General features: G+C 42.4%; 1 protein-coding gene and 1 long non-coding RNA gene across 2 annotated transcripts; both read left to right on the forward strand.

Moving 5' to 3' along the window:
* The first annotated feature begins 15,383 nt into the window (after window positions 1-15,383).
* On the forward strand, window positions 15,384-47,118 carry klf7b (Kruppel-like factor 7b). Its single transcript, XM_046845606.1, has 4 exons — window positions 15,384-16,009; window positions 38,639-39,248; window positions 42,433-42,556; window positions 46,868-47,118. Exons 1-4 carry the CDS (start codon window positions 15,908-15,910, stop codon window positions 46,917-46,919), a joined length of 888 nt encoding a protein of 295 aa, XP_046701562.1. The 5' UTR covers window positions 15,384-15,907; the 3' UTR covers window positions 46,920-47,118.
* Window positions 17,441-24,022, forward strand: LOC124383177. The gene is made up of 2 exons (XR_006925231.1): window positions 17,441-17,529; window positions 23,701-24,022. It is a non-coding gene; the product is annotated as an uncharacterized LOC124383177 (long non-coding RNA).
* Window positions 47,119-72,089: the final 24,971 nt, after the last annotated feature.

Raw genomic sequence — 72,089 nt, forward strand, 5'->3', positions numbered from 1 at the left:
CCAATCATGTGAGATATTCCCTGATGCTCATTTGAATGGATTTCGAACAAATTAACTAACAAGAAAGCAGATCAGGAATCTTAATGGTATCCAAGGTGCCGAGCTTCCAAAACCAGACATGGTGTCAGGATGGGAGGTTGTGGAGGTTTGGGGGGGGTGAATAACTAAATGAACAAACGCTATGCTAAAGAGAAGCTGACTGCTGATCGACAAGGCATGTACCGAGTGATCAGTGCGCATGGCAGCCCTTCCCAGAGAGACAGTTGTGATTTTTCTATATCTTCTTTCTCACTCCTTTTTCCTGGGAATCTGTTTATCCAGACAGGATGGCTTTGAACCCTGGAGTCTTTGTAGTTCTGAGGCTTGCGGTGCACTGTGGCACCTGCTAATGTCAATGCTAATGACACAAACCCTGTTCCCCTCCCTGTTGACATACTTAAAAAAAAAAAAAAGCACAAGGTTTTTATTTTTCAGAGTAAGATTATTTATGAATGCATTCGGAGCATCGAGAGGGAAAACAAAGTGGAAAGGGTAAAGGGGGAGAAAAGTACCGGAAGAGCTGCAAAAATGTACGGCTGGTACGAGGAGTTATTTCTCATGGCACCAAAAAATTAGCATAGGCGCAGGGAGATGGTGGCACCCCAGGAGGCAAGCGGAACACCACCTTTTCCTGAACAGGGCTACAAGGAGAATAACAGTGAAATGAAGAAATAAGCCTGGATTTCGCTTCTTTCCTGGCTGCGGCTCAGGAAACCCGGTGCGATGTAGCCCTGCTGGGCCAATGGCTCAGTGGCCAACAGCGATGCTAAGCACTTTTGCATCACCGCAAGAAATGAAGGCATTCCGGCGTCAAGCGAAAAAAAAATGCCAAGCAGGTCAGGCAATATCTTGGTGTATAAAAAGAAAGGCTCCACGCCTTGACGTTTTCCATTTGAAGTTCTCCCTACCTAAAAAAAAGGTGACTGAGAGATTCATAAGCCTTGCAGCTTTTTCTTTCAAAAAACACCACAATCCCTGACGCTCTTTCGCGCTCGCCTGTTCGCATTTCCGCTGCTCCGATTTAGCAGCTGACGCTAACTGGCTCTTATTTAGCAATTAGTGCCGGCTTCCACAATGAGACTAACCGCAGGTCTCTCGCCCTAAAAATATAAACACATCAAAAGCGATTCAATTAACTTGCCCACAAAACACAAATGGGAGATCATCACATTACACAAATTAGAATGCTATGAAGGAGCATAACAACATGCTGGAACATGTTAATTAGAAACTTTCAGGCATTACAGATCTGCAGGGAGATGGGATTGACCCGAAATAAACAGTCGGCAGAGCATTACACACTGTGATTAGATAGCAGCTCTTATGTGAACAGCAATAACTCTGCTCTGAGATTACAACACATTTTCCCATTTATGAGCGAGAGGTAGATTATTAATGGCAGTTAGCAACGTGTAATGGCTTTTGGCTGAGATCTTCAAACAGGTTTGCCCAATACAAATGAGTGCTCTGTAAGCATGTCAAGCACTTCTAAAAAAGTTCTATGCTACTAATACAGCATAACAAAATCTAAAAAAAAGAGAGAGAACCTCTTACACTTGTTCATTTTCTTACTTTGACATGTCTGGTTGTAATAGAATCAAATGAGCTGCTCTGAAAAAAAAAATGGTTTCTATCAAGCAAGTAAATGAGTGCGTAGAAATATTCATTTTACATCCTTATGAATAATGCAGCAGCAATGTTCCTGAAAAATGGCACAAATGTGTAAGTGTCAAGGCAAATGAAATGAAAAGAAACTCTGATGAGCAAAGCCAGTGCTTTGTCTGCTTCATTTGTGCCAGTACGGATGAGCTGAACCGTGCCGAAGGGTCTTGGCTGGACGGTGCTGTTTATCGATGGGAACGATGTGTGGTCGATGCTGGGAGCAGTGATCCATCTGTGTTCAAAGTGCATCTTCACCGACTCGTATAACATGCAGATAGTAGGAGGCAGGTAAGGGGCAAGGAGGTGATTAAATTGTGTAACACAGCATCTCAGACGGACTGGTCATTTTTTCTTTACGGTGAATTCAACCGAAAGCTAGTGCTGCTATTACAGGAGCCATGCTACTGCTGAACTGATAGATAGACACGTGCTCAGAAGACAGACAGACAGATAGATAGATAGATAGATAGATAGATAGATAGATAGATAGATAGATAGATAGATAGATAGATAGATAGATAGATAGATAGATAGATAGATAGATAGATAGATAGATAGATAGACAGGCGGACGGACAATCGGACGGACAGACAGACAGACAGACAGACAGACAGACAGATAGATAGATAGATAGATAGATAGATAGATAGATAGATAGATAGATAGATAGATAGATAGATAGATAGATAGACAGGCGGACAGGCAGGCGGACGGACGGACGGACGGACGGACGGACAGACAGACAGACAGACAGATAGATAGAAAGTTTTTTTTACATTTCACTTATAGTCATACATAACTGCAATCAGTTTTCAACTCTCATTCTTTTGAGTCCTATCAAAACAATATCTGACATGAGACATCTCCCTTATGAGGTTTTCTATTACTGTATAAGTCGACACTCCAAAATATCTCCCAGCCCCACAGCGTGTTTGTGCATGGTGTATTCATATAGACGGGAACAGGATGCCCAAATTAGACTTGACTCGGCTGTGAGCTGACAGCGGTTTTGTCTGTGATCAGTGAGTGAGTTCAGATGCGCTAGAGAGAACTTACCTATGGGCTGACAGGGGGATGTTATTGAGGGACTGCTCCTTTGATCTGAGCTACTATCAAAAGCCTCTCCACCATTTCCTAGGGTCGATACCTGACAGCTCACAACACTACGTGCAGTTGCCATGGCTTCCCTGCTGACTGTCCACTGCCTGAGCTCCTGACCCCTGGTCCCTTCAGAGCAGGTCCCAATGGTGGACGCTGGAGTAGAGCTGCCTGTCAAACAGAGACAAGTGCTTGCATATCCACCAGAAAAAAACGAACTTCAGCACATATTCTGTAAAAGCTTTTTGTGCAGAAATGGTTAGGAAGTTAGTTAGGAAAGTGTGTACAACAGACATAAATTCTTTGATGAACCAAACCTTTGATGTACTTCTGATGTGCTTTTAATGCTTAATGAGACTTTGACTGGCTTAAAAGGGGGTTCAGTGCATGCACTTAAATAATAATCACCTCCACAATATAGGCCAGCTTAACATTTTAACCTTCATGTAAAAAGCTCAGGAGAAATAGTCAAATTCCAAAACCTACAATCTTGCATTCTCTTGTCTGCCATCTGTTTTTATTATCCTTTCTTCGCCATTCTTACTTAATTCGATTTAAATGGATACCTTCCTTGCCCCATGTGTGTACTTCTCTTTTTTCTTTGTTGTTTATTCTTTCGCTTGGCACAGAAAAGCACCAGCACAGCACTAACGCTGACCCCGCTGAGAATGCACTTTCAGGCCATCTCTCTCTCTTTCTCTCTCTTGCTCTCCTTCTCTTTCTTTTTCTCTCCAAAACCCTCTGTCTATCCTAAATCCACACTGTCTTTTGCTATCTGGGCAGAGGGCTGCAGGCTGTGACCTCTCTGATCAGCCCTGGGGGGAAAAAAAATGACTGGACCCCAAATCCCCCTGGCTGAGAATCAGTCAGTGTATCTGTAATGCTCAGATGAACTCCTTCTATGTATGATTTGTGGCCCTGTTTCCATCAGTAAATATAGGCCTTATCGACCCAAGCACAAACCAAGTGCCGGGCTATTTGCTCAAAGGCCAATCCTGCCCCCTGCCACCCACCCATGAACAGGTTTGTCTTTCCTGATAAAGGACGAGGGAGAGCTGAGCATATGGCATTATGTGACCAATCCCCCGTCCCTCCAACCCACCTTTGTTCCACTGCTGCTGGACTCTGTGAACAAAAATGAGCCAAAACACAGCTCCTAAAGGAAGAACAGGAATTAAGGAGTGGGCTGATTAGACATGGGGCTCTCAGGTTTGGAGGCTGAAGTAACAGGAATGATAAATAGAGTTGAAAAAGACGCTTAGCCTAGCAGTAGTGACTTGTTTCCTGCAGTGAGGCTTAAAATGAATCCATGATCATTTCTAAAACCTCTTGGAGGAATCCTTGCAGCAGCCCAAGACACACCAGATATGTTCGCACTGTTACATACATACATCAGCGCCAAGCAAACATTCTAGCTTCTGAATCAAATCACATGGCCTTTTCTAATGAAAGATAAGCCTGTTGGAGATACATGCCAAGCGCTCCCTGGGCACTGCGGACTTCCCAGTATTAAATAAATCTTTACAAGCCCCCCCCAACACACACACACACACACACACACACACACACACACACACACACACACACACACACACACATACATACACACACTTTTCACTGCCCAATTATTAATTGCCACCATAAATACATACTATGTATTGTTAATATATTTGTAATTCTGTATTTCTACATTTACTTAAAGTTATATATATATTTTTTAGGGTTTCTTTTTTTCTTCAGGTGAAACCTGGTCTTTAACAAAGTGTCCCCAAAGTGTCAGCATTTTTCACAATTTCCTGTCACTGAGGGAACATTTAACAGAAAAATACACACACGTACACACAAGGAGCAGCGCCAAACAACTCCTCAAAAAACGAATTTAATCACTGACGCAAAGCTCCTTTCCCAGCGTGGGCTCTGCGTCCAATTATGAATTCATTTATTTCCGATTTATTTTATGTCAAACATGCGCCACACCTAATGGTGTACATTTGTGTCTTGTGGCAAGGCTCGTGCTGGGTGATTGAGCGGAAGCAAGGTGTGCTGGGATAGTGCTAGTCTCTTATGGGAGTTTTGAGTAGAAGCGTGAACTAGCGCTGCGAGATCATTCTGAACAAATTGTTAAAAAAAGGCCTAAAACAGGGAGACAGTGAGAGAGACAGAGAGATCGAGAGAGAGAGAGAGAGAGAGAGAGAGAGAGAGAGAGAGAGAGTCAAGGAAAAACGGTTTTGCTGCAATGTGATTTCAAGGCTGAAAATGGGGCGTATAACCAAGTCTAATAAGCGCTTGGTTAATGTTTTGTATAATCTTCCCAAATTAATATGTTAGACACAATTGCCTCATAATTAATTCCTGTGAGTATACCCAATGAGGAGATTTATTCAGAACTGTCAATCACACCATAAAATCCATCCCACCAAAGGGATTACACACCAGACCGGCATAATTCCAATTATATGCTAATGTGGAATTACACGATTCTATTGACCATATATACTATGTATGTATAAACAGCCATTACCTGGGCAGTAAAAAAGCCCTGCTGACAAGGGCTGGTCATCAAAAGGAAGGTCATTCTAATGGATGAACAGTCTGGCCGTAGCCTTTTCTTTTTATGGCTTCATAAAGAATGGGTCTCGGTGGGGCTATCAGACCTGGGTCTGTCCCTCTCTATTGCATCCTGCTATCTCCTAGCCACCCTGCTCTTTGACAGCCTCTTCCTCTTCTTCTTCTTCATGCCTGATGTGTGGGAATATATGCATTTTTGCCCAGAAAATGCAGGATGGAGTTGTAGTCTTGTGTCCTGGGAGTCAGGAGTCAAGGTTAGCAGAGTGGAGAGGCAGCTGGCTCAGAGGGAGTCAGCTTTTGATCACAGGGGAGATTTAAGCTAAAGTGACAGTTCAGCTTTGCTCTGGACCTGATTCAAACCAGCATGCCACCTCCAGTATCCAACATTGGTCGTGTGTGTGTGTGTGTGTGTGTGTGTGTGTGTGTGTGTGTGTGTGTTTGTGTATGTGAATGAGTTTGCAAGAGGAAGCAGCTGATGCAGCTGACGTACAATTTATAATTGTGAGTTGGACGATTATTGCAGAACATTTTCAATTTACATTTTAGAACCTTATTTTACTTTATATAATATGTATGTATAAACATATTGTGATTTTTCTTAAAGATTTAAGTAACATCCAAATACACATTTTTATGCATTATACAAACACTGTCTGGTCTCTTTTTTCCTACAGTCTCTGCTAATTTCAGTGATTCCTGTTCTAGGGTAAAATGATTTGAACATGATTTACACTTTCTCTTTTCAAGTCAGTCTAGTCCATTCTCCTCTGACCTCATCATCGACGACTTTCCACCTGCAGAACTACAACATTTTCGTTTGGTTGTTTGTTTGCACCATTCTGTGTAAACTCTGCAGATATATGTGGAAGTCCCAAGAGATTGCACATTTCCAAGTCACTGAAATCCAATTTATTTTTTCCCCCTATCATGATGTTCGATGTGAACATCATCTGATGCGTTTGACCTGAATTTGTATTGTTTCATGCATTGTGATGCTTTTACATGATTGGCTGATGAGATCATTGAGTGAATGAGCTGGGATACAGGGAAAATATGTTCCTATTAATGTGGCTGGCGAATAAACATTTATTTATATGCATGTATAAATATACACACAGACCAGGCATAACTTTATGACCACCGGTGAGGTATAACATTATGGAAACCTGCCTAATATTGTGTTGCTATCAAAACAGTTCTGACCCGTTGAGCATTTACAGCATTAACTTCAGCAATTTGAGCTACAGGAGCTCGTCTGTTAGATCAGACCACACGGTCAGCCTTCACTCCCCAAGTGCATCAATGAGCCTCAGCCGCCCGTGACCCTGTCACGGGTTCACCACTGTTCCATCCTTGGACGACTTTTGATAGAAACTGACACTGCATACCAGGAACATCCCACAAGAGCTGCAGTTTTGGAGATGCTCTGACCCAGTCGTCTAGACATCACAATTTGGCGCTTTTCAAACTCACTCAAATCCTTACACTTGCCTATTTTTCCTGCTTCTAACATCAACTTTGAGGATAAAATTTTCATTTGCTGCCTAATAAATCCCACTCACTAACAGGTGCCATTATGAAGAGATAATCAGTGTTATTCACTTCACCAGTCATAATGTTATAATGTCATAATGTTATGCCAGTTTGGCGTGTACACACACACACACATATATATATATATATATATATATATATATATATATATATATATATATATATATATATATATATATATATATATATATATATAATATGAAATCCATCCCACTGTAACGCAAGCGGACACAAAGACTGGTGTGTGAGTCATCTAATAAAAACCCAAGTGATTTCACAAGCCTATTGCTGAGGTTTAAGATTCACACCAGGACTGAAGGAGAAACAATGCAGGATTAATTAATGACAAATTAATGTTCACTGCTTCCTGGGCCAGTAGCTATCCATTTTAATTCTATGTAAATATCAGCATTAACTGCTGTTATTATTACTCTACAGCTAAAGGGGATGTGCTTCTTGCTGTATATATAATAGTGCTACTTCGGGCTTTGTGTTCTTACCTTATATTAAAATCTGTACGCACAATTAGTAGGAGAATATCCTTAACCTCTTATACCTCATAGCGGGAGGATATATTGCCTCGCTTCCATTATTAATAATATCTCTAGTGGAAGGGGGCTGGGGTGTAATATCAGTGTTATGTGAGAAAGGCTGTAGGCTGTGGGGGGGATGTGCATTATGTTGCTGAAGTGTATGCGTATAGAAGACGGGTATCAAGCTTCATATCTGGAAGTGCAGAGCTAACCTCATTGGTAATGCCAGGCCTGCACGAAGGAGTAGTAAGAATGTTTTGAAATCCAATGCTGTCGCATCACTTTAAAGTGGCAGAAAAAAAAAATCCACACAAACACAAAATACACACACACGTATGCCAGATATTTTCCCCCACATTGCCCCAGTATGGTAGTGACACCAGTGAGATGTGGGTGAATTCTGGGAGGGGTTATGAGATGCCACCAGCACTGCCCTCAGCCCTCGTTTTTAAATATTAACTCGCCGCTCAGTCGTGTCGCAATAAAATGTGGAGAGCACTGCTGGGGCAATTTCAGCTACTCAGGGTAGAAGACCACATATGTAGTATTCATTTTGTACACATTTTTAAGATAGGAATAATATAACTGGCAGTGTTGACCTTGTGTGGACATTGGGCTCATCCCAAAGGAAAAATGATTTTGAAAAACCCCTGTAGCTTTGTTTTTGTTTTTTTAAAAACGAAACATACCAAAAGCTTTAGTTGCTGATGTTACGGTCTAAAGACTCTAGACAGAGAGACAACAGAGAACAATAGAAATGTCTAAACACTTCCACGTGCATAACTACAAATTCCACCGCAATGCAAATTCATTTAGATGGACATGCAGAGTGGAAAAAAACAATAATAATAACAACGAAAGCAATACACTGGTGCAGGATCTTAGATCGACGAAGGAACGGAGAGAGAAAGACAACAATAATAAAAAGATGCGAATAAGGAGCAAGCGTATGAATGTGGGACAGATTAAACAGAAAACAGAGGACTGCAATAACCAACACTGCGAGATCGGAGCGATAAAGAGCACATTTTGCAACGAGTTCTAGATGTGTCAAATGGATGGATGTGATGCTGCGGCTGTGCGGCCCACTCACCTCTTCCCATAATGCCTTGAGCACAGAGCGAACCGACAAAATGTTAGTTCCTGGTCTGTAGACCAGCCTCTGAGAATACTAATAAGATTACAGCCCTGCTGAAAAACCTGTTCCCCTTTCTGTACAGGCTTCCATCGCTTTCCTCACCCGCTCCCAACATGCTCCCATGACTCCAAGCAGGTACAGTTTGAATGGAAAACGTTCAGACAACTTGGGAACAGCAGTGTCATCCTGTTCACTCGTTCGCAAGATGTAGAGAGATGGCAAAATTCAAAAGTAATCGTTTTTGAATTACTCTGAAGAAACACACAGCTCACAAACTCTGTGACCCCGCAGACGACATGGAGAGTGTGATAAAGAATGAGGACCGGCCGCAATAAGTCTGCAACACGCCCCGAGCAGTTTCGCCATCTAGCTACGGTGTGGCCTTGGCATGCCACTTTTAATTGCCATCAAATTTTGTGCCACGCCACACTATCTCTGACTTTGTGGCTGCTCTATCTCACAGAGAGAGGCGCAGATGAAAGAGTAGAGAAATGTATTCTCTTTATCACACAGCGCATCAATCCTGGTGCTAAATTAATCATTCAGCTCTTTTATGAGCTGCAGATTCGAAAAAGCCTCTTCACACAGGAGCCTTTTCATGCTTCGGTGGTGGCCAAAGGAAACGAATGGTGATGATAAAGCTTTAAGATGCGACTGCGGGGCTTTTCTGTCTCTACTTCTCTTATGACACCCCTCCCCAATGCTCCCCCAGCCAACAAAGTCAAGGAGGAATAGAAAAAGTAAAAAAGTTGTTCTGCATGTCTGTGAGGGGAGCACTCTAATTCAAGTGGACGTTTTCATCTCCATAGTGGCACCACAGTCCAACCTAATTGGGACAATTCCCACTTGTGATATAATTTCATTCCTACCTCAGTGTGACTCCTATGATCTCATGCTCTGAACCCCCACCCCCCACCCCCTCCACTCTTCCTCTAAATCTTTCCCCCACCTCTTTACTCTGCCACATCGCTCAATCCAGTGCCAATGGTCTCTGGACCAAAATAAAAGTCCTAGTTCTGGCACTTTTAGTTGAAACATTTACAACAATCGTGATGCTTTTGTTTTTAAAAAATCATGTTCCAAACATATAGCCCCGAAAGAGCTGCATTTGTAAATCAAGAGAACGGAAACGTTCCTCATCACCTCTAAAAATAATTCCCATTCTATCACCCTTTTTGCACTCTCTCTCAACACTCAACACACGTGTGATAGATTTGCCTCGTGCGATTTCGCGCTCTTCGCTCGATGCTGTTCGAGAGCTCTTAAAATCGCATCGGATGTGCCGAGTGAGAGCTAAGGCCATGAAAAGGAGGGCGGGAGCAGGTCATGAATCAGACGTCTGAGAAGAATGTTGAATGGATGTTCGGGAAATCGAGACTTTGAGTGATCAGGGAATACAACACGAGAGAAGATGACTGGAAGAAGTGGTATTAGGCTTCTGAGTTTTCCCTGCGTGATACAGTCGGATGAGGAATCCGAATAAACCAGGAGCTGCCGGGGTCTGTGTTCGGTTCCCCCCCCACACGATCCATGATCCCACACGAGACAGGGGGAGGAGATGGAGAGCTGTGTGTTTACACAAACAGATCAGTTACCATGGCTAACCATGCAAGCCAGATTCACATGATGTCACCTGGGCCACATGAGGGGGAATAAACAATAAGAGCTCATGCAGCTAATTAAACAGTACAATGCAGGCTTATCTGCCACACACCCACTGAGCTGATACTTCAGTGATGCTTCACTTCCACCCTTTGTGTGACTTCTGTTCTTTATGTTTGAGCTAATCTTATTGACATATGTCACAAACTCATTAGGACAAGATAAGGTAATTTTATTTATTCCCCATAGGAAAATTTGATGCTTCCAGAGTAATAATGTCTATAGTGTGTAGTGACAGTATATATGTTATATATTAGGGCTTTAACAACACACGTATTCGTACTGAGATTTTTCGGTACAGGGCTTACAGTTATACCAAGTTAAAATCACTTCTCCCACTTTGAGCGCTTTTACAAATATATATTATGATTGAACTTAAAAACATACACAGCAATGCCAGGGTTATAAAAAAAAGTAACTGAAGCTAGGCTACTTTCACTCTGTACCAGAAATAAGATTTGTTTTGCACGCGCATTGTAACGCTAAGTAATCCATAGCACTAGGGTTAGCTGCTAACCAGGAAGTGGCTAAAAAAGGTACCGTAAATTCTGTGTACTGTTACACTCGTAATATATAGGTATATAAAAAAATAAATGGTAAGTATTTTATTGCACTTGCCATTAAGATGATGAATTTCATTCTAAGTATGGAATAATCTTATGTACTGACAGAATGCACAGATTTAAATAATTGCATTTTAAGCACTGCGTCATGCAGAGATGTGTATGCAGTTAAAGGAAGAATCTTATGTACTGACACCCCAAGGCATGCTATAACAGCGTTCTCTCTCTCTCTCTCTCTCTCTCTCTCTCTCTCTCTCTCTCTCTGACTCTGTATGTGTGTACTATGCACATGACCCAGTATGTGAGGTGTAGGGTCCTGTCAGGTCAGAGAGTGTACAGTGGACACCAGCTGTTTCAAACACAGTGAGACACAGGGTTAGCAGTGGGAGAGCAACTCAAAGGAAGGCATGAGGGCTTCTAGATTCCAGCTGTGACACACTTGCACCTGCCCTGCACACACTTACACACCTGCCCTGTTTTCGACCGCTCACTCATTTCCACCATTCCTCTCACACCTGACACCCCACTCCCCCGCTCCCCCCGGCACATAAATCTACCATGCTGGAAATCACCTGCCCATCGGCTAAAGGTGTCCATCTGCAGCTCGATCTTCTAATATAGAAAGAGGCTCATGCATGCTATAGGAACAATATACCCCCCTTCTCCTTTCTTCGCATTTTGTCCACCTCCAACCCCCTCTCTGGCTAATTCGCACTGGCAGGGAGACCTGTAAAAATCAATAGGGAAAATGTCCTGAAACAGCCAATCTAGCAACCATCTGCCCCCGGACTCAACTGAGACAAAGACCCATGTCCCCTGGGAAAATGCAAGGGAGAGAGAGGAAGCACAACACACGTACAAACTCAATTACTCTCCACTGCTAAAACACTCTATCCTGCTGCAAAGGCAGGCTGGATGTTTCCACCAGAAGCCACTTTGTCATAATGAGAACCTTATTAAAAGACAGTTAAGTTCACATATTGTCAAGTCTCTTTTTGTGAACTCTGATTAATATATAGTATCGCCTAAACAAAAAGGTAAATGCAAAAGTGAGGGGTAATTTATCATTCGAAGTACAGTGAGCAGCTATGTTTAATACAGTCATGGCAAGAGCTGAGTCGAAGCGAAAGCTAAAATTGTACTGCGTGCGAATCCCTGCGGTATGATTTAGCTATACGTTATTATGCTTGGGCAATTAGAAGCTGCAATTACAGTTATTGAACATAACATTCCCTTTGCTGATTGAAGCTGTAGGCTAATTAAAATGACTATGTTTTATTTCTTCTATCATTCATAGACAATATTAATAGCTTTGCCCTATACTGTTAATTGATACTACATAGAAGTGTTATGGGTACCAAGGTATTGATGAGAGACATCAAACGCAGCCAGGCACGGTTTAAGACAACAGATACACTCTGCATATTCAACTTTACACTTCTTTCTCATTGTAGTGGAATCATCTAGACTCATACCTGTAGTATTTATCTGAGGAGCACAATTGGACCTTAAGAACCACTAATGTACTTCACCTTTACTGCAGTGTATATGTAATTAGCTTTACTCATTATTATGTTAATGAGTAACATGTTAGTCTCAGATTTCTTGAGTAGATTGGAAATAGTACAATTTATGCCTCTTTCCAGGAAAGGAAGAAAAAAACACGGTTTATAAGGTATATAAGAAGGTACCACTACAGTAGCAAGGAATGGTACAGAGTGTGTTCTGTGTATTACTCTGATACATTAGCGTCCCCTAAGAAAACACACTGCAGAATATAGCTATACAGACTCACAGGCTTCAGAGTGGTCAGGTGAAAAACTGGGTGCTTGGCCTAGTTTTTCTTTGTTCATTTAAAGCAAGATATGTGACAAACCTTGCAACACTCTCCTGGCCTGTATAGCTATGCAGCCACATGCAAAAAAGATAACAGACAACACAAAATCTATTCACATTTAATTTGTAATAAACCTCAAACATTGAGTTTGAGAAGGGTGTGACAGATGTGCTGTCTAACAGCCATCTGGAGGGTTTTAGTTTAGAAAGTCACTTGGCTTATGCAAATAAAAAATATGTCAGGCAAAACAAAAATTGTAGAAAAGTCCAAATTCCTAAATGTGTTTTTCTAAGGTTTATACAAAATCAATAAACTTCAGTATCGATTGTCAGCTTTACTGCAGCCTACGGGTGTCGTCAGTTTTGGAATTGTCTATTACAAACCAACAACCAGATCAATTGTATAAATCAATATGACCGATGACGTAACATGAACTAATGACGCTGTAGATAACTGAGACTATTAGATGAAGAGTTGAAATAAAGTAGCCTTTATGTTTCTTTGTTTGTTTGTGCTGTTTTACAACCTGTAGCACATTTTTGTATTGTAGAATAGGAAGGCCGGGTTTCATTGAATTTTCAGGGGGTCGGGGTTGATGTACTGTACGTCTCCTTGTCACTGAAATTTATTACCATTAACATTACCAATATATACAAATGATTTACAATAACTATTGTATTTAAATATATGTCCAAATATAGTACACTATATTATCTAAGTATAGCATGCACGATATTATAAAAGGTGTGTAGATTATATACCATATAACAAAAGTGTGTGTAGTATATACCACATTATAAAAGTATGTACATATACTTAAAGTGTGGGTATAGAAGATGCCATATAAAAGTATGTATAGCGTATACAATATAATAAAAAGTCGGTATAGTATAAATCCATAAAATGAAAGTGTGTGTAGTACATATAGTATCATATAATTAAACTGAGTATTTTCCTTATATGATACAACTATGTTGGCCATCTGATTAAAAAAATGCGTGGTATGTACCATTTGATAAAAAAGGTATGTATGGTATGTACCGTATCATAAGAAACTATGTGTAGTATGCACCATATGATGCTGTAAAGTATATACCACATAATAAAAGTGTGTATACTATACATATAATAAAATGTGTATAGTAAATATCATATAATAAAAGTGTTTATAGTATATACGAGATAATAAGTGTGTACAGTATATACCACATAATAAGTGTCTATACTATACATATAATAGTGTGTATAGTATATACCACATAATAAAAGTATGTATACTATATACCATATAATAAAAGTGTGTATAGTATATACCACATAAAAAAGTATGCATAGTATATACCCTATTATAATAGTGTGTATAGTAAATACCCTATTATAAATGTGTATAGTATATACCATATAATAAAAGAATGTATACTATATACCATATAATAAAAGTATGTATACTAGATACCATATAATAAAAGTATGCATACTATATACCCTATTGTAAAAGTGTGTATAGTATATACCATATAATAAAATAATGTATACTATATACCATATAATAAAAGTATGTATACTATATACCCTATTGTAACAGTGTGTATAGTATATACCATATAATAAAAGTATGCATACTATATACCCTATTGTAAAAGTGTGTATAGTATATACCATATAATAAAAGTATGCATACTATATACCCTATTGTAAGTGTGTATAGTATATACCATATAATAAAAGTATGCATACTATATGCCCTATTGTAACAGTGTGTATAGTATATACCATATAATAAAAGTATGTATAGTATATACTATATAATAAAAGAATGTATACTATATACCATATAATAAAAGTGTGTATACTATATACCATATAATAAAAGTATGCATACTATATACCCTATTGTAACAGTGTGTATAGTATATACCATATAATAAAAGTGTGTATAGTATATACTATATACCCTATTGTAAAAGTGTGTATAGTATATACCATATAATAAAAGTATGTATAGTATATACTATATAATAAAAGAATGTATACTATATACCATATTATAAAAGTGTGTATAGTATATACTATATAATAAAAGTGTGTATAGTATATACTATATAATAAAAGTGTGTATAGTATATACCATATAATAAAAGTGTGTATAGTATATACTATATAATAAAAGTGTGTATAGTATATACTATATACAAAAAAGCATGTGTATTATGCCCCATCTGACTGTAGTATTCGTGTGTGAGGGTAGTGTGTGGTTTGGGATACAGCCTACGCAACTTTTCTTTTTTTATTATTTCCGGTTAGGAAGTCGTCCTACGCTTGTTTCGGCGGGTTCTCCGACGTTCAAATGTGTGATGTGTAACAATAAAAATTGAAAAGTGGATACGTAACATGGGCGAAATGTAACATTACCCACAGTTATCAGATGTTTTCAATTACTATGTCGGAAGGACGCGACTCTCCAGTCTCTCAGTGCCTGTTGTGTCCGAGGTAAGCGAGCCGAGGCGTTTATATACCCCTCTAAAAATAGCTCCCTTTTCCCTGCCATGTACGGCCTGATTGACAGCCGGATCTATCCAATCGTGCTCTGGTATTCAAATCTAGCCCCGCCCCAGCGGCCGTGCTATCGCCGCCCCCATTGGGTACCGACGAGATCGTCAGTCCCATTTACCTTATATGGTCACGCACGGAATTGATTGACAGAACACGCCACGCCCCTCTCGCGAGTCGCTCGGCTTCCTCTTACTCGCCAGAGACGGCTAAAGCCCGAACAACTTGGCTGCTGCTGCTGCTGAAGCTGCTCAGTGCACGGCCAAGTCACCGGAAAGGCTACCTGGATTTTTTTTTTTTTTACCGACCACAGGCGGCAGGGCGGCGATGCGGAATTAGGTGGCCGCTTGTTTTTTTTTCTCTTCCAGGCGGAGAACAGGGGGGGATTGCAATTCAAACTGACACGACATTTTTGTTTTTTTGTTTTTTTTTTTAATAAGAAAAAAAAATAACATTTTCCCCTTAAATATTGCATTAATATTATTATTGCATTATTTTTTCCCAAATCTCACCCGGAGCGCGTGCTCCGGTCCCGGATCTGAAGAGTTGTTATTGTTGATTTTTTTTTTTTTTTTCCACTGATTTTTTTTTAAGTGCGTGCTATTCCGGCGGGATCACGGGGATCACATTTATCCTCATTGAGAAAGAATTTGAAATATATATATATATATATATTTATATATATATAAATAAAAAAAAAAATATGGACGTGCTGGCGAATTACAGTATCTTTCAGGAACTTCAGCTTGTCCACGACACGGGCTACTTCTCTGCGATGCCGTCTCTGGAGGAAAACTGGCAGCAGGTGAGAGCGCGCGCGCCCGCGTGCGTGGGTTTTTTTTTGGGGTGGGTTGGGGGGGTATTTTTTTTTTTCCCTTTTGCTTGTACGTTTGCGCGCCCGCGCGTGTGTGCGTTTACGTGTTACCGTTGTGGCGACTGCGCCCGGGTCTCTCCTCCACCCCGCCCCCGAGCGCGCGCGCTCTCTGACCGGCGGCCGGTGCGGGCTATCGCGCGGCTTTTCACGTGAGCAAAAAATTGAAAAGAGAGAGAGAGAAAGACAGAAGCGGCTTCGCACGTGGAAACGCGAGCCGGCGCAACCAGGTGCAAGCACGCGCGTGTTTTTTTATTTATTTTTTATTTTTTCCAACACACAATCAGATCCAGCGCGCCGCTCGTGCGCTTCTAGTGACACTGGTTCGCGTATATTTATTTGGTTGGATCACTGTATCCTTGGCTGTGGTTGTTTTCCATATAAACCGACTCTGTGTGTGCGACGTGAGTTGGTATTTTCATTAGTCAGTGGCGACGCGCGCGACGCAAATGAACGTTCGCCCGAATAACGAGAGGCTCGTGCGTGATTAAAGCATGCATGCACATCTGCCGGGCTGCTGCGTGTCTTTCGTCATGGAATGCACCATCAGATGGCCAGGGATTAGAATGCACAAGGAGCATCCCCTGATGAAGTGGTCTCAGAAGTGGTTTTATAGATCATACGGTTCATCGGTGTATTGCGTTTTTTCCCTTTACCAGCGAGTCACTTCGTGCAGTCACACGCTCGAGCCGTGAGAGCGAAGTTCAGCTGTACCAGTACGGAGAAGCGCACATGGTGAAGCCTCTTCGGGATGTTATAAACACTAGGAGTGAGGTTTCATTTATCAATGCATGCCTCAATAGTCAATAGTGTGCAGGGGGGCATGTTCTTCCTTTTTTTCAGTGGAAAGACTGAATGGAAATCATATGGGAGCATAGTTTATGATTAAGCCAAGATTCTTGCTTTTTTCAGCATCAGATCCTTTATGGGTAGGATTCATAACCTGGAACCAGTCCATGTGCTTAGAAGGAAACATCTAGCATGTGAACTTGAAAGAACCTCTAGGATCTTCCCTTTAAACCTGCATGCGTGCACACACTCACAGACACCAGCTGTGCTCCAGGAGGGTTCAACTGAACCCTTACGACAGTGATTAGGATGCAGCCTGGTCTCCTTCATCTGTTCATCAAGGCCTGTATTGCCTCACATCTTTGATAAATCAAACAATAGGTGGAGTAATTAGCCTGTGATATCACTGTGCAGGTGTGTGTGTGTGTGTGTGTGTGTGTGTGTGTTTGAGTCCATTTGTGGCACATGAGGTCATAGTGTTTTCTTACTGTTTTACTTCAGGTGTGTGTGTGTGTGTGTGTGTGTGTGTGTGTGTGTGTGTGTGTGTGTGTGTGTGTTTGTTTCAAAAGGACCATAATGAACTCTAATACTCTCCTATAATGACATGTCCAGTCCAGCGTTACCCAAGTTCATGAAAAAGGAAGGAAGAGAACCAAAAAACACAGGTGTGTTTACACAGCAGTCACATATGAGAAATATATAATATGTATAACAGTCTAATGATGACTGGAAAGAAAACGTCCATCTGTAACCCCATCTCTTTTTGACGTTTTCTCTCATTCTTGGCACATGCTCTTGGGTGAACATGTGATACGGCATTGGGAAAAGAGAAGCGGTATTTTGGCAGTGGGACAATAAAATGTCATGTAATAGTGAGATAGTGAGGAGAAGAAAAGCCTTTGCTGGGTTGACAGGTGAATAAAAGAGGTGACTGAATGGCAGTGCTGTAAAAATCTGAGGCTTTTACTGGCAGTGATGGCTTGATAGTGCGACTTCAGATCTTCCAGGGAAGGGAAATGTCGTTTAGGCCGGGACCAAGATACATGGACACTCTTATTCCAGAGTGAGTGGCGCATGAATCAGATCCTAATGGGCAGGATATGGGTGAATTAAGTTTCAATGCAGTGGCTATGGACAGGCAGTGTGGGAGAGGGGGCAAGTGGGGACAAAAAGCCATGCACGAGAACGATAAAGTTCTCGCTGGGTCTGACTCGCTCCACATCCATTCCCCTAACGGGACCAGTGGCTGCTGGCACCGCCACCTCCTCACCCCCCCCTCCTTCTAGAACAAAGACGCCATCTCTCACTGTCAGGAGGAGACGGGAACTAAAAAACAGGAGACAGAAGAAGATCGAGCTGAGCTGCTCGGTGTAATTTCAGCACGGCAGAATCTGTTTTTTTTTTTTTTATTTGTAATGAAGGTTGCGATTATTTCAGCAGTGACCCACAAGGAAGGTTAATTCAAAGAGCTCTGTTTGCTTAACAAGACAGCCCCTGTTGTCTCTTGCTCTCCTCCCCTAGTAGCACCACATGGAGGGGTCCTCTGAGCTCCACACTAGAGGCAGTCAGAGCAGGTGGAGAAGTCTGGGGAATCACTCTGTGGAGGTAAACAACACCATTAGAGGCAAGCATGGCAGCCTGGCCAATTAGCAAGGATCACCTGAGAGACTGATTTTGTGTGTGTGTGTGTGTGTGTGTGTGTGTGTGTGTGTGTGTGTGTGTGTGTGTGTGTGTGTGTCAAGAGGAGGGGGTGTTTGTTAGTGTCCAGCCATCCATCTGTCTCAACCAAGCCAGGGAGTTACTTTCGGTTTGTCTTCTTTTGATGACCGTTTTTGTGTATTTGTTGTGTTTTTTTTTTTTTTTTATTTCCTCAGGCTGTCCTAAAAATAGGTCACTTCAAAGCCTGGCAGAGCCGTCTCTCAAATTATTTTTTTCTCCGTGGTTCAGTTTAGGTGGCGTCTTTTTTTTTTTTTTTTTTTTGGACGGTTAGAGAAATCTAAAGCCTTGTTTCTCAGAGCATTATTTAAAGCTTGTCTTTTTCAAAAGCGTGTTGCAGCAAGTGGCGCTTCAGTGACAGAACTTCTGTTCGTCCTGCAGAATCCCAGGAATAAGATGGCGACAGACTTGAAACCTGGTGATTCCTCTGGTTTGACCACCTGTTCCATTAACACCTTTCATAGGTGGTGCCACAAAGGGGCTCGATTTGGCTGCAGCGGCTACAGTGTGTTCAAATATACATTTTGACAGGAAGCACACTTTCTATTTACGTAGTTCTGCAGGGCAGGGAACCGCACTGCATTCGTTTGAACTGGAACATCTTGGAGCAGGATCAGGCAACCCCACGAACCAGGCCACAGACAGCCGTCACAGGGCAAAGACAGCACATGCCCTCATCCAGGGAGTTCTGTCTGTCCCAGAGAAGCCAAGTTTGACAGGATAATGAATCACCCCACATGCATATTCTGCTCTGCAGTTTTTCACATTTCACAGCCCAGTAACCCTCCAGAACGGTGGCAGTGGGGTGGGGGGAAAGCAAGTGCAAGAGCATCCAATACCATTAAAAATACATTCAAATGGAGTTTGGCTGCACTTTTGTGTCTCTGATGCCGTCATAAACCACTCTACCCACACTTGTTCTCTTCTGCCTACCTCCCTTTATCTTAACCCCTCTAGGCGTGTGTCCAGCCACAGGCCTGCTTTAAATTCCACAGTACACTCTATAGAATGCCTCCCTGGTCATGTTGAGATTGATCCAGCTGAAGATGATGCTCAGTTTTGTTTGTACAAGCAAAAAGCACAATGCCCAAGTCCAAACGTAGCAGCCCTCAGCTCCTTCTCACTTTGAAAAAGCTCTGGCCGAAAGAGCTGAAGGGCTGGTGAGAGAGAGTCCTGTCCACGATCCCACATTAGAAATGAGAACGTGCAAAGACTACAGACAACCGAGAGCTTCAGCACTCAAGATGATTTCGAATGGGTTTTGCAGGAATTCCAGTATCCACACGAACACTGGTGTATGTGCTTCTTGCTTTGTCCATGTTAGCATTCTTGCCAACCTTATATTCTGTGAGGCCTCCACACTCGTCAGACCTCAGACCAGTTTTACCAGTCCGGGCTTTGAAGTGATAACAGTACATGTGTTGACACTCAGGCATGCGGGGGGAAACGTGAGGCTAAGCTCATGTTTCGACTTACAGCCTGATAAATCAGCTGTCACAAAGCAATTTTATCCAGTTAGTGCAGGCAGACAGGCCCGACTGCCCTCTCACATCCACTCCAACAGCTCTGACCTCACTGTCTCAAAAACATACGGGTCACAAGATTTGGGTCATGGGTTGTGGACAGTGTTGGGTGGTGGTACGACTCGTCCTTCCATTTCATTTAGATTAGTTTTGCAATGGCCCAAAATAAAGAATGCAAATATCTCTGTGGTATCAGCCCTTTGCTGTGAATGGGTTGCCATGAATCAGCATGAGCCAGACTCCGTTGAGTCACCCACTGGGATTTAACTGCATGATGTCATACAGCCAAGCCATTGTACCAAGCATTTCCTGGATTTGCTCTAAACAAAAAGAACAAAAATCGCCACAGCTCTGGTTGGAGCTATGGTTCCAGTAGACATCCATGTACCTCCTATCATGCTCTCAGCTGCTCACCACAGTAGAATATACAGTGTGATCCTGCTGAAGCAAAGCTGGGACTGAAAGCTGGAACTCCAGACAGCTGACAGTAATTAGACACTTTCATGTACAAGGCTAAACAAGGTCTTCTTTGAAGCGGGACAACTTCTCTTGCACACTCTTGTTGGTTTCGAGCAAACACGTTGCTTGCACACACAACTTTTTGCATAAGCTTGCAATTTTGTGACAACATGAAAATGACTCCAGCTTGCAACAGAAGCTTGATAAACAACCAGCCTCACCAGAAGCGTGAACGTCTTCAGATTGAATTAGCCATGAAAATCCATTAAGTTAAAGAGAAGCGGTGTAGCTCGTACTTGATCATTCTGCAATTCCTGCAGCTTATTTCTGCAGTCATTTCTATAGTGTGAAATTACCTCCACAATCTGCTCTTGAAGGGACACAGAGGCCTCACCCACACAGGTTGATTGAAAGCTGTTTACCAAACATTAGTTGCCATGAAATTTGGCGATTGCTCTATAATTTATTCTCTCTGCTAGATGTAGATCAAAGTGGGTGTCAAATTGGCAGGCTATAGTTTGTCTTGCAATTGAGGCTTAAAAAAGTGAGAAACTGGAATGATAATTAGCATTTCCAATGCAGAATGGACACAAAAAAAACAACTTCTATTTAAAAGTTGATTGTGTTTTTCAATAGAACATAAAATGTGATCATTTTATGGATTCAGTAAACGTGTTGAATCTCCACCGCATTTCTTTTGACAGAAATTAATCCTTTATTGGTAGATCTGAATGTAAAATACTTCCATATAAAGTCATGAGAGCACTGTGGACTGACTCACAAGGCAGCTGAGCGACTGTTTGCAGTGTTGTATACTGTATAATATAGGGCTGTTGCTAAAGTGGCAAAGAAAAGATAAACAGTTTGCACGTTTGTTATCGGCTGCAAACCATACGTTAGGTGCGTATTTACGCATGTGAGTGACTGCTGTAATAATCCCTCGTTCGCAGAAGAATCTAGAGGTTTGACTCCATGTGTCCATAAGGGTTTAAAAGCAGCTTTTTTTTCTTCAAGGTTTGATTTCCTCTATGGCGAGAATTCACCCAGCTGCACGAGCTTTCGTTTGCGAGAGACACTTCTCTTTTGCCGTGTGATGAATGCAGAGAAAAGAGTCCTTCAGCAAGCTAATGACATCTACCTTTATCCTCCTGACTCCAACCTCCTTCTGCCATGTAGAAGTACTGACCACCTAATTATCCCCTTGTCTATCGGAGCACTGATGGATGCGGCCTTGTTGTCAAGAGATCAAGAGATTTTCAGGGTCTGCATCTAAAACAGGGGCGTTTGGTTGAGAGGGGTGGTGGGGGTTGGTGTTCTTCAACTGCTTTTCAAGTGTCTGTTAACCCACACAGCGAAGGAACAGCGGAGGGATTGAGTCAGAAAGGAGAAAAAGACAGAGTACTGTAGGCATCTTTATGCATGAGGCCTAGCGTCCCCTCAGCCTGATGGAGAGGCAGCTTAGCCACTCAAGTGTTTGATTAACAGCCAGTGAGGAACCAGCCATTGTTCTCTAAGTACACATACTGTTTAAGGTAGGTAGAAACAAATGCACTCGGACAGACTGACGGCTTGATCGCCTCAATTTATAAGAATTGAAGATCATTTGAACTTTTCCAGCAAGCACATGCATGTATTCGAGCATAGCATATTTTAGCATAGACTGGGAGTGAGTTGGTAATGAATAATAGATAATGGTATTTTTGGTATTCCTAACCAGCTATAAGTAGCACGGCAGAATGTCAGAACAGTTGAAGAAAGAGGGTGTGAAGAGAAAGGGAGAGAGGGAGAGGAGTCATGTGAAGAAGTGAAGGGCATCTCAGCATGGAGGAGAGAGCTTATGTTTATTCAACTGCTTCTATGCTTGGGAGGGGTAGAAGAGCCTCCCACACTGTTCTTCGTTTCACTCTCTGGTCGACCTGCCTGGAAATTCCCTCCTCACAATCCCGCTCCTATAAAGCCACCTCCTAGACACAAATGTGCCGAGAGAGACCTCGGGCTGCTTTCACATTCACTCCAGCTCGTTTTCCACAGATGGGTATGACTGAGAATAGGGGTGTGACTTATCAACAACACTTGAAAATGACACCATGAAAGGAAGAACTTCTGTTTTTGATATTCCTCCTTGGTTCCTGTGAACCTACTTGTTAAATCGAGATATTCCTCTGAGAGAGGAGAAACACAAAACTGAAAAATGACCTTGAAAAGAAGGCCCGGAGGCCATCGAGAATGTGCGTGTGCTCACCATGACAGGGCAGCTGATATGTTTGTTTTGGTAGCAGTGAGGTACAGTAAGGAGCCATTAGACACAACAGTGGTTGTATGTTCAAACACAAACACTCTGGGACAACAGGTACTTTCCATCAAGGAGAAAATTACCTACAGGATTCCTTCTGTGCCCTGGAATAGACTCTGAAAGTGAAAGGAAAACCAAATCAAAAAAAATTTTATATCGAATTTTAAAAGAACAGCAGTGTGATGATTTGCTTGTGCTGGTGAGCACAAGTGTGTGTGTGTGTGTGTGTGTGTGTGTGGAAAATATTTGCATATGTTCTCTGTCTCTATGTCCAGTGACTACATGACCTGGCTGCTGTCCAGAGTCCCATTGTGTTGCTCATGGCCTGCTCAATTCTACTGATTTCTCTCTCACTTACTCCAAGCTGCTGCTGCTGCAGGCAAGGTTGGCATACATTGCCCCATGCAGAGCTTCCTGCCTAACTATAACATGTCTGCCCACTAAAGAGATGGAGAGAAAATAAAAAGGACAGATGCCCCCTTGGCACCCAGTTACGACACTCTCCAGTGGAGCGGAGTGACGTACACGCAATACTCCTTGCTCTCCTGAGCAGAAAATGTCCTATAGTGATTACAACTGGAGATCACTTTTAGCTCACTTTTGGCAGGGACTTCCCCATTCTCGTACACTAAACAGACCATTCACAGCGAGTTTCAGATGTGGTTTCACTTTTGGGTTTGTGGTACAAAGAGTTCTCCTTATAATATGTTGCTTTCTAGTACTCTGAAAACCAAGCCTACATATATGTGGGCTCTTCTACACCAAACCTGTTACAACTCCACTTTTTTCACTATTGGTTCCGCTACGACTCTCGCCATTGACCACATATTTTTTTTTTTATACAGGCTCATGCCAGGTGGCATAATATATAGTCCTGGCTATGGATTCACCAGCACTGCTGCCATCCCCTTCGAGTGTCTGTGTGCTACTCTGCTGTGAGGCCCACCTGTTCCCGTCTGCTGGCATGATCCAGTTTTTTTTGTGTGAAAAAGATAAACGAGGGCCTCTGTACCCTCCACTGTGACCTTACATTCAAATTAAAGAGCAGCCACATGCTAGATTTGATCTTAACATCCACTAGACGGGCTATAAAAACATGCAATATGATGACACGTAAGCGGAACTATAAAAAAATATGAATAAAAGCCTGTTAGTTTCTTTCTTAAATAGCGAGTTGTAAGTTTTATTCATGCATCCCAAACCTTTCTAATTCTCCTATGATGTCAGCTCAGCAGCATTGATTCTCCTGGAGATTCTGAAGCAATAAGGGGTTTTTGAGTGAGGGGGGGCAGACACACTCAACTCAGCCATTAGGGCTTGTGTGTGGCACCGTTAAGTGGGTCACATGCAGAGTGTTGTCGACCTTGGGAATTCGTCCTTCTTGCGAAGACGTTCAGCCTCTCTTGTTTTGCGCAGCCTCACCAAGACCTATTTTTTGAGGGAGAGAAAAAAAAGGCACCCCATTCAAATTGTTGTCGCATTTACATGCAGGAGGGTTGATGGAATCTGATTTGGGATTCATTTGCAAGAGCGTTTGTGGCACGTTCGTGAGATTCTTTTAGCGCTCTCTACTTCGGTCACCTGGCTGGGAGATGTATGATGTTCACACCATCTGGTGGAATCGCTTTAGAAACAGGACGAAGAGGTAATTATGATCTGGAAGGTACAGCCGGCGCATTGGTGGCAGGGCATGGAGTGCAAAGTCTGTCTCCTCTAAAAGGGAGCCTGCACCAGCGTGTAGCTATGTGGGTCGCCAGCTATTTTAATCTGCAATGTTGCCGGGAATACCTGAGGGATTGGCCAGGCTCTGTCGGAATGGGGGCTGACTGTGTGTGTGTGTGTGTGTGTGTGTGTGTGTGTGTGTGTGTGTGTGTGTGTATAAATTGCTTGTGTAGTTGAGAAAGGCTTTGTGTGTGTGTTTAAAATAGCGAGACTGCTGCAAGTTGATGGACCAGTATCAAGCACTTTTCCCTCCATCAGATTCAAGTAGTGTGTACTTTTAAGCAGAGAGTGCTGTTCTGAGCGAGCCCTTAGTGTCCTACTGACTTTCCTTTCCTTTACAGAACACATTCTTATTCGACTGCTCTATCTTTATCTCTCTTTCTTTCTCCCGGTCTCTTTCTCTGCGGCTTTTCACAGACAGGTCAACAGCTTAATTCTTCATGAAGAGTGCGAGTGACTCATCTTCACTCTTATTCAGTATTCAGAATGAGATCACCCAATAACTTAAAGTGCTTAGTGTTCCCATGGTCCCATCCGAGCTGTAGATTTCAGAAGAAAGATGAAGTAACCCCTTTGACTAGTTACAGATTTGAACGGTCTTCCCGACAACTATGCCGTCATCACAGACTTTGTGACCTTGTGGCAGACCGATGAAGGCTTGCAGGAGAGAATAAGGAGTTTAATCAGGGAGTGCAGCACGTCCGCAACACGCCACCGCCCCCCCACCCCCCCCGCAGTGCAGACAGGTGTGATGGCAGCAGGGGCACCTGCCGAACCAGCCTGCTCTGACGTGGAGCACAGGGGCTTCAAAAAGCTCAGCTCCCAATCTGGTGTTATTTATACACTAAACAGGTTGGGGCACCTCGGGTAAGCGCGTTGACGCCAGAGGCGAAGAAAACTGGAGCTCCACATGGTCAACCACAGAGACACTGCTGAGTCCCCTGGCCTACCTTCACAGTTCACTCTTGGCAAAAGACTGCCTTTTTGTGGCTTCCATTGTAGTCAGGAATTAATGGACTGCAAAGGCATTCATCAAGTCCCAGTTAGGTTTCCTTTTTATGTCTCTGTAGCAGTCGTGTCAGACGCCGGTAATTGGGTTCAAAGTAGCATCACTGTAAAAGGCTACGTGGGAGTGAGTCAGAAAAGGGCGGGGCCCTTACAGTCTTGGGTGACCTCACTCTCAGCCTAACTACTGTGGAGTGTGCATGGGGAGGAGGGAGGTGGTGGACACGAGGGATGAGGTCATTCTTTGAGTCTGCAGAAGAAATTTGTATAGGCAGCTTTGTGTATGTGAGTGTTTGCATGAGTGATGGACACTCAGGAAGAAAGAAAAAAGAGATCTATCTATCTATCTATCTATCTATCTATCTATCTATCTATCTATCTATCTATCTATCTATCTATGCATGCTCAAAAATGTCTATAAATTTCAATAATGTGTTGTTGTTTTGGTTTGTGATTTTTTTATAGTGGAGATTTTGTGTCATCTCATGATAGCCACCCCCCTCGCACCCCTCCCACCAGACACACGCTCACCCTGTCTCAGTGCTGACCGGCTGAGTGGCAGGCATTTTGTCTGGTGTTTAAGAGATGAGATATCAGAAGAGGAAAGGACACTGTGCACAGATTGAGACATCACAACAAAGCTGTGGCTCGGAGTTTTGTATTGCAAGCACGTAACAGGAGTAGGATCAGATCAGAGGAGGTATTTTCTAAAGCAGCCATCTCCTTTGAGATGGCCTTGATACATGTGTTTTGTTTCTCCAAAATGGTTTAAAGACTTTGGGTTATAGCTGCTAGTTCGCATTTGCTTTCTGACATTTTGTCTCCCTTTAAAAACTCGATTCGATTTCTTTCTCCAACTTGAAGAACTCCAAAAATGGCAAAAACGTTCTGTGTAATGGCCCAAAGGATTCTATTTTATATACCAACATTTTTGTATTTATGATAAACAACAGGCTTGTTGCTCCTGATAACATTTCATTAAAACACCTTGATTGTTTTTCCCAGTGCCTTCAATTATCTCAAAGTGACCATGTTTACTCATTCTTTGACATTACCACTGGGGGAAAATAAGAGCAAGGGTAAGAGCAAAGGAGTTTGTTGTCCCATAAAATACAAGCTGAGCTCACTTGGTGTAATTACCATCCTGCAAGATAATTATAAAGAGGACAGAGCCAGGGATGAAAAAGCCATTTACGCGCTCCTTAGTGAGCGACGGCAATTAACTGGGTTGCTTAACCTGGTGCTGAAAAATTGAGTTGGGCCGTGATCTTGTGCAGTTATCACACAAAACAGAACCATGAAGGCCTCTCCTATCTCTCAGAGGTGAGCTCCTAAAAAGGGGTTCATGCAAGTTGTTTAATTTTTTAAGCGGCTTTGCCAAATCGACGTTGCTCATTTTGTTTTGGAGCCTTTCGTGCGTGAAAAATCCCTATGGCACAAAAGCTTCTCAGCCGTGCTGTTACTATAAGATGGTTTGAGCGCCTGAATAAGGAAACGTGGACAAGGGGGGAGTCACATTTTTGTTATCTTACCTGCCTTTGTCCATCATAGGGGGCTAATCTGGACTCCTTTTGGATTTGGATTGGTTGAAGCTAATCTATGCGCTGCTTCAAACCCTTTTCCCGCTGTAAGTAACATGCTTGCAGTGCTTCACATTGATGCTACTGCGGAATGTTCCCGGCAAGATCTATTGTGTGTTATCTGTAGGATAGTAATCTGGGAAAGAGGCGAGAAAGTATGCCATAACCTGCGTTCTTGAATGGAGTTAGTACAGGCCCCTGCGTCATACTCGTCCGCTGTCCAAAGTCCTCGGGGTAAACCGAGTTTTTTAGTTAGATAAAGCAGGAAACAAGCGCAGATGCATGGAATGTGTTTCCTCTCTGTTAGGGCCTCCTTGTCACTGCTGTCACACTCTTTCAATTGGTAACATCCTGTTCTTGTGTGCAAGGAACCATCCAGAGTTTATTTAACACAATGTGACTCAGATGGGCAGCAGGATACCATCAGCTGCTTAAAAAACACGAGAAATGTTCAGGAAAACGCATTGATATAATTGTTCTTAATTACCGTTAACTAAAAAATCATGTTTATTTGGCGCAATAGGCCTTCAGTGCGCCCCCTGCTGCTTCGTTGTCAGACACTCTTCCTCTTTTCCCTCAAGGTTGCATGACATACCGTCTATTGTTTTTTTGCCTTCAGCAAGGAAAGGGAAGTAGGAATTCCTGACTGACTGTCCCCACAGTGTGCCTGGAGTAACGAGCTCCTTCTAATAGCTTAATAGGGTGGGTAAAGGCAAGAAGATGAAAGGGGACAGGCTTGGTGAACTGACATCTCGAGTAACTACCCTTGCATTGCTGTGACATAACTCCTGAAAAAGGGAACGCTGCCCACCAGTTCTAATGCTTGGGTAATTTTAGCCTCTCTCCATGTGGCTTCCCGCTCGTAATTGCAGAAGGTTGAAAGTGCAGTGGTATCTGTTGGACAGAATCCCAGAAAAGGTAAAAAGAGAAAGAACTCAGCGCTTCTGTCTTTACTGTAAGTGTTAGTAAAATAGATGTAGTGGATTTCATTCAAGTATGCTTCCATTTCCCCTGAAAAAAATTAAAAGCGTACTGATTCAGGATGCTTTAATATACGCAGGGTGTCCCAGCGGTCTTCATACAAAAAAGGGAAAGTAATGCTAATTTGGTAAATTATCTTTTGCCATGTCCTCTTGGAGTGGTCTTTAAGATCCTGAGATCCAAGCCCACTCAGTGTTACCTGTGGAGGCATGCAAAGGCCGTGGCGTACCAGGAATAAATTCAGCACAAAGATCATTTATAGTGTTTTAAATGGAATAACGCATCAAAAAAATCTTTGCATGTTTTAGAAAAAAATTGGTAATCATGTTGAGGATGTTGTCTAAATAGTCAAATAAATTGCCCCAATATATAAAGACTTGAGAGGTTTTCTGTAGCAGAAACTGCCTCCTTCAAACAACTTAGGCTGCTAGTCAGATGACTTGCCTGTGCCCGAGTGGATGTAACTTGAGCTCTCCACACAATACCCAAAGGACTATGCATCTTATGAGACAAAAAAGCCCCAGAGTCAGCCCCCCGCCTCCAGCTCTCTCTTTGTTGCCCATCTCCTTTTGTCTCGCCACACTCTCTCTTCTTGTTCTCTTTTGTCTTCTGGTGTTGTATCCCCCCTCCAGCACTGATCTCTTTGCAGTGAGTAATGAAGATTAGCCTACACAATAGGACCCCCATGCTTGCACAATTACTCGTGCACACACAACACACAGACGCAAACACGCCAGTTTCCCAACACTCAGTCTCCAGAATCTTATAACAAGCTGTTAACCCCACTTAAAAGTGTCCCTTCTCAATCGGCTTGTGATGGGGAATAATCCCGCTTGAGCGATGTAATGTAAATCGCTGTATCCTGATTAGATTATCCCAGTGCCACCAGCCAGCGGCCATTAGCCGACCCATACACAGATAAACAGCGGCTCGTCCCCCAAATCCAGTTAAAGGAAGACAGGGACCCATTCTTTGGAGCTAAGTCTGTTGTGCCTTCTTCTGAATGCTGTCGTCTCGCTGGCTTTTGTTGGTACGATTAGCCTACATTTCGCGTTGTGGTTCAAATCTTCACACTTTAATAGCGTCTCACAGTGTCATCAGCTGGCATAATGGCTTTTTTTTTTGTTTGTTTAGGACTGGTATTTAAACCAGACATGGTATAAACATGAACGCAGAAATATTTGACTTTGCTCTTTTAAGTTGCACTGAATACAGCAGTGTCTTTCATGTGGTCGATTTCCATTCACAAGACTTTATCCCAATTCTTTTCTCTGGTCACAAGCAGTCGCTGGTTCATGTTTGAATGGTTTCTAAGTAATGTTTGACCTAGAATTATTTTTTGTCTGAATGGCATGTCTTTATCTGCTAAACCATCCCCTGTTGTACTACAACGGACAGAGGGTATTTGCTAAACAGTTTCCCAAAAAAAACAAGTCCCCGTCCCCCTCGACCTGATCAAGAGGACGCTGTTCCTTTCACACAAACAAACATTTGCTGGTGAAACAAATGAGAGCAGGATTTGGTGCCTTGCACTTCTTTCACAGCGTTCTTGTCCCCTGTTACAAAATTGCCATCGGTTTGGTTTTTTTTCGAGCAATGTTTTGTAGAATGCAGGGAAACAAGATTTGGTGGCCACACAAGCGCATTCATTAGCTGCAGCTGTGTAATGTCAAGCGTACAGTCTCCTTGTGTGTCTGGGTACAGATGGAGAAGTTGGCAGAAGCAGTTCTCCAGTGGCAGTGCCATTGCCTATTTATTCTTTAGAAACCCCATCACTCCTCACTTCAATTAAGAGGTAATAAGTTATAATAATAATTAGCAGTGCCAACTCTGTCTAGACAGGGATTATGCCAGTGGTCAATTAAAGGCTTGCAGTATATATTGTATAATGGAAATTGAATTTTCAAATCCAACTATTGACTTTTCTGTCCCGAACATTTGAACAGTGAATTAGCTCTTCTGACCACTCGAATACAGTCTCATATCAAAATCGGCTTATGAGTTGAGAAATATTTCACTCCGCACCGATCATGTATTGTACTATGTACGGAACAATATGGCGTCTTAATCTAATCAAGTGTTGTTCCTTTCAAGGTCGTCACTTGGTTCCTTTTATAGAGAGTTTTTAGCTTTGAAAAGATTTTCAATGGTTGGTGGTAAAGTGTACCACGAAGGGTGTTTAGTCTTCTAATTACTATGCATAGCCACAATAAACTCTATGGTTTGTGCCTCTTTACAAATGTAGAAAAATGAGTCATGTGTCTACAGAGAAATAGGATGTATAATGAAGTGTTTAGAGGCTTGTTTATGAAGAGGAGATGATTCCTCTGGCCAGTGCACCAGCGTTTTAGCGGTGAGATGAAAACAAGGTGTTTTCTTCTCCTTAGGTGGCAATCTTCAGAGCGCATCGGGAAAACGTATGTCATAACAAAACTGTCTCGCTTCTATGATGAACCTGAACGGGAGACCTAATGCACCGCCGAGGGCTGTCAGCATGCATTAGCTCATGTACACCTTTGTCTAATGAATGTTGTCCCGTCTCTTAAACCTGATTTCAGGCCAGAATCCTCTGACAAAAGCACATTTGTTTTATAGCATTAGGAATTTAGAAAAAAGGGATTACAATTCGAGAACTTATTACAATCAAACGTCTGAGGTATTTTAGTCTTAAAATGAAATCTGTTTACTCCTAATGAATGAAATACTCCCACTCTGATCGTTGGATGATTTGGGGAAATAGGAAGGCTGAAAAAGCCTGAATCCGGAGATGCAACAAAGCAAGATGTGATTGAATTTTATGTAAAAAGTGATGGTGAAAATAAATAAACCAGTAGACTTTAAAGAAATTCAAACCATTTCTAACAAATCATTAAATTTATAAAAAAATATAAATATATATAATAAACCCCAACAATGTGGCTACTATGGAAACAGCTTCAGGTCATGTTACATTCGTCTGAGTAAAGGCTGAGTGTCTGGATTTCCGCTTGTCTCCCAGAGGAGCTTCCCGGTGCTCACCAGCCACAGATGCGGAAAAGGAAGAGGAAGTTGAGAGTTGGAGTTCAGCCACAACAGTTCCTCAGAAAGCCAGTCTCTCAGCACAGCTTTAGGCACAGGAAGGAGAATGGAGGGTACACAAAGGATGAGGGTGCGATTAAACAATGAATTTGCCATGAACCGGCGAATTCGGATTGCACAATGAGCATGCAATTAGCTTTTCGTGAGAGGGTAAATATTGATACAAAGTAATGAGTGTGTTGAATTTTGCATAATCTCGCACCCAAAGCCAGTCTTAGCCTTTCACCGAGGGTGTTTAGGAAGATTGCGTTTGCTCTTTGCTACTAGGCTACTTTTCTTCCTCAGTAACTTTTGTTTTATTCTCACTGCCACCTCGAGGATGTGCTGCTCTATTTAACATCTGGCACCAGCAAAAACTCTAGTGGGTTATGCAAAGAAACATCAGCAAAAAAAACCCAACACTAATCGCTATCCTAATTGGCATTACATTATTAAAGGTAATGTAAAACACACATGGCATTCTTTATACACTTAATTCATTCCTTATCTATTTTTGAAGCAAATGTATATAAATTCCACACCTGAATACCATTTCCTTTTCTTTGTTTTGTGTATGTGGATATTTTTTATTTAATATACGTGGTGATGTATTTTAAGTGCATGTTGACTGAGGCTACATATGTATTAATCCAGATCAATTTGAAAACTTAGTTTTCAATCGATTAGCAAAAGTTGCTCATTCACACTGAAATGTTTAAAATAAAACGTACTGCACATGAGCAAAACGTAACGCGCTTCCACCTGCGCCATTTCCGTCTGGGGTTTATTTACTTTTTGAAGTACTTTTTTCCCGAAAGACAGTCCGAATTTATCCATTCATACATTTTTGTTGACCAAAACGCAGAGAAATACATGTGAATGCTTTCATGTTTAACATCAAAATAATCGTATTTTTCGTAGATAGAGCATTTCATTGTGTTTTACACATTTCACTACCATTAGATCTACAAAATCGTATTCAAAAACAGTGATCCAGTTCCTTCCAGACATCATCTTCATATTAAGTGTGCTAAAACTCCTTGGTTTTGGCAGCCAGACCGCATCCAATATGGGGGAGAAAAAGGTAAAAAAAAAAAACCCTCAAACTGTGTCAAGAACGTGAGACCTGCCACATATAAGCTGCTTGGGTGCGGAGACTAATGGCCAGCATGTATTGATTTTCTGTTTTCTACTAAGCCTACACATAGAAGGTCAGGGTTACTCTGTCTCCGGGCTCAGTGATGTGGAACAAAAACCAAACCAGGTTTATGACAACAAGAGAGCCGGTAGTTAAATCCGCAAGATATACAGTATTTATATGCAGGTTTGTGTGTAAATTTAGCGCCATAACACATTTCTACAATGTCAAGGTCATATTGTTTGGCATTGTAAGCTGTTGGATTTTCGGGGGTTTTCCTTCGGTTCTTGTCGGCTGTCTGGTTCATAAGCTGTAGGAGTTGCAGATAGACACAAGGGATTTAACTATCGCCTGGTATCCAGGCAACCACAACAATAATGATACGCATATGTAAATGGAGGACTTGTGTGGCGCACAGTTGGCCTTTTTTTATTTATTTTTTTCCTCCCTGAAATGAAGTGCACAGTTTCCAACAGCAGACTCGAAAAAAAAAACGCATCAACGGGGCAACGAGAGCCTGCGGACTGTCTGCAGCCGGGGATCGTTCCCTCTGTGTCTGGCTTGCTAAGTGAAATCCATCCTGTCTTTTATTTTCTCTTATTCTACACTATAACAAAACCTCGCCCAGCCAGGCAAGGTCAGCTCTAACCCTCTATCATATATATATATATATATATATATATATATGGGTAAATGGGTGATTCTTCATGGTTAGTGATGTGGGATAGTGCTAATCCTTTCACAATAGATCCCTTTCTAGTTGCTCTTAATAAAAAGAAAGATCGATTCGTTATATATCTGACAAGAAATGCGTCTAATTGCAGACGGCTTGCTCTTTTTAAAGTGTGCAGTAGAAAAACAAGGCTTTTTTTTTTTCCTTCACGTCATTCAGGAAAAGTGCAGCAGAACGAGATACGGTTCTTATCAATAGATTTCAACAGGATTTTACAAATTCGTCGAAGCGTGTCGTTAAATACTATCACCATCTTTCTTTTTGCATTTAATTGGCTTTGCAGCGAAATACATTCTCAACCATGTTGTTCTTATTGTGGACAAATGTCAGAGGGCACAACCCAAGATTAAAAGAGCCAGCAACACACAATGTGTGTGTGTGTGTGTGTGTGTGTGTGCAGCCTCTGCATCGGTGGCCACAGGCCAAATGAAACTGGATTAAATTATCCGTCCAAATTAAAAGAGCATATCTGGGCTGTCCCAACTAACAGCTGTTAGCATTTTTCTTCCACATGGATCGTCTACATTCATTTATTTTATGGTCTATGTTTATTAGGCCGGGCGTGATGAGGATGGAGTAGTGTAGAAGAGGGAGTATGGGTAGTGCCCAGGTGCTAATTGACTTGCTGTTCTATTGTGTTTTTGTGTGTGTGTGTGTGTGTGTGTGTGTGTGTGTGTGTGTGTGGAGGTGGCGGATGACTGTAAGGCTACTGTACTGAGCGAGAAGGGGGTGATGTGGGGGGTGACACAGGTGCAGAACCGGGCACAAAGTAGGGGCCATTACACAGCAGGAGAGTCTGAGTGGACTCACTCCATCATACATTGCTCATTAAAATTTCATAGGAGGCGAGAATTGAAGTCCAAAGAGAAAAAAGTTACCTCAGAAATAAGTTGTAAAGACGTCAGCCACGTGCGTTTGTCCTTCTGTGTGAACTGCGCACGTCCTGTTTCGGAGTTTGTTTCTGTCGGATGTCCCTGAGCCGTCCGCTGTTAGTGAAGGCTTGTGGAACGATTCGGTCGATTGTTCTCGGATGTAAGCGCGTCTCTCCTTACAAAAAAACTAAAATAAAAAGGCGACGCCGAAATCCCCTTTGTGAGATGGTCGTTTGCGATAGAGCGAGTCTTTCATTTCGAACGCTTTCTTTGATGGTGGGAATTGAAAGATCAAAAGGAATCGCCCGGGCCACTCTGTGCTGTACCGAGCTGACGTATGTTGACTTTTCACATAAGTGCCTTTCAATTTATTTGTCCATTAACCATTTTATTGGGACACTTTTTCATGCTTTTGTTGGGGCTTTTGTTAGGAAACCGGCTGTTAGCTACGCCAGTTCATTGGTTTTATGGCCCACTTTTCAATAGGGCAACCAAAAGCACACACCCTTTACCAAAATAAATAGGCGCACACAGTTAGTCAAACACACACGCAGTAAATCACAACGTCCTCGCCGCCTCATGTGTAACTGTATCCTCTAAATGTCAGGATTCCTGGGGTTTGGAACTAGGGGGATGGGCGGATGACAGTGAATGGAGTGGGGAAGCTCAGGTGCCGGGCTGTGTGTGTGTTGCCTTGGATTCAAACCACCACAGCACTACTCATCACTACTGCCTGAATAACAGGCCAAATGTGGCAGCCCTGGCCTCTGGGTCCTACCACCCAGCCAAAAAGGCGCACAAATCCATGAAATCCTATCCACAACAGCGTGGGGCTCCGATTACTGTGATGTTCATCCTGTGGTGATGATAGTTTAAATGTCACTGGGAAAGATAGGATCTTCCTCAGACACAATATGTGTGGCTGACGAGCTTCCTCCTCTTGCTTTCTCTCTCTTTCTTTCTCTGCGACCCAAGGGGTGGTCCGTCACGGACATGCAACAGAGATTCAAAATGCTTCGTGCAGCTGATGATAAGCGTCTCTCTCTTGGCACAATGGCTTTCCCGGGGTTCCTCAGTAATTGTCAGGTCGTTTCAGAGCTAATGGTGCAGCAGCCGCCACAGGCTCCTTAGCCCAAAAAAATTATATATATAATATATATTCCAAATCAGATAAATGGAAGGTGCAAGCAGAGCAAAAGCATTCCTTAAACGAATCAAGGACACAGTCGTAATTTTACAGACGAGTGGTTGTGATCATCGGAATGTGCGGATGATGATAGCTGTAGTGGATAGACAGAAGCCGTAGGTTATTGTTCCAGGCCCTGCAGGGGGACAGCAAAGATGCCATATCATAGACAGATTTCATCAAACCGGCTCATTGAAAATGACACCATTTCGGCGCAGAATCCCAGTGTGAACCGGATCGCGAACTCTCCTCTCCCTCCCACGTTTGAGCCTCCATGTAGTGGCCCAATATATTAATTAATTTTTGTTGTTGTTTTTATTCTAATGCCAATAAAAATCAAGGGGTAGGTTTTTAGTTACAGCACCATTTTACTCGCACAAACACGTCCGTGATGCAAGAGTACACACACTTGGGCTTCCCATCAGCAAATTAGCTGAATAAAGAGCCTCTCTTCACCGGGTCGTTTGAGTGGCTAATTAGTCATCAACGCATGCTGTGGAGGGAGAGAGAGAGGGAGAGAGAGAGAAGGGAGATCAGCGTTTCATCACGAGGTAGCGCTTCAAACAGCATCTGATGAAAGCCAAATCGCTTAATTAAAACCTATTTGTATTTAGGGAAAAAATATAGTTTCAATCCAAGGATACAGGGAGCAGGGGAGGGGGAGAACAGTTTTTTGTAGATGCAGGCGGAGATGTGAAAGCATTAGTTTTTATATAATCTGCTGACTTTATTAAGCACACAGGGAGCTGAGACGGGGAGAAGAATGCCTTAGATTGGCCTTAATTTTTTTTCTTTGTGTCTAGTTTGGACCCGAGCCTTGTTAGCTAATAGCAGTTGGCAGTGCCCTCTTCCCTCCCTCTCGCTCTTTCCAGCCATTTCTCTCTATCTTCCCCTCTCTAGCTGTCTCTTTGTGTGATAACGCCTCTTAGACCCACATCTATTATTGATGGAGCCCAGTGTTACAGGTGCAGCAAATAAAAGTCCGACGTTCTTATATTCACTTCAACAAATATCAGCCTCGATTACAACTAAACCCACGAATGCATCTTTTGCCAGGAACGCTAGCGAGCGCGTTCTGAGCAGAGATAGGATTTGTCGCTTTATTTACGCAGGATTCCCCAGTAGTGCTTGATGTGAACGATTAAACTCACCTGTTTTAATCGTCCAATCCGTGAAATAAACCATTTTCACCTTCCAGTTATTCGTAATCATAAAGCCGCTTTCTTCACGCACATGCTCCATTCGATTCTGTAAGCCACGGCCGTGTCGCACACGTGAAAACAAAAACTTTGCCTACAAATCAGCTCTGTAAAAACACCGGCAAGTAAAATCATCCAAGATGCAAAAACTTCCGCCGCTGAATTTCCCGCTTTCTAAAACCGGGATAAAAGGCCGTTCACACGGACGATTTACACACCTGACGCGTATTCTAGGGCTTATTACAACAAGTGCACAAGCGTCACCTCATCGTTAAAATAGAACCCGCATTTAAAACATATAATTGATCAGAACAGCAAAAAAAAAAAAAAAAGTATAAAATATGTATAATATATTCCAGTTTATTAATAGTATAGAGATTTCTTATAAGAGATCTGATGCATGTGCACGTTTTTCTTTTTGTGGATATGGATAATGCTGCCGTGGAGCGAGCGGTGCATATTATAGTCACGGTGTTGTGATGAAATTTGAATAAACCCAGTGTGTCAGTATTAAGCGGTAACAACAGCTGCTTTTCTGCTATGCTACAAATTGGTTTGGAGTTGAGCTGAAACAGAGTCAAAGCCTTTTAACTGGGTTTGACGTTCCATTACGAGCCGGAGTGTAAAATCCGAAGGGAAACACACTGCTGAATAGAAAGAGCTATAGTGTATATAGACCACGGCTCTGGCATGGAGAAGCTGGTGTTGGATCTGTGATGATCGCAAATGTTGAGCTATTTTATGAGTTGCTCAAGAGCTCCTGGTTCCATAATCTTAAATGACTGTATAAGACTGTAGAAAGAACATTACTCAGAATCTTACATTCCAGTGCTCATGTTCTCACTCTCCAGTGTTCTGTATTGTTTAAAGATTATAATCACACTCTTGATGTCACCCAAATGAGGATAGGTTCCCCTTTTGAGTCTGGTTCCTCTCAAGGTTTCTTCCTCATAACATCTAAGGGAGTTTTTCCTTGCCACAGTCACCATGGCTGCTCATCAGGGATAAATACACACCATTCACCTTAACTGTTCAATTCTGTAAAGCTGCTTTGAGACAATGTCTGTTGTGTAAAGCACTATATAAACATTGACTTGACTTGACTATATATTGAGAATTTGAAACCATATCTTCAGTGAAAAAAAAACACTTAATATAATTGTTATAATAATTATTACTATTAATTATGTGTATCTATTTAGTAGTTTGGATCTTAATTGTACGATACATCTACATATAGTGTGGTGTGGTTAAAAAGGGAGTTGTGCCAATGCTCCTCTGACCTCACTGCCAAAATGCTTCTGCTGCGACATTCGGTACGGGACAGTCTAATATCCAAACCGGAGAATAATATTGTTTGACCATTAGAAATGAAACTGCTGAATAGGCAGTCAGTGAGCCATAGTCTCGCTGTCTTTCTCTCTCTGTGCCTCTCGCTTATTCACTCTTGCCTCAGCTGAAGTATTTCTCACTTTAATGAACCCACCTTCACAAAAGGAAGGCTAAAGGTTTATTATCTTAAGCAAGGTGCTCGTTTCTGCTTAAAATACCACAAAGAGAGCGGACGCAGAGGAAAACCATAACATGCATGGGTAAATAACTTTCCTTTAAGTAATAAAAAAATTCTTGGAATGTTTTATTTCTCTCCCGGAGAGACGTAAGCTCTCCTGAAAGTGTGCTCAACCATCTGAGGGATGTGGTAGCTTAAGTGGTTAAGGCTTAGAAAGGTTTCCTTTCCATGGTATCACCAAGCTGCCATTCTTGGGCCCTTGAGCAAGGCCCCTAACACCATGTGCTCTGGGGGTGTTGTATCATGACTGACTCTGCACTCTGCCCCCAGCTTCCTAAAAAATCGCTGGGATATACAGAGAAAATAATTTCAATGCGCTGTATCGTAAATGTGACAAAGCTCTTCTCGTTGTCATTCTTGCAGTGAAACAGAAACCACCATCAGGAACTGGTGTTGACAATTTGTTGATGTTCCAGTAGGATATTTGGTGCTGGTTTTCCTTAAAACTATTATAGTTTGAACCTATGGCGTGACCTTTTGTGTTCAAATGAATCAATTGCTGAAGCAGGTATTAGTCAAGTGCTTGTATGTAATTGGTATTTTATTGACTTTTTTTTTAATTGAACTGTCTTTTCTGTGTTTCATGTTCTAGTGCTCTACTTTGTGCCGCATCAGGATCCTCCCCGTAAAGAGTTGATTAAACGTGATTTATCAAGTAGTACATGGCGATTAGTGTCATGCTGAAAAGTAACTAGAGTTATCTGTGCTTCACTTTACATCCATCTCTTTTTTCAACACAGACATGTCTGGAGCTGGAGCGGTACTTACAGACAGAGCCCAAGCGACTCTCTGACCTCTTCGACGAGGATCTGGACTGCCTCTTGACGCCAGGTTTTATGAAGGGGGACAGCGACGAGGACCTGATGGATCCACTGCTTCCGAGTCTATCGGACCAACCCAGTCCGCCTCCGCTGCTCGTTTCTCTGCCCAAAAACCTTCACACTCCAGCCAGTGCTAAGACCAGTGAAGCAGGGGTGAAAGAGGGTAACGGGGGTGTCCACCCAGCACAACTGAGTGCCGTCACCTCACTAACGCCACCTTCGTCACCAGAACTGGGCCGGCATCTGGTCAAGCCAACGCAGACCCTCACCGCAACGGCCGACGGCACACTCACGCTCAAGTTGGTGGCAAAAAAAGTGGGCCTGGCCACCGCCAAATTGGTGGCAACACAGTCATTGCCTTCACCACCGGCCCGGGGAGCGCAGAGCGACGGAGAAGGAGGTTTGGGGTCGGCAGGAATCGGCGACATCCCAGAGAACAAGAAGAGGGTCCATCGCTGCCAGTTCAATGGCTGCAGGAAGGTTTACACAAAGAGTTCCCACTTGAAGGCACACCAGAGGACACACACAGGTGAGATTCCATCAGACCCTCAAGGCACATGATGCTAATGAAGCAGTTGTTTGGACATATTTGAGGGCCTCTTCTTTTTTTTTTTTCTTCTTTTTTTTAAACAAAAGTTCCATTCTACTCTTCAAAAGCAAGTGGATTGATGAAAGCTATCAAAATCCCGCATTCCTGTACTGCATAGTTCGGAGTAAGGTCTGTCTACACAAGACACGCTCAGAATAAGGTATTCGTCCCCCAGCTCACTTTCAGGATAAAATACGTTCCGCTACACTATTCAGAACCTGTCAGCACAGTCCAAAATTGCAGGATGATTGATAGAGTGGCTCGGCTAAAATTCGTATCTTGGCTAATTCAGCCACATCCACCTCTGCTTTGCTGCTGTTGCCCTCTTGCTGAACCCTGAGAGGGAGTTGTGCTCCAGCGTGCCCTCAAGTCCCGCTGTGTTGATAGCCTCACTGTGGCTAATCTTGCTCGCGAGGCCGGCTGTTGACTCAGCGGGTTTCAGCAAGCAGTAGCAATGCTAATCATTATACTAGCTCACCGGCGGTGTTGCTGAAAGGGAAAAAAAATAAGTAACAATGGGAGAAAATGAAAAAACAAACAAACAAAAAAAAGCCAGAATGCATCCCACTGTATGCCAGCATCCCAGTTATGTTCATTGCATGCTGGATTCAATTTTGAAATGAGTTTAGTCCTCTTTTTTTTTCTTTTTTGTGTTATTATTTCAGTAGATTACTGGCACAGGAAAATCACGGGAACACTAACAGAACGGTTGGTTTTGGAACAGTGTTTGCGAGGTTAACAGTGTAGTCTGCTATGCAATATGGAGGGGTTGTGTGTTACCTCCTGGTTCTAAAATACAACCTAAGAAGGATGAAAGTGGTATGATTTATAACTTCTGCTGCAGGTGACAGAAGTAAAAATGCACACCCTGAAATCGCCAAAGTTTGATCCTCCAGGATCAGTGTGTAGCTGTTGACTGAAGAAATGTAATTAACTGTGGCATTAGTACCCAGGCCACCGACGGGGGGGCAGCAGGGGGTGGTTGATGAGAAGACAGCAAGTTGCTAGGAAACCCTATCGCATGAAGAAAGACTAGTAGCAAGCTGGCTGTTTGTAGGTCTGGATATCAAGGTTACAGTATGCCAGTCCAGCCAGAGCTTCACCAGCCTAGGGTCCAGCTTGACCCCGCTGCCTACCCCACTCGGCTCCGTACATTTGGGTTGCCAAGCAACTACATTGCACTCAACGAAAGCAAACAGTAATTGGCTGGTGCCGCAGAGTGTCCCTCCATTGCATTCTGCAACTGCACGGCGCTCCCTCACTCTAACTTTACACCCTCACTCTTTCTCTCTCTTTCTCTCTCTCTCTCTCTCTCTCTCTGACCGGTTGCTAAGCGACTCCATCATGCATCTGTGCCTTCCCAAGTTATAATTGGCTGGTGTTGCGGTTGCCGTGGTTGCAGGTCCAAGCCTGCCTTGCTGCTGTCTAACAGAGAGAAGAAGAAGAGGGGGAGAAGAGTGTGTGGGGGGGAGGCCGTGACAGAAGGAGGGGAGATGGTGCATGTTTGCGAGTGCATGTGTGCATGCGGATGGATGGGGGGTAGGGGTCTCTGGCCAATTACCCAGAGTGCAGTGTGAAATGTTTGGTGTCTCGCACCTGCGGCCCCACCACTTTGCAAAATCTCGGCGTAAGGGAGGGCTCCTCTCTGGTTCCGTCCATCTGTGAAGACACGAGTACACGTCGGGGATATTATTCACCACTGATTTTATAAACCAGGAGAACTCAAGGACAAGCAAATCCAATAAAAAGAAAAATGGTATTTGGACCGCTCTGTGTCTCAGTCAAACTGACCTGAGAGAGACACCGCAGTCTGCTCTGCATCGTGCAAGGCGCCAAGGAAGTTTAGTGGAAATAATTTCAAATATGGTCTCCTCCATTTGTTGTCTGTAATCCTCAAAGAGAACTAAGGATGGGGGGAGGGGGGGAAGGAAAGAGGAAGCAGTTGCAAGAGTTACATCACACAGTTGGAATTTGTCCTCCGTGCTGTGTCATCCTTTACGTAGTGTTGCCTCATCGCCGGCTTTAATATATACCGAGCAAATTCAGGATATTCCCAGGTTTTACGAGCATTCCCCGATTTTCCTTTTGGCTCGCAACCAGATTTATGGGCCTCGACATCCTGTGCATGTTGTGATGCGATTAAGTGAATGTTGAGCAAGAATATGTTTAATTTCAATGCCGTTTTTAGGTGTCGAAAACGAGGCAAAATAAGTCGTCTAATTAGCAATTCCTTCCTGACAGATCCTTGGTCATTCTCCATCTGTATTAAATGGCATTAGCCAATGTCCTTAGGCATGAGTGTTCGAAGGAGAGAGAGAGAGAGAGAGAGAGAGACCAGCTTTTACTGTACTGTCATTTGCAATCTGGTACGCTGCACTCTGTAATCGAGCGAACCCAAATTTCACTTCGAACGTCTCTTCCGTCTAGTTAGGAAGATTGGCGGACACGAAGGAAGAGCAGTAACGCTGGCAGCTGGCTGACTGCGAGTACGATATTACTCCCCATTAAGCGTCATTAAGACCCCAATTATCCTTACCACCCCTGGATCTGAATCAGCACCGCTGACAACCCTCCATTTCCTACTCCGAGCTAGGCGGCCTAAGGCCAGAGCCGCGTCTGCTCGCCCCGAACGCTAGCTCCAGGCTGGGGCAGAACCGTGACCACAACAGACACCCACCCATCACTCTTTAAGCCTGATGGATAAAAAAAAAAAAAAAACAGTACAGCATGTTGAACAATGGGGATTGCCTCCCCCATCTGCTTAACTTCATCTGAAATTCAGATCTCTCATCAGGGGGTGGAGAACAGTTAATGGAAGTGGTTTCATGTTTTGGAAACGTGACTCTGGATTATAAATTAATGTTGTCACAGTGAATGAGTTAATTTGCACAGCTCTATTTTTTTTTTTTTTTTTGTGAGAGAAAAACATAATAATGGGGGAAAATTGTTTGATTTGGCTCATTGAGTGTTCCAGATGTTTGGGCCGCAGTAAGAGATCGTTCTCACGCAGAGAGAGAGAGAGAGAGAGAGAGAGAGATCACTGTTTAATAGAAGAAAACATTTTTATCTCCTGTTTAATGCCATGGATCTGTGTGTGTGTGTGTGTGTGTGTGTGTGTGCGCAGGTGAGAAGCCGTACAAATGCTCCTGGGAAGGCTGTGAGTGGCGCTTTGCCCGCAGCGATGAGCTGACTAGGCACTACCGCAAGCACACCGGCGCCAAGCCCTTCAAGTGTAACCACTGCGACAGGTAAGACGCACGCTATCACACGCGCACTCGGCTTCCTTCTTAGAGACTGTGTGATTATAAGGCTCTCTTCCAGACTTTTTTCCCTCCACGTGCGAGCAGCAGGCACAGCACCTGTCTCTCTCCGTCTATCAGACTCGCTTCCTCGCAATCCCCTCGTGCGCACAAATAAAATTCCTTTCAGCTGGGAATCGGCAGCATTAAACTGTCTCGCTCAGAAGTGTTGCCCTCCTTCCCTCCACATATCCCCCCCCAACCCCCCCGCCTCTCTCTCTCTCTCTCTCTCTCTCTCTCTCTCTCTCTCTCTCTCTCTCTCTCTCTCTCTCTCTCTCTAGCTCTCTCTCTCTCTCTTTTCCTTTCTCTCTCTCTGAAATTCTCTCTGAAGCCCAGCAGCATTTGCTGTGTGCTGGGATAGATCGTTTGGCAGTTAGTTTAAGACTCCCGTTTCCCTCATGAGGAGTTCATTCACAGTCCGGTCCTGCGATACTCGTTACCAAATTACTGCTCCTCTCTCCCTCGCTTTTCCCATCTGCCCCCTTTCTTTCTCTCCTCTAGTGCAGCGCGTATCGACTCGACAGATTCGAGGGGGAAATGAAGGGGGTGCGTTTTAAACACACAGGTTATATAACAGCAGTAAAAAGGAACTTGGGGCCTGTCCCGCGTTTGTTCGGACATTCTCATGGCTTAAGGAAGATGGACCGGGACATGTTCGATATACCTCTTAAGAAGGAACCGTGTGGTTTTTTTTGTTTTTGTTTTTTTCCCCCTCCTCGAGCTTTTCAGAGCATAATCGCACGAGACGAGCACCTACACACAAACGGTTCGTTCAGACGCACACAAGCCAGCGCAGTACATCAAACATTGTCATTACATCCCACAGTACTGTCAGAAATGAAAGCTCTCTTTGTCTCGATGTGATGTGACAGTGATGAGTTCGGGGAGGACTGATTGAGCGTGTGTGAGAGTGAGAGAGTGACAAAGGGAGTGTGTGTTTCCAAAAGGAAAGAGGGGAGAGCAAGCGAGATTTCCACGCGCACTGGGCTAGCTTTGAGTGATAGCCTGTCAGTTGACAATGGTAGGACGCTGTCATCCGGGCCGGCCGCTCGGCGCAAATTACACGCCGCGGCTGCGCGTGCACACCGAGCCTGCTCCAGGTGGAAGCACAATTATATACGGCTCCCCAGGCTGCTGCCGGCATGCCAACAGGGCCTCGGCTAACGCTCTCAGGAGCCGTCCATACATACATCCAGACCCGCTCACCTGCTCCGTCGACAAAAACCTTCCAGCTTCTGCAAGAAACCGTGGCTATAGAGTCCTCTTCCAAACACTGTCTCAGCACTGTCCTAATTACGCTTTACGTCTCGGGTTTTGGAGGCGATCTAGCAAGGTCTTTGACACCGAACTCACTGATAGCAGCATAGACTATGGGAAAAAAATGAAAAACATGACAGGGCCGCTGGCACATGGATGTAGAATGCAGCACTGTAATTGACTCTGTCTGATGCCAAGATTTTGACAACAGCTGCTTCGGCGCTGGGAATGGAAGTTATGACCATGTCCACCTCTTTCGCCTCTGTCAACCTCAGGGGAGCTTTTTAAATTGGGCCCTCTGGTTCGTGTTTCTTTGAATTGGACTTTGCATTAACCCATGTAGAAACTTGCTGCCGAATCCAGAGGGTGTTCCAGTTGAAGTGGATACCATTTTGCTAGTAAGAACATCCAAACCATATTATCAGGAAGTACAGGACTTTGTTCATTTTGCCCTGACGTACACTTTGAGAACCGGGATCTATCGAATATAATATCGATAATCCTGATATGGAGGCTCATAAGTGAGATTAATGATGGCAATCTATGCAAAGCAGACTTCTAACTGCTGTCTGAGAACTTCTACGTTGTCTGAGCGTCTATGTTCTGCGCTTGCGTGAGAGAACATTACTCTCCCCTACCAGCAGGTGGCAGTAGTCTGTATTCGCCGTTCAAATAGTTGAAACCAGAAACGCTAGAACCGTGAATATCTAAAGCGAGCAGCGTTTACACGTGTCGCGATCTCACTGGCATCATCAGCCCTAGGTCGTCGTCGTCGTCTTCTGGATGAACAAAGAGAGAAATGGATAAGAAGAAAGTGCACTAAACGGGCAAAATCGTGTCTGTGCATTCCCTTTTTACTCCGTCGACGTTTGCTTTTGTCAATTCCGTTTTTTTCCCCGTCTTGCTCTCAAAAAATTAAGCCGACCGGTGCGGAAAAACCACTTGACATTACCCCGACATCCGGCCGCCAGCTCGGTGTTGGCACGAGGGCGTAATTTCTAGGAGCACACAGTAGCAACCAACACTGGTGAAAATAAACGTCTGAAGGCTACCTTCGAAGATATAAAATAACCGTTCTGGATTGATCAGGCACTGTATGGATCCTGATTCAATGGAAAACTGCAATCCTGGCTAGTTAATGTACTAGTGTAGTGTAACATATGTCCTTTTCATGGCATGTGTTATATAAGATAAAAGTAATGGAGACAGCCCTGATTGATTAGCCCTAAGTAGGTTAGTCATTTTGGTATCACTATTGATGTGAAAAAAAAACATGCACTGGTCCTAGAAAGAAAGAAAAAAAAGAATATCGGTGCTCCTGTACCCCAGCGAGTTAAGTCAGAAGTTAATTTATCCAAAATAGAATAGGCTCTCGTGTGCTTCAATGTGTGAAAAGCGATGTGTAGGCAAACAGCTGCTTCTCTCTGTCCTCTCCGTTGCGAGCCATTCTGTTCAGCCTCCTTGAGGGACTTCATGCACGCGTGTGTCAAGATGATCCCACATTACCATCACAATGGACAGTGGAGAGCAGCCGTGGAAAGTTTAACTGCTAATACAGTCAGCTAGCGCACACACACACACACACACACACACACACACACACACACACACACACACATACTGTTACTGTGTCTCACACACACCCACACACCCATACACACAGAGACGCACACACATGGCTCATCATTAATCCTGCCTAATCAAGTCCAGCCCTCCTGTTGGGTGTGGAGTGGGACTGAGTGAGGGTGAGGGTGAGGAGAGGGGGGTTATGGGTGTGCCAGCTGGTGTGGCGGCCAGTGTCACAGGGCCATCTGTCCAGCAGCTCTTAACACACACACACAACACACACACACACACACACACACACACCTCTGCTCAGTCAACCTTTGATTTCTCATAGCAGAGGTATTAACACACAAGATGGAAAGAAAGCATTGTTGTTATTCAGAAGTGTAGATACAGGGCTGATATGCATATTCTAGACACCTGGATCTCGCTAACTACACAAAAAAAAGCTCATGGGGACCGGCGTGTCTCATTTGCATAATGCCGACTCCACTACTACTACTACCACTGCGAGATTGTTTTATGAACTTTTTGTTCTTCTTCCCCTTTCAAACATGTCTCCGAACCCATCACAACTGTCGACCTGTAGGTCACACACACACACACACACACACACACACACACACACTTCCTTTCCTGTGCCTGTTCTAGAGACACACACTGTAGCTGGCTACTAATTAATAATGCATACAGCCGACGGCAAATTAAAATTTTAATTCCTCATTTCGATCCCACCCACATCTCTTGCTGCTTCTTGTATTTTTTAACTACATTTATCATCATTTACCATCAGATGGTAATCCTAGTCTTTCAATGTGTGTGAAATATCTCAGGCATCCCGGCTGCGTGTTTTTCTTCTCTCCTCCGTAATAGGTCTTATCGGAGTTTAATCAAGGGTGTCGATTTTTACAAATAAATAAATAAATATACGTCCGAAACACGACCGTCTTGATTCGAGTGCTTTAGAAGTAACGCGACAATGCGATTTATAGAGTAGTTTCACCACCGGAGTTGAAATAAATCCCTTCCTCTTCCCTGTAAAATAAATAAAAAAAAGAACTCCAGCTAGTCTCAGTTATCTTCTCCATTCCAAAAATATATGTTATTCCATTTCTTTAGCAAAGAACAGCCGAGTCGCAGCATGTATCAGTTCGCTGGCAAGCTCACGACTTGAGACGATCTGTCATTAACTTAGGGAGAAGAAGAGATCTAGCGCTTAAATATTCTTTCATTTTTTTTTTTTTTTCTGAAAACCAAATGTTGTTTTCTTTCTGCTCCGAACGACTCCATCTGCAGAGCTTGGGCTGACTGTCATATGGTCCCCCATCACTGTTAGACCCCAGCCCGATTCATCAAATGCTGTTATTGCTGGGCGAGGAGCTCGCGATTAGCTAACATTGTCTCTCTCTCTCTCTCTTTCTCTTTCTCTCTCTGTAGGTGTTTCTCCAGGTCTGACCATTTGGCTCTGCACATGAAGAGGCACATCTGAGGACCAGAAGGGAAATGATAGTAAAGGAGCAGGAGAAAGAGAGAGAAGGGAGGGGAGAGTAAAAGAAGGTCTAAGGAGAAGTGGTGTTGTGCCCCGTCCAGAGATGAAGACTCCTGTGGAGACCTAAAAAAAAAAAAAAAAAACGAGCCTAAAGGAAATGGAGGCTATGACTAAGAATACATGAGGCAACGAGAGCAAAGCTTGCTGGATTCTTCACTTCTTGACAGTTAAAAAAAAATACACACACACACACACACACACACATGCATACATAAATACATACATACACACACACACATACATATATATACATATATATATATATATATATATATATATATATATATATATATATATATATATATATATACGTATACACACACATGTATATATGTGTGTATATATCAATACACACACACACAAAACCATGCCTTTGTTTTTTTTACAAGCTACTTAGCTCAAGCTCCTCGCTTGGGAATCAGACACTGCCAAAACGATCGCCGTTTTTTTTTTTCTTTTCTTCTCCCATGCACTATTGCTCTTCTCTGTACAGTACATCACAAGTATGGGACAGAAGATCTGTTAACATTGCATTGCTCACAAACACATCACATTTAATCCAACACTTTATCAATAGAAACGTTCCTGTGCTATCAGTTGCGCAGGAAAAAAAAAAATTTACTCATAATAATAATAATAATAATAATCATCAAATAAACAAACTCCGGTTCACGCCATTGTACAGCAAGCTGCCGCTTTTTTTGGAGGACGATGTTGCCAAACATTCTGGACAGTGACCAATGGAGGCTAGTGGCCAAAAGCAAGTCCCTGGAAGGAGCCCGTGCGCTGACCTCCTCTGCTCTTCGCTTCAGAGCGTGCTCCTCTCTTGACGCCTGTCACCTCGCAGGCATCCGAAACAATGCGCAGCGACACTTTCTTGCCTTTTTTGTTTGTTTGTTTGTTTGTTTGTTTGTTTGTTTTTAAGACAGTGTTACAAAACAGAAGATTGTTTCTGAACTGAGATGTCTTAAAACTCGAGATAAAAAAAAGAACTTTTGCGTACATGAGCGTGAATGTGCACATACGGGCACAGGGCTTTTTTTTGGGGGGGGGGGGGGTATGGGGAGTGACGTTGAATATAGCAAGTATGCTTGAAGGTTCAGTTCAGTGGTGCCTATCTTAGCACTGACAGCAAGGTGTTTGAAGGATGCACAGGAGGATCTACAAACCCCCCCACAGAAAGGATTTGGGCCGCTGACTCACCAAGCGGTTTTCATTTCACTCCGTTCTGATTTGATGCATACTGTTGTGCAAACCTGGCGTCAGCACGGACCCTCGTTGATGCTTTTTAACACTGGAAATGTTCTCCAGCTGCATACCGAGACCGGATCCTACGTTAAGAGCTCAAACCCCCGCATAGATGAAAAGGGGGCGGGGGGGAGACTCGTAAGGAAGCCTGTCTTCAGCTGCAGCTCCGGGAGAGGACGGAGGAAAGCAGGCAGGTCACGTGACTCTCGGACATGAGACGCCTGCTGGCATCAGGATCTGGAAAGGAGGGAAAAAATACATGAAAAGGAACCCAGTGGCATCGCGCCAGACGAACTTTGCCTGCCTGTTTCGTATCCATTGTCTGCACTGACTTTTTTCAACGTTCTCTGTGCTTTATTTCATACAGACAAAAAAAAAAAACACGAAAAAAAGCAACAAAAAAAGCAACAAAACTATTACGCGAAAAAAAGAAATAAAAATCTCTCTCACATAGACACGCGCACGCAACAAAAACACACAATGGTTTTATTAGCTCATGGCTCTTTTTTTCAGAGATAAAGCAGAAAATATTCAAGGGGGATAAAAAACGATCATGTTAATGAATGAATTAGAAACAAAACACTGCATGGCAGCCTCTCTCAAACATACACACTTACGCACACAGATTGCTTCCCAGATATTGTTTTTCTTTCTCTCTTTTTTTTTATTTTTGTGTTTTATTTATTTTTCTCCCTCCCATTCTATTCCAATATCTTCAAAGTAGGGATTCCATCCATTGTTGTTTTGGAGTAGGATTTCTTTTCTGCCTGAAGTCAAGCTTTGAAGTCGGATGATGAGAGCTCATTCACATGTTCGTGCTTTTATGCTGAACCAGGCCTAGGATGAGCTCTAGAATAACAATCAGCTTTCTAAATAATTGTGGATGAGGTTAGAAGGTTAGAAACGTTCCCAAGGTTGCAAAAGTCGAGCGGGATGTTGACCCGCTCGTTGCTTTAGTCGATGAGGGCGGAGGGGGGGGGCAGAATCAAAGCCATCATTGTGACGTTGAGCTGTAACGTTAAGGTCATCAGCCTTCAGGGGAACTTTGTGACCGGACTGATACCAAAAAAAATGCAGCACAACCTGCAAAACGAGGCCTGTTCCTTTTTTTTTTTTTTTCTCTGATACACACGAAAGCAAACACACTCGCTACTATTCGAAGACAAGGACATAACAGTCTGTTCAGTCCTGTATTCCGCTTCAGTGTTTTTCTTTTGGGTTGTTTTTGTTTGTTTTTTTTTTCTTTATGCTCAAGGTTTTACTTTACGGTTTGGGGATGCAAAGGATGCCAAAATCAGTGGAGAATCAAGACTACTTGGCTTCTCCGACACTTTGTATACAATCACTTTTGGGGGTTCTTGAGTCCCTTTTTTTCCCTTCCCCCTCTGCAAGCGAAGCAGGACACATTCCAACACTAACGTTGATACGGAGCCGTATTAGCATTGCAACTAACACTATTTGCAAAAGGTTTCAGGCGTTCGTGGCACCAGCCAGAAAACAATGGGATCAAATTCCGATCATTCTGATACACGTGTATTAAAAAAAAAATGAAATATGACCAACCATCGTTTAAATGTAGTCATAGAAACCAGCATGATGTCATCCAGCTGACGCTCAGACACTCAAAATGACTGCGGTTTCATACGATTTATACAATGTCAGAATCGAAGAAAAAAAAACGTCACACGTTTCCAGTTCGTTCCGCGCCAGGAAATTGCGAAGGAGCCTGAAAAGGAAAAAAGAATCAACGAATAAAACCACATTTAAATCACTTCCATACTTCAACCTGTAAATTGCCATTGTAAATGCAAAACTACAACTGAAGAACTTATTTTTTTGCCTAGAAATATTATAACGTTCCAGAACCTACCAAATGATTACGGAAAAAAAAATAAAAGAAAGGCCCACCCCTTTTTTTTTTTCTTTTTTTAAGATAGCAATCAGCATGCTCTAGACATCGCCTGCACTCATCGAGTTTTGATCCCGCATTTTTTTTTTTTTTTTTTTTTTTTTTTTTTTTTACTCTCACCCCACTTTCCCGTCTCCACACTCCGAACGACAGCAGTGATCAATGCACAATCAACTATCAACAGCGGGAACATCAAATGCACACTTTGCCCAAAGATTTATGCGTCTTCAAGCAAACTGCTGAGTGTTTAAAAAAAGAAGAAGGAAAAGAACGAGTATTTTTTGTTACATTTTTTTTTTTTATTGTTTTTACTTTCATTATTACCACTTATCAAACACTGTCCCCTAATCTTCACCCTGAATCAGCTAATCCGCATTAAATTTTTATTTCTGCCCCTGAGCATCAGTGTGTGGCCATTGTCATGGTCTTTGGGTATGTGTGCTTTGTAATATAGTCATTAAGTGATTTTTTTTTTTTCCTGTTTCTCTCTCTCTCTCTCTCTCTCTCTCTCTCTCTCTCTCTCTCTCTCTCTCTCTCTCTCCAAGTAGCCGTGCAGTAACAGCGAGATAGTCGCATCGGTTTTAGTACAGATACATATTATACAGTGTTTACTGTTTCTTAAGGATGTTTAAGGTCAAAGGAGTCTCCGGGAACATGAGAAACGCCTGTCGCAATATAATCCCAAAGCAGATAATATAAAGAAAAGGAAAAAAAAAAAGAAACAAGCTGGAAGGGTGGCTTGGATTGCTTCATTTTATTGAATTTTTTCATTGGCTGCATTTTTAAGCTTTAGCTTCCAATTATCAGCTTAATTATTTGGAGTAAAAAAAGATTTTGGTGAAATTTTTCCTTTATTTTAAAGGCAGGAGTTCTTTTTGCAGCCAGGGGAAGGAAGAACTCTTAAGGTTTGACTTGGTAGTACAGAATACTCGTTATTCCAGTGCAAACTGTAGAAATAAAACTAAAAAAAACACCCCCACCCCCCTGGCTGTTCTTCTCAGATGCCACTTTGAGAATCCCTGATCTCAGGTACCTTCCAGCAGAAAAACCAACAACGCCCTTTTCGTTCAATTTTGGCTGAGTAACAAGGAAGCAGAGGGATTTTATGAGCAGGCAAAATGGTTCCGCTTGACTCCAGCACCTCTTACAGATTGTAGGTGTTGCAGTTCTTAGTTGCAAACATTTTTAAAGCATTTCAATAACGGGAAAAACTAAATAAATATGCGCACTTCACGTGTACTCCTAGCGTAGCCTGTTATTTCGCACCACTGTCGATTGTCCACATATCCACGTTGTGAGATTTCGAGATGCACCTCCATCGCGGGCGCGAGCGAAAACCCGCGAGCCGAACGCGACGTTGCTTTACGTTTGCATCACCCCGAAGATCAGCTCTGTACGTGTGAGCAAACCAGTTTGATACTTCGCTCGTTCCGCTCATGTCTCGTGACGTCCGGTGCATCTCGGATTCAGTCTCTGTTCGCTGTGCTTGTCAAAACTCTTGTGTCAGTATATACCGGATTCACCAGTACGTTCCTTTCCTCTTGCTAGATCACACGTTTCTGTCCCCTCTCGTTTTTTCGACCCACCTCTGCATCAGCAGGACAGGCGCTAGCTGCTCCCGGATCACGTCCCCGGTCCTTTTCACCGGCTGTATGCAGACACTATAGTTGGACCCTCGCTCGTGTTTCCAGCAGCAAAATCTGAACGTCGCAGGCAGTCAATAACCAGGGAGCGAGCCACCTCAACGACAGACCTCAGCTGAAACGCAGTTCCTTTCGAACAGGTGCTTTTCTTTTTTTGGCCGCTTCCTCTGCCATGGCCGGCCACGACAGCTTAGCGCAGGCTGTGTCAGAACAAAAGGGAGAATAGTATACACACACACCATCGCTCATCCGCGTCCACAGTGAAAAACACGCCACTTGTACAGCACGTTTCTCGCTAGAGCAGGGCCACCTTCACCTCATCACCCCACAGCATCGTAACCGTTATCCTCACCCGTCCACACCGTAACTCAACTCAACCCCTTCATTTCCTGCTACCTTTGTGTTCACTTCCTTCTTTTTTTTTTTTTTTTTTTTTTTTTAAATCGGTTCCTTCTGGGTTTTTCTTTCATTTTTTTGTGATGTTCTTTTTTTTTCCTCCTTTTTATTTGCTGTACAAAGTGTTTAAAATATTATTTGTATGATATAATGTTAGTATGGTAATGTTCTTTATTAAGGAAGAAGATGAAATTTATTTTTGTTACTGGTCTGTTTCATAATTCTTTTTTAAATTGGTATTGTAAGATATCTATGCAAGAACTGTTCAGTGGAGCGTTTTTATTTAAGAATGTAATATGTGTAATAAATGGTAGAATCTGACTTGTTTTGGTGTGATGTTTTCTTTTTCCTTTTTTTTCTTTCTTCTGTCAGAAATAAAGCGAATCCCTGGGACGGAGGGAGATGAAACGGGGGGGGGAATTAACATGGGAAGTCTTTTCATGTAACTAGCAAAACTTTGGCAGGGCTTTTTCAAAGAGCTAAGACTCATTACAAAATTATCTTGCCTTCTCTCTCTCTCTCTCTCTCTCTCTCTCTCTCTCTCTCTCTCTCTCTCTTGCATGACAACAATGGCTCCCTTTACAGCTTCTATTAATGACTTCTTTTGTCCCCAGCAGTGCACGAAGGGAAAGGCTGCACGCTACTGTTCACAATAGGAGCACGCTAGTACTAGTGCTCCTTCATGACGCATCGCTAGTGAGGTTTACACCTTATTACAAATGAGATGCCTTTGTGAACATCTCCGACCCCCACCTTTCCGTCCACCACTCCCTCCCAAAGTTGTCTCTCAGGGACACTTATGTGTCTTGTCCTTTAATTAGAGCCGTTACCAATGCACCAGTGTCTAAGCCGCCATTTGTAAAAACCCATGGCCATGACTTACAGATTAAAAGAGGGTAATCGAATAACTGATGGCTAATTAGAGAGTAATTATGAGGAAGAAAAAGGTGATTTTACAGCACTCTAGTCATGTTAATGTCTTCCAGGGAGGTTTTTTCCTCCCTTAGTCGCACTTGGTCGTAATTGAAATTTGCACCGTCATTGTCAAGCTCAGACACGACTCCAAGGCCCAGATCAATTGAAAATATTAAATCCCTCCCTCACTAATGTCCCTTGTAAAGCGCATAGGCTATTTGTCATTCTGCGTAATTCAATATCGACAATTAATGTTCAGCCACGATCCTGCTCTGGTGGGGGAGGGGAACAATGAGCAGAATTAAACCTGAAGTTTGTCTTACGTTATGGGGAAATAAACTAAAGCTAATGGGACAGGAAGCAGTCTCTTAGGTCTCCTGTGTCCTTTTTTTTCTGTGCAGTCAGTTTACCAAACCACAACATGCACTTTGTGCGCCTTGATTAAAATCAAGAACCGTGAGCAATGCATTAATCTTGAGTATGATTCTGTAATTGAGGGGGTAGCATGTGGCAGTGACTGGATAATGAACTGACACATCAACTCTTATACACATGCAAACGAAAAGGACGCCAAATTCTGCCTGTTGTCATTTTTCCGACGGTCTCTAGAGAACCGTGTCAGCTACTTAATGTGCGTATCGTGGCCCACCCATTCAACAGAGCAGTCGCTCTGCTTTCCCCTTTGGCACAGGGATGAATAGATACGTCCAAAACCACACACGCCTATTACTGTAATAAATAGTGCCACTGCTGGCAGAGCGTAATGGCGCACATTATCAACCTCTCTTCCTTTGTTTTCTGAGAGGCCACTAGCCTATGCAGTTAATGTAATTAAAACCGTTTGAGGCTGCGACGACAATGAAGAGTCAGCTTTCTCAAAGCGAAAATATAGTTTTAGTTTTTTTCAGGATATATATTCAATTCAGTTCAGTTTTATTCTCTATAGCACTTTGAACAATGGACATTGTCCCAGCTTTATAGAGATAAAGATGTTGGAATGTACAAGTTTAGTTCCTATAAGTTTGTCCCTAATGAGCGTTTCAGCGGCGACTGTGGCTTAAAAAATCTCCCTGAAATGGAATTAGGAAGAAACGTTGAGAGACTCAAAAGGGAACCCATCCTCATCTGGGTGACACCGAACGACCGTTCATTAAAGTTCAATCAGGCATAACATTATTACATTATAACATTAAGGGAATAACACTGATTATCTCTTCATCATGACAACTTTTAGTGGGAGGGATATTTTAGATGTAGATGTAGATGTGTTAGAAGCAGGAAAAAATGGGCAAGTGTATAGAATTGAGCCAATTTGTGATGTCTAGTCAACTGGGTCAGAGCATCTTCAGAACTGCAGCTCTTGTGGGATGTTCCTGGTCTGCAGTGGTCAGTATCTATCAAACGTGCTTCATGGAAGGAACAGTGGTGAACCGGCGACAGGGTCACGGGCAGCCGAGGTTCATTGATGCACGTGGGGGGCGAAGGCTGGTCCGTGTGGTCCGTGAGTTACGAGCTGCTAAAGAAGTTAAAGGTGTTAATGTTCGACGGGTCAGAACTGTTTTTGCAACAAAAGCGGGACCAACACAATTTAAGGAAGGTGGTCATGTTATTCCTGGTTGATGTAGTTCCATCATTGTTGACTTGTGCTGTTCACTGAATATACTGCTATGGCATTTGAAGAAAGACATTTTACCAGAGGCTGATGAAGTTGATGTACTTTATTTATGACACAAGTAACAGTAAAATTACTCTTTTATCAATTCTTCTCAAGTAGAAGCACTTGCTTTTGAATGGATTTAAGTATTAAGTGTAAAAGTAGTGTTCTTTGAGAAATCTATATTAATCATTAATGCAACTCAGTCTTCCTGGTGGTCTTGTGGTTAGGATGCAGCGCTCTCACCGCTGCGCCCCGGGTTCGATCCCCGGTCAGGGAGCCAACCCCAGCCACTCTTAGTGCCGGTCCCAAGCCCGGATAAATGGGGAGTGTTGCGTTAGGAAGGGCATCCAGCATAAAAACATGTGCCAAATCAAACATGCGGATGATCCGCTGTGGCGACCCCTGATGGGTGAAGCCGAAAGAAAGTTTTAGTGCAATTCAGTCTTCCCATCTCCTGCACTTTATAACTTTTAAATTCTAATGTGTTTTTAAGTTTTCTGTAGTTACCCTTCCTTAACATATACACTAAACAAAGTATGGGGGTTACACTTGCATTCTTACACCAGATTATTATTTAATGTTTAATTTACGTATTCATTTAAAAGTAGTGAATGATGGCATGTTTTTCTGAAACGTAGCAAAGTAAAAAGGAAGATATCGCAAATTAAAATGTAGTGAAGTCAAAGTTTCCCCAAAATGAATAAACTCACGATACCCACAAAGTTAAAAAAAACTTTCTTGCTGCCCACCACTGCATTTCACAATACTGTACTGGTCAGTCTGGAGAATGAATTTGAGTTTCATTACTGTGGAGGCTTAAACTCAAGAACCATGAAGATGGATTTGGACAGTACAGTAATTCATATAAGCAGTTGTTACAATGGCTTTGGTTTGCAACTGCCATTAACAGTTTTGCATTTAAGCACCCAACAGTGAACCTCAGCAATGATTAAACTGAAATGAATGGACAGTCGGTGTCACCCAGATAAGAATAGGTTTCTTTTTTTACCCTGAATTATCTCAAGGTTTCATCCTTAAAACATCTCAGAGATTTTCAGTCACCACTGTCTCACTTATTTGGGAGAAGCTTGTAGGGACTGATTTATGACGTTGAAATTCGTTCTATTTAATTCAGAGAAACTTGTAGGGACTGATTTATGACGTTGAAATTCGTTCTATTTAATTCAGAGAAACTTGTAGGGACTGATTTATGATGTTGAAACGCGTTCTATTTAATTCAGTAAAGCTGCTTTGGGACGATGTTCATTGTTAAAAGTGCTACACAAATAAAATTGGAGTGAAGCGAATTGAGAATTGAGTTTAGCATATTGCTAACAACAGTAATTTATTTTTATGAAACTGACCAATCACACTGAAAACAAGAGGACAAGAGTCAAGTTTGAGTAAAGAAAAGTGATCAGATCCTGAGAAAGAGCTTTGAAACCTCCCCCCATTTTTTCATCTCTACACTATCATAGATGGCAGCTACAAATCAGAGTTAGTTAATGCTAAAGTCTGCTTCCCATAGACGTCTGAAGCCAGATGACTGTTCATGCTACGTCACCAGGTGTATCACTTTCAAAGAAAAGTGCTTTTGCCCTCTTTCTGAGCTTATACATGCCCATGATTAGCTAATGTCATTGTGATTGACAGGGAAGAATAATATCCCACCCACACAAAGAGCTTGGCCATTTTTTGCTCTCTTACCTACAAATCTCTGTGGCATCATCAGCATTCAAACCAAAAACGATTATTACTTTACAAAGATACTTTTGTGTCCCCCAGTTAGGAACATTTAGCCTTCTAGCAATATAAAAAACAAGCTAACCTATTCCACTTAACAATAATCTCACGTTACATCATTTCTTTCACGAAATTGTTTTCATTTTGCTTTTATGTGCGTAACAGGATTGTGTTTTTAACATGAAATTAGCAAAAATAGAATATATAGAACGTAGCTTAAATAGCATCCATGCTAATGGCATGAGGACATTAGGGCATTTTAATTTGAGTTTAAGTTATGAGACTGATATTTTTAAAGTGAACTCATCATTCAAAATTATAATATTATTGGAAAAATTATGAGATGGTGTGACTTGATCATGTGACCTTGTGAATGAATTTAGGTAATACAGGTTCAGTACAGTGAATATTTAAAAACTAAAATGTACATTTTTTATATTCTATAATGGAAGACTCGTTGAAAAATAGCGTGTCAAGTATGAGAAATTGATGAGTTCATACATTAAGGCTTAAATATGATTTGGGAAGCATTTTAATGATTCAATTTCAAAGAAAGGTGGCGCTATACTGGGCTGGGACAAAGAAAATACTTTTGTCTGAGTGCTCTGGATGTTATGGTTTTATATTATAATGAAATATGCATTAAGTTGAAGTTCACTTTTTGTGTTTCTTCTTTGTTCACTTTTGGAGTTACACTATATTGACAAATGTATTGGAACACGACTTTCCCAGCCATATGTGGTTGTTTCCCGAACTGTCATCGCAAAGCCGAAGGCACGTAAATGTGTAGAACGTCTTTGGATGCAGTAGCATGAAATTTTCCCCCTCTAGGAGACCCAAATCTGTTCCAGCATGGCAATGCCTCTGTGCACAAAGCAAACTCCATGAAGATCTGGTCTACATTGAATTGAGTGGAAGATCTCCTCCTATAGAGCTCTGACCTCTGTAGCAGAGGCCCTACTGAACAACTTCGGGAAGAATTAGAATGCTGAGTGCACCCCAGGCCTCCTCACCAGACCTCCTCACCCAACATCAGTACATGACTTTACTAACAATCTTGTGTCTGAATGAGCACAAATCTACACAAGCACACTCCAAAATCTATTGAAACATCTTCACAGAAGAGTGGAGGGAATTATAAGGGCAAATTGGGACTAAATGTGAAATGCAATGTTTACATACCATGCAACCTTTGCCGAGAAAGTCTATTTTGTGTTTTGTTCCTTGTGTTTGTTTTTCACATTTTGCTAAAATAAAGAATAGAATAGAATAGAATAGAATAGAATAGAATAGAATAGAATAGCCTTTATTTGTCACATACACATTGCAGCACAGTGAAATTCGTTCTTCGCATATCCAAGCTTGCTCAGAAGCTGGGGTCAGAGCGCAGGGTCGGCCATGATACGGCGCCCCCTGGAGCACAGAGGTTTAAGGGCCTTGCTCAAGGGCCCAAGAGTGGCAGCTTGGCGATACCGGGGCTTGAACCCCCGACCTTCCAATCAGTTACTGTTACAAGACAATCAGCATACAGTATATCAAATTTACATTCCAGACTGTTAAAACCTCATTTTATTTTCAATATGTTGAACGTTCAGTTTTGAAATTTTTTCATTTAGTAGTAATGCGCTGTTTAGAATGCAAGCGAGTAGATTTGGGCTCAGGTGGCGACGTGTGCGTGTGTCATATATTAATGTAACACGTCCTCGTGCCCTTGTATGCATGCCAGAGACAACGGCGCCAAATTTAGTGTGTTGATTAAATGGATATTACACCACTGATGTGATTATTGCTTTAATAGGGCTAAACCCCTGTAAATGATGTTAACCAACAAAAGGTCATTTAATTAAGCAGGTGATAGCTGAAGATAATGTGTAATTTGCGAGACTCCCTCTCTGACTGGGGAAGAAGAAGAGAATGTTTTTTTTTTCGTCTCATGGATCTTATCCCTCGTTCCCATTCGCCCGTTCGTGTCGGAGTAAACATGCTTCGGCGTTCCCGAAGGAGAGCGGTTTGGGATTTGTGCAAACATGACAACAAATGAGAGACGAAAAAAGGAAAGCTCTCATGAGTCTGACTTTATTAAAGACTGCATCTAAAAAAAAACCGTTAAAAAAACCAAGAGGAGAGAACGCACTGAAGATAGACGACAGCTTCCTATTTCTGGAGTGTCAAAGAAGAAAGTGATACCTTTAATTAATGAGTAAAAGATGTTGATATTCACCCAGGTTCACTTAGTCACACAGTTTCTGCCATGACAGTGATACATGATTAAATGAACAAAGAACAAAGCTGTTATGAAAAGTGTTCAGTTAACATTTCAGCTACTTGGAAGGAAATCTTGGAGAGACACCTAGATATTCGGATGCTGATAGATTTCCTTGTGTTGTGTCACTTGGTATATTGTCTTAGAGAAATGTTCTAATGCTCCATTACAAAGCGCATCCGCTCTAAAACACGATGGAGGTAAAGCCCAAACATAGGAAAAGTCAGGGGAATAATATTTACTACACCGGAGATGATGGGGCCTTCAGGGTCCTGTGACTAGTGTAAGTTTCCCAATGGGTGATGCAAGACAGGAAATGCTTTTCATCCTGGAACAGGAAATGGGAGGAAGCATGGTAGTTTAATTAACGCATGCTTCACACAATACTTACATCCCGCGACATTTAGCACTATAGTAAGGGCATTTTAAAATACTACATTTTAGGGGTGTTTTGAGTTATCAGTTTTTTCAATTTGTGAAGAAATTAATTATGAATGATTCGCGTTTATGGCCTCACAATAAAAGATGTTCAGTACAGGTAAAGTTTACTTCACAAAATGTTTGTCGATTTCTTTTGTCTATTGTTTGTGAACCAGAAAAGGCCTGAACAAATATCCCTGCATTATGTAGCACACCTAACGTAAGGTGTGAAAACAGTGTCAGTACGTACTGCAGCCGTCTCAGGAGGAAAGAATTTCAAGCCGCATTGTCCCTTGTGGCATTTTGTCAAGAAAAGCAGGAGGGAAACTCTAAGTGCAGCTGTATAGAGGTCTGCCGAGCGCTGCTCATATGCACAAATCTAAGTGTACGGTCAGTGTATATTCTGTTACACAGCTGACTTATGTTAGTGTTCCCTACTTCTGTAATCTCCTGTTTGGGTCGCCTCCACCAGCCACAGGTTATGTACTATCAGCTATCATGCTACTCAATCCCACAGCAGCTTAACCTGCTACTTAATTAGCTTAGCAGCATAGTATCCAGCTCAGCCTATTTATCCTAGCAACCCCAGGAGGCTTAGCAGATCTAGGCTGAGTTGCCAAACTGGACCTGAGACCTAGAGAAATGACTCGCTAATTTCACTTATTATGGAGAATGAGAGGGAATTGTTCTGGCAGCAGTGGACGAAATTGGAGGTTTGTGAAAGACAAGCACATAATTGTCCACATTTAAATCAAGCGAGATGTGTGGTACCTGTATGTGGTTCTTTCCCCAAACTGTTTCTTTCTCTACCCATCCCGAGGCATCCTGAGGTTGCACCAGCTCTAGTTATGTCCCACTTCATGAAGATTGTGGACCTTTAAAGAAGTAGATGCCGACCCCGCAAACATCCTAGACCATCTTAAGACGTACCAGTGCCATTTGTATTTCATTTTGTAGAGTTTGGACATTGGACCTCTTGAGTGTTTAAAGGCTCTGGGATGGAGAAGCTGGTGTTGGATCTGTGATGATCTTAAATGTTGAGCTATTTTATGAGTTGCTCAATTCGTTACATTTATATAGCGCTTTTCTGCAGCACTCAAAGCGCTTTACATATGAAAGGGGAGATTCTCCTCAACCACCACCAATGTGCAGCATCCACCTGGATGATGCGACGGCAGCCATATTGCACCAGAACGCCCACCCCACACCAGCATATTAGTGGAGAGGAGATAGAGTGATATAGCCAATTAATATGAGGGGATGATTAGTAGGCCAGCGGGCAAGTTTGGCCAGGATGCCGGGGCACACCCCTACTCGTTTTCGAAAGACATCTTGGGATTTTTTAATGACCACAGAGAGTCAGGACTTCGGTTTAACGTCTCATCCGAAGGACGGTGCTTTTTTTTTTTCTTTTCAGTATAGTGTCCCTGTCACTATACTGGGGTGTTAGGACCCACACAGACCACAGGGTGAGCACCCCCTGCTGGTCTCACTAACACCTCTACCAGCAGCAACCTGGTTTTTCCCAGGTGGTCTCCCATCCAAGTACTGGCCAGGCTCAACCCTGCTTAGCTTCAGTGGGCAAGCTGTCTTGGGCTACAGGGTGATATGGCTGCTATGGCTGCTCAGTAGCGCCTGGTTCTATAACCTCAGATGACTGTATAAGACTGTAGAAAGAACATTACTTATAATCTTACATTCCAGTGCTCATGTTAGTTCTCACTCTCCAGTGTTCTGTATTGTTTAAAGACTATAATCACACTCTGGATATCACACAAATGAGGATGGGTTTCCCTTTTGAGTCTGGTTCCTCTCAAGGTTTCTTCCTTAAAACATCTAAGGGAGTTTTTCCTTGCCACAGTAGCCAGTGATGCTTAAAAAGCACATACCGTACTTATGAACAAACTTTTGGCAATACAGTGTGTGTCTTTCCTGGTGAGACAAACTGACTAAATTTCATTACGGTTTAGTTTTATCTCCACCATTCAGATTCCTTGACCGCCTTCGGGTTGCAATTACAGCCTCCAATTCCCTAAAAGACTTCATGCATCACTTCCAAATTGGGTCCATTAAGAGCTCAGTATCGAGTAAAAGGTTTAAACTACGACGAGGTAAGCATGGTATCTTCATAATGCAGGCACATGGACATTCGATCCAAAGATGCAGCTTTTTACTGAATTGCCAAAGGTCAAGACTTGGCAGGGTCAGAGGTTACAAAGGGGTCAGCTGCTCTCTTGAAGCACTTTTAGGCAAATCTTCTTAGCACATCTGGACAAGCTTAACTCGATAAGTGAGGCAATTACACAGGGTAGTGAAGAGTGCTGCACAATAAAAGCGTGTCTCTTTCGAGCTCGAGTGCTCACTAAGATGTGGTCTATTCCACCGTATTTTCCTCTCTTACACACCCAAGCACATACTCACGCATGAAAAGTTTGCTCCTCACCCACTCCACTACACATCTTTTGTGATTCTTTCTTGAAGGAACACCATGTTCCGGCAGCTAAGTGCACGTCAGAGAAACAAAGGAGTAATTTTGCTTTTCATCTGCTAATTATACGAGCTTGTCATTTCCAAAGTGTTTTGCTTTTCCGGGGAAAAAAAAAGGAGCTGTTGGGGTTTTTTTCTGCTTGAGGCACATAACAAACACAGTCAACAAATCCCACTGACCCTCATCATGTCTTTCAATACCTAGAATCGAGTTTTGATTGTATCAGAACATTAAGACTAAATCCATTAAGACTATTCCATTTGCAGCGATGCTGACTAGCCACTCCAGTTCTTTGCAAGCAGTCAATACCCTGCCGCTTATATCCCTATCTGCCGAGTGTGGGAATGCTTTGCTGTCACTGCAGGAGCGTCCTGAAATTTTTCAGCGTAAACACATGCACATCTGAAGATGTTTGACGAAGCTTATCTCAAATCCCAGCCTCTTGTTTCTTTCCCCGCACTATCTCTGCACGTCACCCCCACCCCCATCAGTGCATGGGCTCAGGAGTATCTAAAGCTGTCAGTCTATATCCTCAGATCACTGCAGCTTTATCGTTGGAGCTGTCTTTTCTGCTGACTGACTCTATCATCTCCTCCATTGAGGTTCGCCTGCAAATGTGCCTTTTAAAATATTGTAACGCAACACCTCACCAATATACAGCGTCACTTTATTAGAAACACCTCTACTCCCGCGTATTCATGCAGCTATCTAATCAGTCCATCATGCTGCACCAGTAAAACGCATAAAAGCATTCAGCTACAGGTAAAGAGCTGCAGTTAATACTCAAATCAAACATCCAAATGGAGAAAATGTCTGATCTCTGTGGCAAACTATAGCATGGTTGTTGAACTGCTGATCTTTTGGGATTTTCTCACTGAAAAAGTCTGTAGAGTGTACGCAGAATGGGGCAAAAAAACAACAAAAAACATGCACTGATAGGAGGAGCCTGATTTGACTACCAATCTCACAGTCAAATCTTCACAGAGGTGTTATTAAACCAGGATCATGCTATTTTGGTTATATGAGGGTGCTTAATGTCTGATTTTACATAGAACTCCTAGTTTTATCCTAATAAGTTTATAGACTGCCTATTATAATAATGCTGTAGAAAGAAATTTGAAAAGAAAGAAGCTTTTAATAAATAATTGAATGTGCATGATCAAATACAATCCAATCAATAAATCCAAATGTTTCACTTTCCATTATCCATGACCAACACAGAAGCATCTTGGCATCTCGGTAGGGATTTAAATATTGAAAAATTTCTAGGATATTCTGTAAAGCTATATTCTGTTCCAAATTAATTCGAGAAAAATGTTTTGTTTATTTTGGGGTTCCACCGATGTTTGATTTTTTTGGGGGGGGTTCCACCGATGTTGCGCTGTACTTGGAGCGTGCTCGCACAGGCAATTTAGCAGATTCAATTTAATTTGCTTTGTCACTTTTGTCTTTCACTTGACAGGCAGTTTTGGTCACTTTATTAGAAAGTGTAAGAAAATAAAAGTTGTCTTACCCAATTATTGACTATCTGGTGCCGTCCCCATCAAAGTGTCCAGCATGGCAATCCCCTTTGCACAAAGTGTGCTCAATGAAGATATGGTTTATATGGTTTGGAGTGGAAGATCTTGAGTAGCCAGCTATAGAGCTCTGATCTCAACCCTACTGAACACCTTTGGGATAAATTGGAACACTGACTGCACCCCCGGCTTCTACACCTACATGAGTACCTGACTTTACTAACACCATTGTGGCTGATGAGCACAAATGTCCAAAATCTAGTGGAACATCTTCCCATTAGAGTAGAGGGAATTATAAGAGCGAATTGGACTAAATGTGTAATGCTCAAAATCACATACCATACTTATCTGTCCACAAACCTTTGGCAATATAGAATAGAATAGAATAGAATAGAATAGAATAGAATAGAATAGAATAGAATAGAATAGAATAGAATAGAATAGACAAAACATCAAACCTGAAGGTATATGAGCTACAACATCAAAGCTACACATCAGGTTCTACTCATATCAGTCAAGAACAGGAAACTGAAGTAATCGTGGCCAGTATCTCTCAAATTGGGCAGAAAGATTTAAAAAAAAAAAATCCACTCTTCTGTAAAAAGTAAATCTGTGCCAATGATGGACTTAAATTCCCACATGCTGAGATGTTCTGCAGCTCACCACAGTTGAAAAAAAGAGTCTTTTTTTTTTACTATAGACTTCCTGTCAGCTCAGACTCAGCATGCTGAGATGCTTTTCTGCTCACCATGAGTGTAAAAACTTTGTTTTTTAAAACCATTTTTACACCATCTGGTACCAACACTCATGCTACAGATAAAATCACAGAGAATCACAGTTGTTCTTCATTCTAATGTTTGACCCGCATCTTCATGATACAGATGCCATTTAATGGCTGATTATATAAATGCATAAATGAGCAAGTATAGAGGTGTTCCTACTACAATGGAAAATGAGTACACATTGTCAATGTCATTAAGAATGACATAACATTATGAGCAGTGAAGTTAATAACACTGATTATTTCTTCATTATGGCACCTGTTAGTGAGTGGGATTTATTAGGCAGCAAGTGAATATTTTGTTCTCAAAGTTGAGTGTTAAAAGCAGAAAAATGGGCGAGCGTAAGGATTTGAGTGAGTTTGACTAGGGCCAGACTGTGATGTCTAGACGACTGGGTCAGAGCATCTCCAAAACTACAGCTCTTGTGGGATGTGTCTGGTCTGCAGTGGTCATTTTCTATCAAAAGTGCTCCAAGGAAGGAACAGTGGTGAACTGATGACAGGGTCGTGGATGGCTGAGGCTCATTGATGCTCGTGGGGAGCGAAGGCTGAACCGTGTGGTCCGGTCCAACAGACGAGTTACTGTAGCTCAAACTGTTAATGCTCGAAAGGTCAGAACTGTTTCAGCAGTTAAAGGGAGACCAACACAATATTAGACAGCAGATTATAATGTTATGTGTATAACAGTGTATATGACGTATTGTGGTGCAAAGAAAGCCTGTCAATCTTAGGAACTGGACTCAAACTGTCAGTCACCAGGTCTCACAATGACTGAATTAAATCTCCTCTGTCTTAAAGTCATGAAGCAAGCGAAGCATGCACTAAGTGGAACCATGGGAATCATGCAGTTTATGTCTAATTTTAGAGAGGAGCAGAATGAGCATGGAGACTAATTTTGCAACAAAAAAAAAAAGAGAGAGAGAGTTTAGCTTCTTGTATGAGTCAGGTTTCATGTGTTTTGACACTCTTTGAAGGCCAACTTGAAAGGAAAGATATTTCCGCCTTCACTCCTGAATAAACATTCCCGGCAAATACTTGCACGAGGCAAAAACCCTTCTTTGGTTTTTCTTCGGTTTTTCATTTGCTGAATAATGAAAAACACAAATCACGTGCATGTGTAAAAAAATGCAGACTCAGCCCACACTTGCAATGTGTGGTGACTTTTGTAGTTAAAAGACTGCTCAGCTTTAGGTTTGGGAGAAACAAAGTCTATTTCTCTTCCAACTGTATGAGAGAAAATAAAGTGTAAAGTGAAAGAGGCAGGCGGTCTTGTATTTCATCCTGTGTTTTTCCTGTGATATCAGGCCTAAGAGGGGGAGGGAAAAGGAAAAGGAAGTCCAGAGTGACACACATACACATGCACATTCTCTTAGCGGTGCTGACCAAAACACATTTCCTCTTTCTCAAGGTCTGCATTGTTGTGGTCGCAGGTGTGGACTAAGGGGGGCATGAGTTGTAGCTCTTTTACTCACTGCCTGCAGAAAACACACATTCCAGCTGTGGTGAATGGTGTGACACAGCGCACAGCTTTCCAAAGCTTCCTTTTATAGTCGCAATCTTTAGCCCAGATTTAAGAGGATTTTTTTTCCCCTGAAACTTCAGATTTTCCACAGAAACTAGTTGAAACAGAAATGTACAGGGAGTCAGATAACAAAAAAACGAGGATGCATTGCCTTAGGAGCTGCTGTCCTTTGCATTTCAGCAACAAACGCCACAGGAATTCTCCCACAGCGACAGTAGCGTATCATGTGGATGAAGAGACTCAGAAGCTTCCAACAGAGATGCAGACAAAAATGTAGGCCCAATATGCCAGCCTGATGCCCCAGGAGTGGCCTGTGAGAGGCTTTTTGTATGTTATCACATGACTGGGGAATGAGGAAGAGCCACCATGACAGACCATCAACTCTGGCCGCCAGCACTTTTATGACAGTTGGCCTGGTTTCAACTACACAGACACGCACAAGCACAAACACTCATATTATCCAGCCGTCCTTTCTGGAGTCCACCGTGCCCTTGGCTGACTCTACACTGAATAACTCATCCCATTCACCACCTTAGCAAACAAAACAATTTCAGACTGAATGTGAGCCTGTAGGCAAAACAATGGAAAGAGTCGGACTCATTGAGGTAATTTCCCAAGCTGTAAGTGGCAAGAGTAATCAAGAAGCCAAGAAAGGAAAAAATATCCGTTATCTAATCGGCACTTTGTGAACATAAAACTACAAACACTAAAAAATGAGCTCAGCGCTGTTTCAGGACTTAATTTCCTTAACAACACATATTTCCCTCAGTCAGAACCAGAGATTCTGCTTTATTACCACTGTTTAATCCAGGTCAGGTTTGTGGTGGATCTGGAGTCTATCCAGGGAAAACACTGGGTGTAAATTCCGAAATCGATCCAGATGGAAGTCCAGGGCACCTTGTACACATCTAGACAAAATCATTCTTCCTCAGCTCTGGTCAATTTACCTTTACAAGTCCACCTACTGCCATGTTTTTGGGCTTGTAGGATGAAACGGGAAAACCCACAGAGAGTCGTTACATTCAATTCATTTTTATTTCTATAGCGCTCTTAACAATGAAAAAGAAAAGGAAGAAAAGAGCTTTATACTTGTCACATGTACTTTACAGCACAGTGAAATTCTTTCTTCACATATCCCAGTGATGTTACGAAGCTAGGGTCAGAGCACAGGGTCAGCCATGATACAGCACCCCTGTAGCACTGAGGGTTAAGGGCCTTGATCATGGGGCCCAAAAAGTGTCAGTTTGGTGATACTAGGGCTTGAATCCTGACCTTCTTATCAGTAACCCATTGTCACAATGCAGATACAGAGATAAAGCAGTTATAAAGCTGTAAAAAAAAAAAAAAAAAAGGTTTAGTGTCTATAAGTTCCTTATCATTGTGGAAACTGAGGCAAACTCCTTGAGACAGTGTAAGGAAGGAACCTTGAGAGGAACCAGACCCAAAAAGGAGCCCATTTTCATCTGATGATAAATGAAGAACTGTTCATGCAAATTGTGGTTTTGAGCCATTGTAGTAGACTGTTGTTATTAATTACAGTCCAAATCCATCATCAAATTTCTTGAGTTGCTCAGTAACTTCATAAATCTTTAGGCTGGATATGTGGAACCCTCCTCAGCTGCACAGAGCGACCTCCAATTGTAGGAACACTGATTACTGGTACCTCAGGAGCATGTTTAACTTGACACATGGAGAGAAAGAGAGAGAAAGAGAGAGAGAGAGAGAGAGAGAGAGAAACAAGGATTGATAAGCATCTCCCTCACTCTCTTTATTTATATATATATATATATATATATATATATATATATATATATATATATATATATATATAAGCATAATTGCTGTGCTATTAAAAGGAAGTAATTCATTAAATTATTATAAATCATAAGACAGTGCATCTCTTTGGTTGCATCTACAGAAGAAAGTTATTGGGTAAGATAACTTTAGTCTTTTGGATGAGTTCATCTTTAAAAAGCTTTGTGGAATCAAAACATTTTTTTTTTACTTTGAATAGCTGCACTTGTTTCTTCACAACTTCTAAAAGATGAACAACTTCTTAGATTTTTACCCCATAATTTTGGTCTGAAGTCTTATCTTGGCAATTTGCTTCCTTTTTTTTTCTACTTCACTGTTTTCTGTTTTAACAGAGACAATGATCCAATTAAGTCTGAGCTTACAGCTTATCTCTTGCCTGTAGCCTGAAGAAGCGAATAGGCTTTAATTGCCTTTCTTAATTGCCGTGCTGATACACCTGGACCCAGGGCCAGATAACTGTGAGCTTTGTGTCTCTCCTGCAGTCGCCGTATGGAGATTACCACCTAATGAAGTTACAGGGCAAGTCTGCGCCCTGACTCTGACAGCAAGGTAATCCAAATCTAGAAGGAATCACAGCTTTCTGGGGGAATTAAGGCTTACCGAGCTCCAGACTCCCAGTAGAGTTTCTTTCTCTTTTTCTCCTGATTTCAGCCCCTTTGTTCTCACTAGCTCTGGGAGTGGATCCACCGTAACCCTTATTATTTTGGCTGCCCGTGCACTCAGAGATGACGGCGTGTTTCATGGATTAGCCCTGAAGGACTTCTGACACCTTTTCCTCTAGCGGAATGACCGGCGAATCACGGCATTGATTTGAGCATTGAGGAACCTCGATGGGGGATCTTATTTGTTTTAAATTTGTCTTTGAAGACGGTAAAGACTTAAATGCTGTTGTACCAATATTTGAAGCGGATGTCCTCTGTTCTAAATGAATTACGCTCGATGCTGTGGAGCACAAATTGAAAGTGGTGAGGCTGCAGAGACTTGCTATGTAGTGCTTTCATTTACAGTAGCAGAACCAGAGGATTCTCAAAGCAAGCACCGGATCCCCTTCTTAATCCATGGAGCTATTATATACAAAATTCTTGAGGAAAATTCAGAACCAGACCTCATTCTGCATGGACACTGTGTTGTGTACAAAACTGTTGTATGCCTAAATGCACAAAGTACACTTCACTCCTCATATATAAACATTGTTTGGATGGAGAAAAAAAAACAGTTTTACACATTCTGTTCATTTAACTACACTCAGGAAGCTTTGGTCCAGGTTTTCTGACACAATTTAAATAGATTTAAACAGCCAGGTTTTTTTTTAAATATTAATAACAGGAAACAATTTAGTTCTGGCATAAGACCTGCATTTATTTCCTATCCTAGCATTAGTCCACATATTAGTCAACATAGTGGATGATTTCCACCATTTTACAGCAGCTTTTAACACACAGTTTGGACTTTAGGTAAAACAAAGTTTGGTGCTCTGCGATTTATATCATTTGCACCAGATATTACAAAGTAAGCGTTAATATCAAACACAGTACAAGTGTCCTCTCATCATTCTTTGATACACTCACTGGCCACTTTATTAGGTACACCTTACTAGTACCGGGTTGGACCCCTTTTTTGCCTTCAGAACTGCCTTAATCCTTCGTGGCATAAATTCAACAAGGTACTGGTAACATTCCTCAGAGATTTTGGTCCATATTGACATGATAGCATCAAGCAATTGCTGCAGATTTGTTGGCTGCACATCCATGATGCGAATCTCCCGTTCCACCACATCCCAAAGGTGCTCTATTGTATTGAGATCTGGTGACTGTGGAGGCTATTTGAGTACAGTGAACTCATTGTCATGTTCAAGAAACCAGTCTGAGATGATTTGCGCTTTATGACATGGCACGTTATCCTGCTGGAAGTAGCCATCAGAAGAAGGGTACACTGTGGTCATAAAGGGATGGTCATGATCAGCAACAATACTCAGGTAGGCTGTGGCTTTGACACAATGCTCAGTTGGTACTAATGGGCCCAAAGTGTGCCAAGAAAATATCCCCCACACCATTACACCACCACCACCAGCCTGAACCGTTGATACAAGGCAGGATGGATCCATGCTTTCATGTTGTTGACGCCAAATTCTGACCCTACCATCCGAATGTCACAGCAGAAATCGAGACTCATTAGGCCAGGCAACGTTTTTCTTCTATTGTCCAATTTTGGTGAGCCTGTGCGAATTGTAGCCTCAGTTTCCTGTTCTTAGCTGTCAGGAGTGGCACCCGGTGTGGTCTTCTGCTGCTGTAGCCCATCCGGCTCAAGGTTCGACGTGTTGCGAGTTCAGAGATGCTCTTCTGCATACCTCGGTTGTAACGAGTGGTTATTTGAGTTACTGTTGCCTTTCTATCAGCTCAAACCAGTCTGGCCATTCTCCTCTGGCATCAACAAGGCATTTGCGCCCACAGAACTACCGCTCACTGGATATTTTCTCTTTTTCGGACCATTCTCTGAAAACCTTCAGTTTAAAGTGCAGCAGATCGTCTTGACCATGTCTACATGCCTAAATGCATTGAGTTGCTGCCATGTGATTGACTGATTAGAAATTTGCGGTAACGGGCAGTTGGACAGGTGTACCTAATAAAGTGGCCGGTGAGTGTATATCTGCAAAAAAAAAAAAAGCAGACATTTCAAGTCAAGTCAAGAAGCTTTTATTGTCATTTCAACCATATATAGCTGACGCAGTACACAGTGAAATGATACAACGTTCCTCCGGAGCCCTGGTGCTACATGCAACAACAAACACAGAAACAGAAAACACAGGGCTGATGACTAGTAAGTGTCCTCACTACATAAAGTGCATGTGTGCAACCTGATGCAAACAGTGAAAAGACAACACAAGACAGTTCAAGACAACACAGGACAGTTCAAGGCAACACAAGACAACACAGGACAGTGCAGGACACAACACAAAACACAAAATAGCTCTGCTAGTAAACCTGATGTGACAAGACAAAGCTAACAAAATTGAATTGTAGCCAAAATGTAAACAAAAATGTTGTGCGAACGAGCAATATAGCAGCAGTTCAGAAAAGATGTGCAAAGAAAGCATTGAAAACGTTTATGGTAATGAGGTGATGTAATGTGGGTGGTGCTGAAGTCATGGGTGTGGTGAAGTGAGTACGAGTGTGTGTTAAGTCCGGGTTGTACAGACCAGTCACACAGTGTGTGTTTGTGTGTGTGTGTGTGTGTGTGTGTGTGTGTGTGTGTGTGTGTGTGTGTGTGTGTGTGTGTGTGTGTGTGTGAGTTTGACTTGAGTTAGATGAGCATACCTAAGATTCTGCAGTAATCAGTGAAATAGCCAGTTTTGGTTAGTTCTAACCAGAGAGTGATTAACACAAACCTAAACTGGTCTTAAAAATCCAAGAGTGAGTTTTATTCAATCTTTGGGTTTGAAACATTGGGTTTCTCAATATGTACATGTTCCTATGGTTGCTATGTCTCAGACACGAGTGCCTGTGTGTCCTCTACTTTGTCCTTGTGCTGATTGTTTATGCAAGAGACACAACGTGGAGCTAATGCTGAGCGATTAACACCATACCAAGTGGTGGGGCATTGACATGCACAAGGAGACAAATGTGTGTGCTCTCAGCCAAGAAGATTGGATTGAGTGAGAGCTCTAAAGGGTCCCGGCACTTTAGAGCCTTGGGCCAGACTCCAGGACCCGTCCTCAGCAACAGTGGCGGTTTTCCCAGTCTCACTGGTGGAGTCGAACCCCAGGTGTGGATCAAAGAGGCACTTTTAAGCCTCATTGCCATTAAACCTGAAGGGGCAGCCAGATGGATGGAACAGCCTGAAATGCAGGATTAGGTCTGAATTTGCTAAAAATTGCAGAAAGGTTGTCACAACTACACTGTGTAATTAAAGACTGAACCCAAACCATTCATCATACTGAAGTTATTATGTTTCACTGACAGCAAACTGTCGTGTAAATCCATTGCAATAGTTCTCTTTTTTGCAACGATCAGAAGCAGGTGTAGTAAAAAAAAAGATAAGTGTAATCCTGATTTTGACCTTGGTCTACAACATCCATAGAGCAGACTTATTGGCCAGTGCTCTTCACAGAGGCATCTCCCCGTGATTAACATGTCTCATGGCCTGGTGACATTGCATCTGAGAGGGGGGGAGGCAGGAGGGTGTTTGGCAGCAGAGGAGTGTGAAATCTGCTAATTAACGTGACCTGCCTTTGATCCAAGCAGAAAACACAAATGACATCTGAATCAGGAGGGGCAACAGGAGCAGGAGTGGGCCAGTACTCTATCATGCTGCGTTGCCGCTTGGCATGAGGTTTGAACCCCTCTGCTGAAAACAAAGATGTCATAGGGGTTGAAGATTGGATGGGAGCTAGGAGAAAACAAACACTGCAACTCCTATCAATCCTCACCCCCTCTCTGTGTAATCAATCTTTATTTAATATACCACCCTCACCTTTGTTTTCCTATTTAACCACGTTATTTTCACTTTCACCTTCTTCTATCTTGGCTCTCACCTGCAGAGGGGAGACATGGAATCACCAGGCGTTCTCCCTGTTGCCAGTTTACACTCGGTCTGGAATGGGTGTCCTCAGACCCCTCCTTGCATTACAGATGGCTCCGGAGGCCCCTGCCTGGAGATGTTATTTGGGGTGTTCACTGAGGCGCACTTGATTAAAGGAAGACACATCTCATCTTCTTTCAGTCTCTCTCTCTCTCTCTCTCTCTCTCTCTCTCTCTCTCTCTCTCTCTTTCTGAAAGACGGGTGCTCATCAAACC

Source organism: Silurus meridionalis, chromosome 3, assembly GCF_014805685.1.
Source record: "Silurus meridionalis isolate SWU-2019-XX chromosome 3, ASM1480568v1, whole genome shotgun sequence".
Classification (NCBI taxonomy): Eukaryota; Metazoa; Chordata; class Actinopteri; order Siluriformes; family Siluridae; genus Silurus; species Silurus meridionalis.

Bases quoted from the DNA above. Each gene is read 5' to 3' on its own strand.
- klf7b (XM_046845606.1), top strand. From the start codon at position 15,908: ATGGACGTGCTGGCGAATTACAGTATCTTTCAGGAACTTCAGCTTGTC. The intron at 16,010-38,638 runs GTGAGAGCGCGC...TTTTCAACACAG, and splicing joins TGGAGGAAAACTGGCAGCAG to ACATGTCTGGAGCTGGAGCG. The intron at 42,557-46,867 runs GTAAGACGCACG...CTCTCTCTGTAG, and splicing joins AAGTGTAACCACTGCGACAG to GTGTTTCTCCAGGTCTGACC.